The sequence below is a fragment of the Podarcis gaigeae genome (genome assembly GCF_964106915.1).
Source record: "Podarcis gaigeae genome assembly, chromosome: 1".
Lineage (NCBI taxonomy): Eukaryota > Metazoa > Chordata > Lepidosauria > Squamata > Lacertidae > Podarcis > Podarcis gaigeae.
The window spans coordinates 105,468,364-105,532,533 of NC_139678.1; the positions used below are offsets into that span (position 1 = coordinate 105,468,364).

The following is a 64,170-nucleotide window of genomic DNA, read 5'->3' on the forward strand; positions in this document are numbered from 1 at the left end:
GACTGGATTATAATTGGGAAAATAGCACAGGAAGAGGGTTAAACTCCATCCCCCAAACTCTCAGTCTCGATCTGAATTGCCTCCTCTCCCCAAATCTGCTAAGAATATGTTTTTAAAATAAAGTGCAGTCAGAAAATGTGTATTGTGAGAGAAAATATGCTTAGACATGCATATTTTTGAGAAAATGTATTAAAATACAAACTTAAATATTATTTTTGTGGGTTTTTTCCCTTTTAAAATCAGTTAACGCAGAAATGGAGCAAAGCAGAATTAAGAATGAGCACATTGTGAAAGTGCTACATACTGGAAGAGTGGTCTGTCCATCCCTAGGTATGTGGAACCTCCAGGTCTAGGGGAAGTATATCACAGATTATCATTTGCTGTAGAGCAGAGTATGTTTCTTTTGAGCGCTCCTTTTGGGCATCCTGGAGACATCTGTTTATGGCAAGTAGGATCCTGGATTAGATAAAAATCTTTTGTTTGATCCAACAGGGCTCTTCTTAGATGTTCATGTACTAATGGAGATCAAACATGAATTGTTAGTTGGATTTATCATTGCACATCGAACGTTTAGAACATATGCATTTGAAAACAGCTAACTTTTTTACCCCGTCCTAAGGATAAGTAAGTAAAATTTAAACTTGCTAGAAAAATCAAGTTATTGACAGGTAGCCCCATGTCAAATCTGGCGCTTGTAATTTATGAAATGCTCTTTTTTTCTTTAAAAAAATGTTTAGGGGTACTTTTATTTTCCTACTCATATTGAAATATTTCCCCTCAATGAGGACAAAATGATTCACAAAATGTTTAGGGGTATGCGTCCCCCTGCAGCAAGAGTCCCTTAGGCAAAAAAATTGATCAAGGATTTGAGGAAAAATCCCCTTTATTTTTCATATTTTTCAGTCTCCTGACAGACTGAGGCAATGAACTCCTTCCAGTCAAGTCCTTTTATAGCTTGTAGTCATTCTTCCCCCTCCCTCACATAGAAGAGGTGAAAAACTCTTATTGGTCAAAAGACAAGTCGTATATGATGTGGGAAGCCTCATTTGGTCAGCTTCCTGGTAACCTCTGGGTTACGCTTAGCATGCAAGGATCTTTAGCTACGCTTAGCATGCAAGCCTCCTGGGTTACGCTTACCTAACTCTGACCTAGTTCACATGGATTCAATCACTCACTGTTCATTCCTTACAAGTTTCTAACCTGGGTCAGTGTGAACATTTTTACCTATTGCAGGGAGAGAGAGAGAGAGAACAGTTTTCCTTTGTATTTGCATTTTTGGGCATTTGGGCAAATATTTGATTACTTCCTCTTTAAATTAGTGATTAAAATAAATGCTATTTAATTTACTACTTCACCCCCAGAAAAAAGCACTGAAATTATGGATAAGAGTTCTGTGGCATCTAGAGGAACAACAACACTGAGGTCCAGTGCTGAGGGCCTTCGGGCAGTTCCATCACTGCGAGAAGCCAAGTTACAGGGAACCAGGCAGAGGGCCTTCTCGGTAGTGGCACCCTCCCTGTGGAACGTCCTCCCACCAGATGTCAGAGAGAAAAACTACCAGACTTTGGAAGACATCTGAAGGCAGCCCTGTTTAGGGAAGCTTTTAAAGTTTAATAGACTATTGTATTTTAGTGTTTTATTGAAAGCCGCCCAGAGTGGCTGGGGAAACCCAGACAGATGGGCGGGGTATAAATTATTATTATTATTATTATCATTATCATTATCATTATTATTATTATTATTATTATTATAAAACGGTCCCCAATTCAGCAATGGAGATCACCATATGGAAACCCCTGAATTCAGAATGTATTGCACACAGAGGTCCAGCTGCATTGGTGGCATGCCTCTCTTCCTATGGATTTGGTGGAGTTGCAGGCAGCTCCACACCAAATCCAGATGAAGAGCTATATTTGGGGCCTCTAATTGTTATGCACAGCTAGTTGCACATGACTAGAGTCGGATTAGTAGCTTCCTACTACTAATGAATTTCTACCAGGGTTCTCCCAAGAGAAATGGCATATATGTGAGGCAGTGCAGGGGGATGAATGTATTTGTGGGCCTGACTACCTCTTCTCAGTTTTATGCTTTTGCTTTGCAATGGATTTGTTTTGCTTTTTTTGTGTGTGTGTGTTTTTAACTTGAAAGGTGCTCAGAAATCCTTATTTGTTATAATTCTTCCAGCCGGGATTCTATTGCCATGTATTGCCTGCGAGCTCTCCCTCCCTCTTGATGTTATGAATTGATTAAGTACTTGGGGAAAGGTACTCAGCGCTGTAAAGGATTCCGTTTGTAAGTTTGCAGCCCACAGGCAAGGCAGAGTTCCTTTCAGAGAAAGAATGGATATGCCATGCAGCTCTCCAATAAAATAAATTTTGTATCTGGCAGGCCGTAAAGTGCTCAGGCATCATGAAAGCTATTTCACAGGATTAAGAATTATTTCCTGAATAGCCTGAACAAACAACAGTAGTTCCAGTCTAAAGCACTTCATATGTTTCAGAGAGAGTTCTAAAGTATAAAAATGAGGCAGGGAAAACTGAAATCCCTGAGGTGTGATACTGGCTCTTTCAGCCAAAGGCAAAGCATCAAACTATCCCCAACCCCCATGCCGAGCCTTCTCCTTTGCAAACTGTGAAGGGTTAATATGCTTCCTTCACAGTTTATATAGTCTCCGGCTTTGTGTTAGGTTGAAATAGGTATTTAGGTATTAGAGCTGTTAATCGCTTTTCCACACACAAAAGCGTCTGGCAAAGCAGTTGACAGCGTAAAAGACATTAAAGCCACATATAAAACAATAATAAAACATAATATACCTCAACATGCTCACCCAAGGATATTGGTTAGAAGGCAAACCCCGCTCACCTCACTAGAAGATGAACACTGAAAGAGAAGTCCTCCCACCTGGGTGAACAGAACCCTGGTGCCTAAAAGCAGACAATGATGGAGCCAAGGTGTTTACCTTTCCACAAACGGGGAGCCACCACCGAAAAGGCCCATCCTGGTGTCACCGTGCTCCTCACTTTGCTTAGAGGAGACACGAGGGTCTCTGAAATAGGCTCATAAGGCAACTTAGTCTACTTCCCACTTCATTTGCTTTATTGGCACAGTCCCTTAACATGTTGGTAACTGAAAACTAAAAGGTAAAGGGTCCAGTCATGGCTGACTCTGGGGTTGCGGTGCTCATCTCGCTTTACTGGCCGAGGGAGCCGGCGTACAGCTTCCAGGTCATGTGGCCAGCATGACTAAGCCACTTCTGGCGAACCAGACCAGCGCACGGAAATGCTGTTTACCTTCCCGCCAGAGCGGTACCTATTTATCTACTTGCACTTTGACATGCTTCCGAACTGCTAGGTTGGCAGGAGCAGGGACCGAGCAACGGGAGCTCACCCCGTCATGGGGATTCGAACCGCCGACCTTCTGATTGGCAAGACCTAGGCTCTGTGGTTTAACCCACAGCGCCACCCGTGTCAGCTGAAAACTATTTGCTGGCAAAACTAAACGCCATTCTATTTGGTTTTTAAATCAAATTTGGTGCCAGTACTGTTAACATGACCACACAGGGCTACATTTCTGATAGGTCACCAGCTTTTCTATGCCCATCTATTAAGCAGCATAGTGAATTGGGGACCCGGCTCATTCTGGTTCAAACTGCATGTTCTCTCCACTGCATACCCCACACAGGCTCTGTGTTGCACCAGGCCACTCTAATGTCAAATGTTAGTGTGTCAACAAGGAGTGGACCCAGGAGGACTGCCAAGTTAAGCAGTGAAACCAGACACTTCTGAGGCTCTATCTCCAAACATATATTTTTTGTTTAAATCAAACTGCGAAAAGTAGAACATTGAGGCATTTCTGCAGGCCACTGAGTGCAATTTTTTTAAATGAAAGACGGCATCATGCTTCTGGGGGCTGAGGTTTAGGTATAAAACAATACGCTATATCAGCTGTGTACGTTTTGGACTACCACTCCCATCCGCCCAAGCAGCGTGACAGCTGGGGCTGATGGGAAGTGGAGTCCAAAACATTTGCAGGTTATCCAGTTGGCTGGGCTGCTGTACAGTTCTTTCCCAGCTTTTCAGTCCCGCTCCTGCCTGTGCTTGCTCCCATATGCTTAAACAGCTCAGGACTCCAACATCTCAAGGACCGCCTCTTTCCATATGAGCCTACCTGGACCCTGAGATCATCTTCTGAGGCCCTTCTTTGTGTACCTCCTCCAAAAGATGTCTAGAGGGTGGCAACACGAGAACGGGCCTTCTCTGCAGTGGCTCCCCATCTGCGGAATGCTCTCCCCAGGGAGGTTCGGCTGGCGCCTTCATTATACACCTTTAGGAACCAGGCAATAACATTCGTCTTTAACCAGGCTGACTGACATCCAATTCCCTTTAAAATGTTTTGGAGAGGGCGGGGGGATTATGCGTTCTTCTTTTTATGTCTATTACGTGTTTTGTGTTTTTATTTTGTGTTTTTAATCTTGTGAACCGACTTGCAGGCATAGGCAAAATGATAATGGGAAGGCAAAATGATTATCAAAATTAACCCAAGTTCCCTGTTGCTATCATAGCGGTATTATTTATGGTGTCCATTTATGCAGCAAAGGATTGTTGTTGATTTTTTAAAGGACCGGATACTCTCTGTCCCATTTAAACAGGTTTGATTCTCTCTTCTTGTGTGATTTACTGGCCTGGTAAAACCCCGGGTTCCGCTATTGTTTCCTCCTGCAGGCACTTCAGCAAACCCGACGAATAGCTCGCTGGAGAAAAGTTGTCACATCCGCCGATTCATCAACACTTTCCCCCTGCAACTGCGCTACCTGTGCCATCTGTGTTTAGCACTTACAAAGGAACCTCTTTGCAACTGCCATACAAATCAGGGGCACGCTGAAGGTCACGCTGAAGGGAATTTCAGGACACCAAGAAGATGTTCAGCTGCACAGTGCTAAGCAATAACAGCATCCCTACACAAGTTCTCTAAACTCCCAAGCTGCTCCTCCCCAGCCTGGAGCTGCCGAGGGTCCACTGGGAAATGTGTATTATGCCTGGGTTAATTTACTGATTAATCTCTAGTCAGTGGTTTGTGCTTTCCCCAGATGGCCAATTAAAATTTACAACTGGCAGAACAGTGCCCTGTTGGCAGACTGCTGTGGGGGCCGAAGCTAGAGGCAGTGACAGAAGGCGTGGGCCTAATTTCTGCCTTAAAAGAGAGAGAGAGAGAGAGAGAGAGAGAGAGAGAGAGAGAGAGAGAGAGAGAGAGAGAGAGAGGAAACAAGCAAGCGGCTGGCTTTAATCAGAAGTAGTATATAAGCCAGGTTTACGCAGGGAGTGCGGTATGCATGGTGCAGTTTACAACTCTGGTGCTATTTACTCTGCAACACTCCCAGGACTGCTCCAGTATTCCAGGCATCATCGGTTTTACCAACAGCAAATATAACTGACAAAATCAGCCAGGGGGCACAACTGATTTAACAGCTTTTGAAATGTAATAGCCTCCCCCCCTGCCCGCCCCATCCCCGATTTGCAGTCCCCATGGATTGATAGTCTAATATCATTCACTTCCTCACAAATATATAAAACATTCACAGTTGTTTGCGTAAATCAAAGACAAAGTGCTGTGTGTGAAGCTGATAATAAGTAATGCTCTGATACATATAAAAGATAACATACTTTTATAGCAACAGCAGTTGGGTGGGTGGGGGGGGGAGAGAAATCACCCTTTTTTGTCACTCTTCTCAAATTGCACCGGCGCATGGATCGGAATAAAATATGGCAATGGACTATTTCAGATTAATTTCAGTAAAGACCAACAATTTTAATCTGATTTACGTATGTGTTTTTAAAGTATTTCTGAGAAATAAAACAAACAAACAAACAAACAAACAAACACGCAAACGAAAAAACCAAGCACGTACTGGTTATTTGGCACGGGGAATCCAGAGTAAAAAATAAATAAATCTTGCATTTAATACATTTATGTAATTTTAGGGTACTTGATAGATTACGGAGAAATAAAATATCAAACCAAAATAACTATACAAATGTATAGACTGCCATCATATTGCGCAGTGAAGCCACAATGGCGTGTGTGTGTGTGTGTGTGTGTGTGTATATATATATATATATATATGTAGTTGGCTTCATGAATATTGATGGTAAACTTAATAACAACAAACCCCAGGAGCATAGTCAACCATTGCTGCACAGTATGCATAATGCCCATTAATAATAGCAGGAATTAGATGCATGGGCTGGGGTGGGGGGAGAGAGACCAGGCATGCCATAGAACTGATGCTGAAATCTCCTACTCCCAGTAACACGTCGGTCTCACAACAATAATCCTAGGGCTTTACTGTAGTGTTTTAAAAAACAATGCACACAGTACAGCTGGTAAAGCCAAGGCGGCTCTCCAGAAAGTGAACTCATGGGGCCGTGGAAGCACCACTGTGCTTTTGGAGCATCCGCCGGCAGGCAGGCGGGTCCAGGTCTCATTGGACCAGTGAATAAACACTCTGAAAGACAATCTCCACCCCCAGCATCCAGCCTCTCTTGCTGCCTAGAGCAGCCCTGCACTTTTGCCTGCACCTCAGAGCTGGGCCTCTACTCCTCCTCCTCCTCACCTGCTCTCCAGCAGCCACTACGAGCTGCCCAAAGGAGGAAGCTGGGAGCGACAGCCAGGGAGAGGCAAAAAGATGTTACCTTGCCACCGCTGCCTCTTGGGACAAGCGCTAGCTCATCCTCCTTTCTGAGCTCAGCACTGGCAGGAGAAATAGGGACATTCTGGGATCAGATCAGAAGCCGGGATGGCTTTCGTAATTCTGGGGCTGTCCCTGGAAAATAGGGACACTTGGAGGGTATCAGGCAATGAAATCTTGGCTGTTCATGAACTTTTTATTGATTTATATTATACAGTGGTACCTCAGGTTAAGAACTTAATTCATTCCGGAGATCTGTTCTTAAATGAAACTGTTCTTAACCTGAGGTACCACTTTAGTAATGGGGCCTCCTGCTGCCGCCGCACGATTTCTGTTCTCATTCTGAAGCAAAATTCTTAACTCGAGGTACTCCTTCCGGGTTAGAGGAGTCTGTAACCTGAAGCGTCTGTAACCTGAAGCATCTGTAACCCAAGGTACCACTGCAGACCAAATCGGCTTCCAAGAGGTTTGCAACAATAGAATCAATTGATAATTAGCATACAAAATAACATCAAAATTAAAATATACAATAAAATCAATCAAAATATACAATAAAGCAAGCCATTAAAAAGCATAACACTCAAGTTCATAGAATCACAAGCTCAGTTCGGGGGAATGCTTGCCTAAACAGGGGTAGCTTCAGGAGCTGGCAGAATACAAATGCAGGGACGGTACCCCACAACATTGGTGTCACCAGCGAAAAAGCCAACTGTGATACTATTGCATGTTACTGCAAGCTGATAATCATCAGGCCATGGCAAAACAAACTGGGTTTCATTAGCTGATTGTAGCTGAACTTACAGGGCCATGAAGAGAAATATTTGGGGTTTCCCCCCCCCCTCCCAAGAAATCTGGTCTAGAGTTAGTTAGGGCTTTGTATGTAATCAGCAGAACCTTAAGCCCTTAAAATGAGAAACAGTACCTGGACTTCTGATACTATCCCCATTGTTTTGAGTGGGCAAGAAATGAAGCCATTTCCATTTGCCATCTTTCTGACTGGCAGGTGTCCTACTTGTCTCCTCTCAGAAGAACCAGCTGGGAGGCACCCTGCCTGTTATTTTCTCCCCAGCAGCCGCCACTTCCTGTCTTGCAGATACCACCCAAGTGTGGGCGAGGAAGGAATCCAAACCATAGAGTGCTTGTGAAATCCAGATGGAGGGGGCAGCACTCCTGGCAAACTCTCACCTCCTTCTAGGCAGCCAGGGATCAAGCTGTGATCTCCCCAGAACCACCCCTTACAAGATTTAAAGCATGGATGTGTGGTTAGGCAAGAGAGGACGAGAGTGTCTGAGTAACACCAAGCACTTCCAACAGCTTCAATTAAAGTATATTAATTAAAAGAGGGAAGAGATAAAGAAATGAGACAGTGCTTTTGAAAGCAAAATATAGCACATATAATTGAACAGAGATCATAAAGCAGGGCATTGACTTCTGCAGCAGAGCAGCCTTTGCAGGCTAGGCCTGGGTTTCTATCGTGGGAGAGCACAGAAAGAGTTCCCCTGGGTCATCAAGGACAGAAGCTACTGTATTCTGAAAATCACCCTGTTTTTATGGGGTGACACCAGATAGGACTATGACTGCATCAGGTTTTGCATATACAAGCTGATTGCAATACTAGGCCCAAAGTTGAATTACTGGAAGTGATTTTAAAAGGTATAAGCTGAGATCATCTCTTCCTAGGCTCCCAGAAGCTTCCTTCTATATTGTGGCAAAGCACAACAAGGCTAAGGGCAGGGTGGAAACAGGGGAGAGACATTTTATTCAGTTCACATTTAAATACAAACCTAACTAATTTGCCATTTCTAAAACAGTATGTGATCTGAAACACAGCCATCCTGCAAAATTGCCACTTCTCCAACTTTTGTCGTGGTTCTCCACTATATTCTGGGGGAAACTGTTCATAAAATGCATACGTTACTGGGGGAAAACATACAAAAAGGCATTACATTATGGGAAAATGCTTTATACAAATGGGTATGTTATGTAAAATTGCATCCAAAAATGGGTATATTGGGAGAAATTTGCTCTAAAATGCAGATGAATTTTCACCTAGACCTTTTAGATGCAAACAGATGTGGAAATGTCGAGAACTGAGCATCAGGTTGGAAAAATGAGAAACTGAGAAAATCCAAAATGCTTGGATTCACCCATCCCTACTAAGTGAGTAGGCACTGACTCATTGGGGGTTTATGGCTGCAGAGTATTGGGAGCGAGCCAGCAGTAAATCACATGAAGCAAGTGGAATTAACTCTTTATTAGAAAGAAAACAGTATTGCCCAGGAGTGTCAAGCCTAATGAGCACAGCAAATCTTATTCGGTAGGACTTGCCCCTATGAGGCAGTTGCGGAGGCTGAAGGCCTTCTCACAGCTGCCTAAGTTAGTGCCCTCCTCTCCAGGGTTTCCCCCAAGCAATCTGAGACTACACCTGCATAACTGTCTTTGCTCCTCCCGCTTAATGCCTCTCGTGGTTCTGGGAGACCAGGCAGGAGGAAAACTTGTTGCAGCAGGAGGGAGAGACGCCTGTGCCTCTTCACCAGACTGACTCATCTTTGTTTCTTGGCCTCCCACAGCCAACTTTCCTGATGCAGTTTCTAGTTCTGATTCTGGATTTCTCTCTTCCCTAGACTCCCCCTGCCCCCGCTCACTAAGCCCTGTTACCTCTTCCGCTTTCAACACCTCCTCCCAGTCTTTTACTTCTTCTCCCTCTGACCACCAATCCCCTGGCTCTAACTGGGGGTTCCCCAGTTGGTTTCTCCCACTGTTTCTCTGTGTCCAACCAGTCTGCGGCACAGAGGGTCTTTGGGCAGATGTGTGGAATTTTGTGTGTGTGTGTGTAGAGGAGAAATTTGTATTTGCATCAGAGTTGCACTCTTGGATAAAAACTGGTTGTGGGAGGCCTTCTTTCTCATTTCCATCTGCAGCCTGTTGTTCAAGGATAAATCCATTGGTGTTTCCTCTTCAGTAATAAAACCATTTATGTTGTCAAGAGAGTGTGCTGGCAAGAAGCTTGAGGGAAATGGTGAGATGCATTGGAAAATGCATTCATTATTATTATTCCCTCTCTTATGTCTCACAGACAGGTTATGGGAAGACACAAATGTGCAACATAACACCAGGACCGTCTGACTAAAAACATAATGCCATGTTCCATTTATCATAGAGTTCTTGTGTGGGAAATCTTTCTCAGGCTGTGGAGTATTCTAATTCTTACCTTTCTCCAGAACATAACACACCTGACAAAGACAAAGTAGAAGAAAATGGTATGTATGAGACTTTCAGCCGAAAGGTCAGTCTGCATAATTTGAAGCCCTGCTGCATGCCTTTGCCACAACTTTCACTGTGGTTGCAAGAGTTAAAATAGTTAATCTGATTCCACCTCCTTCCCTCCCTCCCCCTGCCTTTATTCCAGTGGTCGGTGAAAAATAAAAGTGTGAAATGCATACATTTTGATATGCTATAACCTGGGTGTTTTTAACATTTTTGCACTTGGCTCATGGTGTCAAGACGAAATATGGATACACAAAAGCAGCGCTTGATTTCAGTGCTTTGTGGCCCATGATACACCACAGACATGGGCAAGGATGAGATTCGCTCTTCATCTGATTTATACAGCTGAGCCCCCTCCCAAGTGTACTGCTTCATGAGGAGGTGATGAATTAAAAGGAGGGGTGCAGGGCATTTGAGGGGGTGCATGGCTCATCAGGAAAAGTGGTACATCTTTCTTTCTTTCTCTTTCTTTCTTTCTTTCTTTCTTTCTTTCTTTCTTTTCAATATATACCCAAGCCTTCCTCCCCAAAGAGCCCAAGGTGGCAAACACCCAATTGAGTAAACGGTCTAAAAATAATTCCATTACTGATGCAGACTGGGAAATATATCTACCATATTTTTCCGTGTATAAGAAGCCCCCATGTATAAGACAACCCCTATTTTTTGAGCCCCAAATTAAGAAATAAATTATTGCAACATTCCGTGTATAAGACGACCCCCAATTTTAAACTTACATTTTTTGGGGGGGGGGGAATATAGTCTTATACAGTGGTACCTCGGGTTACAGACGTTTCAGGTTACAGACACTTCAGGTTACAGACTCCGCTAACCCAGAAATAATACCTCGGGTTAAGAACTTTGCTTCAGGATGAGAACAGAAATCGTGCTGCGGCGGCGCAGGGGCAGCAGGACGCCCCATTAGCTAAAGTGGTGCTTCAGGTTAAGAACAGTTTCAGGTTAAGAACAGACCTCCAAAACGATTTAAGTTCTTAACCCATGGTATCACTGTACATGGAAAAATACAAAGAAACAAGAAGGTGTTCAGTAGGTGCTGAAAAACCAATTGAGATGGTACCTATATGGTCAATGAGTCATTGACTTGCGGCAGACAGACTGATCAGATGTTTGGAAGCTGTGGCTGGATGGCTATGTGGGAGCCGTTTGAAGTTAAATCCTTTGAAGATAGAGGTCCTTTGGCTGGGTCGGGACGATATGGGGTTGGGGGGCCAACTCCCATCCCTTGCAGGAGCGCAATTAGTACCAGCGCCTTCCGTCAAGAGTTTGGGTGTAATCTTCGATGCCTCCCTTTCTATGGAGGCTCAGGTTAAGGTGCTGGTTTTAACCTTTAAAGCCCTATATGGCCTAGGACCCTCATACCTACAGGACCGCCTCTTCTGGTATGCCCCATGGAGGACCTTACAGTCTGCTAACAACAACACCTTGAAAATCCCATGCCCCAGGGAAATTAGACTGGCCTCAACTAGAGCCAGGGCCCTTTTGGACGTGGCCCTGGCTTGGTAGAACGCTCTTCCACAAGAGACCAGGGCCCTGCGGGATTTGACATCTTTCGGCAGGGCCTGCAAGACGGAGCTGTTCTGCCAGGCCTTTGGGCAGGATACAGTTTGACTTACTTTCCTTTGTATAAAATAAGCCCGAAGGAGGACCCCAACCCGCTCACAGGTCTTTGTATGATTACTGGAAACAGTTGGTCCTGCCAGCTTGCAGGACATCCTTACAGTCATTCCTCATTGTGACTGCACCATAGGAGCTAGTGGTCACAGAATAGGGCAACTACATTCTGAGGGAGGTTAGAATGAGATAAAATTGGATAAAAGCATTGTAAGTGTTTCTAATGGCTTTGGTTTTAAACCAGGCCTAGGCAAACTCAGCCCTCCAGATGTTTTGGGATTACAACTCCCATCATCCCTAGCTAACAGGACCAGTGTTCGGGGATGATGGGAGTTGTAGTCCCAAAACATCTGGAGGGACGAGTTTTAAACACTGGAGTATTTTAATTGGTGGGTTATTTTGCTGATGATTGTATAAACTGATTTCTACGGAGTGCTCAATAAATATTGGAAATAAAATAAATATCAAGGTGAATCAAGCTGTGTTTTGGACAAAGGCTGATATAGACATGGGAGACTCAGGAACCTTGATCCAGTGCTGATATTTGGGCTATCCATCCTGTTAGTGGCAATAGGAGGATGGACAGAGCTGGAGAGTCCTCATTTCGGAGAGCTCAGAAGTGCTGAAAGCAGAAAATTGTACGGTGGTTGTGTGTCCTGTTTTACAAAGAACAAACCTCTGTCTGAAGGCATCCTGTCTTTAAAAGACTGTCCAAGTTTCTTTTAAAGATATACAACCAGAAGGAGGGGGAGCAGGGGAGGCCTTGAAGTTGCCCATCAGACTGAATAGGGATACAGATCACCCAGTGAGCTGTACTATATTTCCATTTAAATTACAGCCATTAGTTTTAAATTCGCATTGTACCCATATATATTATCACATGGACATTTTGTATAAAAATGTGTCCTCTTTTGCTCTCTTTCTTTGGTCATTTGTTTCCTCTTTTTGGGTGATATATATGTGGCCACCCTAGAAAATTCTCTTAGCACAAATAGAAAATGTTACCCAGCATTGTATTCTTTCCATGTCTAATTTTTGGATGTGTTACCTAGTTAGCAAAATACAAGAATCCCCCCCCCCCCCCGGTAACTTGTCTTTCTCAAGTTAGTGGCCTCTTCTCTTTTACTGAGAGCAATATGCCCTCAATTAACATTTTTAATTTCATCACAGTGGGTCACAAGCTGACCTGCTACCGTTGAACCAGAAAGAACATTTCACCCACATGGTTAATGAGAGAGAAATCTCAGAGCATAGCAGTCATCCTCATTCTCTCTCTCTCTCTGGACAGAGGGTAGGTGGAAATCTCTCAGACACAGTATAATGAAACCACAAAACTATATTTTAAAATTTATAAACCCTCAATAGAGCATGACATGGATGCAAATCCCTAATGTTTGCAAATAATGAAAAAGCATCACTATAAAGCCTTGAACATTGCATTTAATGAAAATGCTGCCTTTTCAACATGGCGGAGTTGTGTCTTTGTCCATAAACACTATTGTGCACATTGAACTCTGGAGTTATGTATCCATATGGGAAGATCTAACTTGCCCTGAACTCTCCCATTCTACAGGGGAAGTGTGGCAAAAAAAGGAGCCAGCAATGTCTATGATTTGTTGATATTACTATCTGACCCCTGGTTGTTAAGTCTGTAGGTGGAAGCTTTTACCTTATAGCCTGGAGATAAGCTCAGTGTTTTCCCTTTTTCTGCTTACCATGTCTGCTGACCCTCCTGGCCTTCAGCTTACCCTTTTATTTATTTATAAAAATATTTATACAGTGGTACCTCGGGTTACATACGCTTCAGGTTACAGACTCCGCTAACCCAGAAATAGTACCTCGGGATGAGAACAGAAATCGTGCTCCAGAGGTGCGGTGGCAGCAAGAGGCCCCATTAGCTAAAGTGGTGCTTCAGGTTAAGAACAGTTTCAGGTTAAGAACGGACCTCCGAAACGAATTAAGTTCTTAACCCGAGGTACCACTGTATACAGCCACTCCCAATTCAAGCGTTATGGAGAAATAGACTGGTGTGTCATCAATGTACTGATGACATCATTCTCCCAAATGCCTAATGATCGCTCATAGTGGCTTCATATAGATGTTAAATAGCATTGAGGACAAAATGGTGGTCTCTGGAACCTGACAGATCAAGTGCCAGAGGGTTGAAAAACACTTCTCCAATGCTGATCCCTGTCCATGGAAGTAGGAACAGAACCACTGTAATACACGGGCTCTGATACTCATCCTACCCAATTGATCCAGGACGATATCATGGTCAATGGTATAAAAGGCCACTGAGAGAACTAGGACTCAGCTACATTAGTCAAAATACAGTGTTATAAATGTGTTATAACAGTGTTATAAATGTGTTATCAACACCAGATGATGATGTAGAGCGGAAACCGCAACTCAATGATATTTTCAATTGTGAGCTTTACAATGTTTTTTTGCAGAGCATTTTTTTTAGATTTAGCCAGTGCTTTTTTCGGGGGGGGGGACACAGGGGTGCACATACCCCTAAACATTTTGTGAATCTAAGCTTGGCCTCATTGAGGGGCAGTATTTCAATATGAGTAGGAGAATGAGAGTACCTGTAAACATTTTTTTTAAAGAAAAAAAGCAATGGATCTAGCCCTTTGTAAGAATAACAGGGTCACACTTCCACTGTCCCTGTCTTGATGAAGGCCACCCATTGAGGTGATCAAGACTGACTGAATCCTGAAACCAGGCCTGAACCCTAATTGAATTGCCAGTAGTCTACCTTGTCTGTGTAAGACTAGGCATGGTCACTGGTAAAGGTAAAAGGTAAAAGGTAAAGGACCCCTGAGTGGTTAAGTCCAGTCAAAGGCAACTATGGGGTTGTGACGCTCATCTCGCTTTCAGGCCTAGGGAACCGGCATTTATCCACAGACAGCTTTCCAGGTCATGTGCCCAACAAGACTAAACGGCTTCTGGTGCAATGGGACACTGAGACAGAAGCCAGAGCACACGGAATCACTGTTTACCTTCCCGCCGGAGCGGTACCTATTTATCTACTTGCACTTCATGCTTTCGAACTGCTAGGTTGGTGGGAGCTGGGGCAGAACAACAGGAGCTCACTCCGTCGCAGGGATTCGAACCACCGACCTTCAGATCAGCAAGTCCTAGGCTCTGTGGTTTAGACCACAGCACCACCCACTGTGTACTTTTGCATCCATATTACAAATGGGTCCCAGTTCAGGTGACATGGCCTGCTTGACTCTGCTATTATTACTACCTGCACCAGCCTACCCACACTTTCAAACACCTGCCTGCTAACCATGTGCTTCTTAATTCTAATTCTTATGATTAGTTTAGTACTATGGAAAAAGCATAGCCTGTGTCAATTTCCAGTTGTACCTACTGCTCCCTGAGCTAATTATGGGAACCACATGACTGGCTTGTAATGGTATTAGGCTGAATTCATGGGAACCTGTTGCCATTAAAAACAAGCTCCTTCTTTCCTGGGAGTGGCTCAAAGACAATATGGGTTATCTATTTTTTTGTAGATACCATGTTGAATATAAAAATCTGTTAGTTAGTGTTTAGAATAATGGCGATGTGGTGGACCTCCAGGCATGAGGAAACACAGGCAATGACGAAAACAAGCATTACTTGCATGCATACTGAAAATTTGGGATGGTATCCAGTGCTACTCAGAGAAGACCCATTGAAGTTAATAGACATGGCTAATTTCAATTAGGTCAACTTTGGGTAGGGCTTAGTTGGCTCCAACCCTAATCTTTCAAAATGATAATTGTTAGATAATCCCATGACAGCTTTCAATTCTATGGCTATGATTTAACTTGGTTTGAGCTTTTAGGCCTGTCAAGAGATACAGTGGTGCCTCGTAAGACGAAATTAATTCATTCCACGAATTTTTTCGTCTAGCGAATTTTTCGTCTTGCGAAGCACGAAATCCCATAGGAATGCATTGAAAATCAATTAATGCGTTCCTATGGTCAAAAAAAGTCCAAACAAAGCCAAATTTGGTACAACAAGAGTTTATTAAGTGCTCTTTAAAGTCACACATACTGTGAAGAGCATTTCAAAATTCAAACCCATATTTTTTTTAAAAAAACAGCAGAGTGGCCCAATGGTCACAGAAAATCATAAAAATGCAGGAAAAAAACAAGCTTCCAGATTCTTGCAAACCCCTCCCCAACTGTTCCCCCAGCCACCCAGCACACAGAAATTCAAATCCAGAATTTTTTTTTAAAAAAACCAGCAGAGTGCCCCAAGGGTCACAGAAAATCATAAAAATGCAGGGGGGAAAAACAAGCTTCCAGATTCTTGCAAACCCCTCCCCAATACCAAGTCCTTGAATTCCAAACACCCCAACCCAAAATCCAACCCCCCCCAAAAAAAGTTTTAAAAGCTTAACTTACCAAATGGCTGCAAAAGAAGTTTTGGAAAAGCTTCAAAAATCACCAAAGTCTTTAAAAACCTCAAAAAAGGCTACTATGTACACTGCGTTCTATGAGTTGCTCCTCAAAGTCAAGTCGCAACTGTATTAATGGTGTTAAGAAAAAGGAAACAAACTTGCAAGACATTTTCGTCTTGTGAAGCAAGCCCATAGGGAAATTCATCTTGCGAAGCAGCTCAAAAAACAGAAAACCCTTTCATCTAGCGAGTTTTCCGTCTTGCGAGGCATTCGTCTTGCGGGGCACCACTGTATTGTTTTTTCGAGGCACTAAAGATCATTACTGCATTTCTTCTAATTACTTGGCTGTGTAATGCATACACCTTGGAAATTATTAACCACAGTTTTACACCAGAATCAAGGTGGTTATTGACTGGTAAAAGAATGCATTAGATTTATGGATGAAAATGGGATTCTAATCCACACTCAGACTCCAAGTCTGGAAACAAGGGAAGTAATTATTTTGGATTAACTAATCTGGAGTAAATGGTGGTGGTTGCAAATGACTGTAATGGATAAATTGATATATAGACTGTGAGTGGAATACTGGTAGAGACTGATCATGGAAAGTGAGGATGGCCTATTGTATTGGCTGTATTTCAAGGGGAGCTGTCATCAGTTTTTTAACCTTTTCTGATTCCTTTGGATTTCACTGAGCATTCATTCTGATTTGTTTATGCAGTGATTATACAACAATGAGCAAGTGTCTTAAATTCATTCTGATTTGCCTGCACTGCGGTTCTAAGTCTTCCTGTTAACCGTTCCTCCATTCCCTGTTTCCATTGTATTTCCCCATCCCTTTCCTAACTGCAAAAAACCACCTGTTTCTTTTTTAAAGTGAATCTGTTGTGCCAGGGTGATGGAGCACTTTGGTCCATTCTCATTGTGCAAACCTAAATTTCTGGTGGGAACTTGAATGCCTCCCGCACAATACTGACAGTGTGGAGACGATCTGCTCCAGGTATGGGTGGAGGGCTGCAACCAAGGAAAATTGATGACTCCCCATCCTTCAGGGATGAGGGGTGGAGATTTTTTAGTCCAAGCCCTGCAGCTTTTGAAATGTGTAATAAGTGCACGGATGTAAACACTTTCCTTCCCATATTTTCTGTTTCCAAGAGAGTTTTTATCCAGTATGTTGTCTAGTGTATTATGAATGAATAAATGCTTATTCAAGAGTAAAAAAAAAAAAAAAAAAACAGCAACAAAACGTTAGACTGGCCACTCTAGGGAATTGGAGGGGAGCCCCATAACACACACATTGCAAACTTGTTCCCTATCACTTCCAGTATATATCACTTCTATCAGCTGTATGAAGTTGAAAGATAGCTTTGTACATCCATCAGAATGGGGAAATATCATAGGACACAGAAACTGCACTGAATATATTTTTTTAATGACTCAAAGCAAAAAAGGGGGGGAGAGAACAACCCCAACCAGCCTGCAAACCATATTTATTCAATGAGAAAGAAATCTGGATTTGGTGCAGAAATACTGAAGGCGCTTGCCCCTTACACCACTGAGCCCAAATGTCTTTATCAGCCATGTAAATGCAATAAAAGGACACATGCGTAACATTTATAGGCAAGAAAGAGAGAAAACTATATAAAATAGCATTCCTGACTTTTTAAAAATTTCCTTTCCTCTCGGCACAGGTTAGAAATGTGTGCATGCATGTTAAAGGGGGAAGCAAAAAAAGAGGGGGGAAAGAATATCTGTCTTGCCTTTTCCTAACGAAGTATATCAGTGCATATTATGCTCGGCTTCCTGTGAGAACTGGACAATTTATAAATGCTATTCACGTTTAATTAGTAGTCATTTCTTCTCCATAAGCATATTTACTTGGGTCCTTTGTTCCTACAGCAACCCAGTGAGAACTCCTGCTACAAGAACAGTCTAGACTAATCTAAAAAAAAAAAAGGAAAAGGAAGGAAAGGAAAGAAAAAAGGAATGTAGATTAATGAGCAACCTTGATATTAAGATTATTTTGCACAGACCAAGTACTGAGACTGAGGAGAGAAGCATTATAAAGAACCCACAGCTAGGAATCTCTTGTATCAAGAAGCCTATTTATAGCAATTATGGATTTTATTTATTCAAGTATGCCTATAGTACACAGAAGTGTGAAAGCGTACTCATTTAGTACTAAGTTCTCTTTAATTGGCCATCAGCTCAGGTAGAGGCTTCTTAAGAAGGAGAGGGGAAAAAATAATTGCAATCCATTTTCAGCCTGGTTTAAAACATTTATCAGGGGAATAGCTGAACAATATTCTCTGCATTTTTGTATTTATGGATGCTCTCCTTACAGACATAGCTGTATTTTAAAACAGGAGGAGTATCTAAATTTACTTAGAACATTAAAACTAGTCTTGTGCAAGACAGCATTGGAATTAAGAACTTGTATTACACACACACACACACACACACACACACACACACACACAATTAACATTATCGGAGCCTTTGCCTGGGATGTGAAGGACAGCATGTTGTTTAAAAGCAATCTGAAGTAAATCACACTTGCAAATAAAAGGAAACAATTAGATTTTTTTTTCTTTTGTCTCACAGGTACTCATCTGCTCAGATTAATTTGGATATCTTAGGGGAAGTGCCCTAAACTGCAAAATAAAATAAGTATTGAGCCAATAAATGAATTCAAGGAAAAGTCTCCCATGCTGGAACCAAATTATTGTTTTATAACAAACTAATTGCGGTGGAAGATATAGCTTGCCTTTGGCTTAATATATGCTTTAAATACAACACCATGTATAGAAACAAAATATTTGCATTTCCAAAATTTGCATTTGTGATCGTTGTTACATTTTGTTCTTCTTTAAGAAATTAAACACTCTTGCATCATTTAATTTGCACCATGTTAAAGTAGAAGTATGTCTATGTTGTGGTAGAAGCATTGTAAATGTTGTAGCTCATAATAGTCTAAACAGCTTCATTTAACAGGGAAAATGTTTCAAATATTGTGGTCTAACATATTATATTTTGTTCTCTGTGCTGCAAATCTCAAGTTCAAATGTGAAGATTATAGGCTTGAATCTTTTATATTTAGCATTTAAAAACCGCTCGTTTTGTTTGTTTGTTTGCACATACTGAATACACCTGCTGAGCTGGTATTCTGGCTTCAGTACCAAACTTCAATTTGCTCTCTTTAATCTTTATCAATATTTTTAGGCAATTTAACTAACCCTCAACCTCTTTAAGCCTCTTGCCAGCTCCATTTGTTTTTCATATCAGATCCATTATCTGAGCACGATGAGCCACTCTGTCCAATTAGAACTGATCTTATCTTCAGAACATACTTCACCTGATAAAAGTAACGCTAACTAATCGACCATTACAAATATAATGCCTAAATCAAAACATTTATTCAAGCCAATTAGAGGCTCTCTCTTTTAAGACTTGACCTTTATTTCAAGATATCTACTAACTTATATATAAAAAAGCGACAATCAAGCTTTCTTTTCCTTTAAAAAAATTAACCTAGAGTAAGGGCTAAGAGCCAGTGAATTGTTACAGGCCTGGGATCTTAGATCCATATGTATATTCCTTTTCCCCACTGTGTGGTGAATTTGCAGCCATTCTGGGTGTGAGTAGATTCATGTGGAATTGTGCTGTGTGGAGAACTGCAACATAGGGCAGTTCCATAACCACTATTTTGTGTAGTTATTTTATCTTGTCATGTTCATATCCCACCTTTGTTCCATCATGAAACCCTAGGAGGCAAACGTGTGGTTTCTAGGCAGTAACCCATCCAGCCACCAATCAAATCTAGAGATACTTAGCTTTTTCAATACGATAGGCTTGTTGGTCTCCTGGCCGTACTTCTGTTATGTAGGATAGAGACATTTTGGTGTTTCGTCTTATGGGGGAACTCACTAGATGTCTCATGTGTTACTTCCAGTGTTGTGGAGCGCTTCACACATTACATTTTTAGGTGTATAAAGTATGGACGTGATAAATAGCGCTGTACATGCATTATGTAGTGTGCTTTTCAAGCGAAGAAGAGTGGCGAAAATCTCCCTGTCAAAGGCACTGATTGAAAACCCAGGTTTGCCACTCAATAATGTGTGAAACATCCTTCAGTCTATGATTCTTTGAAGGAGAGAAACCAGATCGATTGCAGGCTGCATACTTTCACATGACTGCAGAAGCCTGCCACACACCATGGGGGGGGGGGGTAAATCAGTCCTTCAGATAAGCCCACTACCCTCCTTAATATATAAAGATGGGGAATTTTAAAAAGAAAAGATCACAGTGATTTTAATGTATAGTAGTCGTGTTTCCCTCCTAAAACCCAAGGACATTTTCAGCAACTGCACACAGGAGAAATTAATGAATTTCAGCCAACATACCGCGGGGCGCTTCTTTCTGGTCTATCATTTGTGACCAGAGCCTATCAGTCCTGCATGTGCTTCTGGACTTGTATGAGGTGCATTTTAATACCAAAGAACACAACAACTTAAATGCCATCCCCCTGCTTTGATGAAAAAGCAATATAGGTGAGTAAATAGGGCAAATACCAACAAGTAAGAACACACAAGTTGAGTCAAACAATAAATTCAAATAATATCACTAAATCTACCAGAGGAGGCAGTGTTTGACTGAAGCTTCCCAAGAGGATGTTATTGTGAAAAGGAGGGGGGTGCTGAGAGAAGAAAAAGAACTCTCACAAATGTAGGAATCATTATCACAAATGTAGGAATCATTATTTTTATACAGTAAATTATCAGTAATAAATATGACCATGCCTGCTTTGATATGATAGTTTTTACATAGTTAATTTTACACCAGGAACGGGTTACATTGCCATTTTCCCATTCTTTTTAAATAATAACAATTAAATTACCCCATCTATTAGTACTTTCTTCTGCTTTTTCTACCCAGATCTCCATATTAATGGATAGGAATCAATAAAGAAACATATGGGAGATGATCAGATGAAATTCCATCTGAAGATCGGAGAGATTTGTATCTTTTTTTTTAAAGGTAACCCCACAGATAATTATTTGTTGTAATTTATGACCCTCCGACAATTAAGATCTAATTTGCCTACCCTTCTGAAAACCATCATAGTGGTGCATTCTGTAACCTTCATCACCATGTAAATAACAATGCAAGTGATTTGCGTCGAGTCTGTTTAAACCTGATGCACACAGACTATCTCTCTCACAAACTGCAGCCTCAAAGTGCTGAAACCAAGGCTCTGCTCTTAAAACAGAAGGCATGACATGAAAAAAAGGAAAGGGGGAAAAAAGGAATTGAGATTTGCAGATCTGATAATGAGCCAGTTAATGACATAAATGATACCTCAAGAACCTCACTAAACCATCCAGGTCCTACAATTTAATCTGTAATAAATACTCCTGCATCATTGCGAGATGGCTGCTCATAATGGCAAATGAAATATGCTGGTATGATAGGTACAATAAATCTGGATTTTCCTATGGTTCCCTCAGGCTAGAACAATATGTAACCAGAGTGCGCACTGTCAGGATGAGCAGATCTCAAAGCCATCATAAAATCTAAATGGGGACTAATTAGGAGGCCCTTCCCTTCTAGAGTTACTATTTCTATTGACATTTTCCATGCATGAGCCCCTCCATAACATCATAAGTCACCAAGATAAGAACTCCCTAGATTATAGGGGAAAAGCTTTAATGGAGAAGTTGAACTCAAAGGCGATGCATAAATTTCCCTTTTGATACTACAGGAAGTCTGTGATCAGGACTTTCTTTACAAACTTTCATTCCCTGCACTGAATACTTCTTCATCTTTGGAGAGCTCTGGCCGATAGCATCTCCTCTTTCCCCCAGGTCTGCATTTTAGATACTAACTGCTGTGGGGAACTTTGGCAATGTTCAGAAATTGTCTCTGAGGGGGAGCTGTTCATAATTTTTACTTCTTCTTGTTGTTTTATTTTGTTTTTGTAGAGGAAAAATTCCTGAGCCATGTGAGTAAATTTGGAGTTGGCCACGGCAGGATGAAAATTTAAAGCAACAGCAGTCCGTTTGGCAATTATTTCATATGCACTGTAGCCCTTAGAATAACGTCAGATGCCAAATTATTTGTTTTTAATGAAGCTAGTCAAACAAATACGCTGAACTCCTCATATTTTTATACCAGAGTGAAAATCACAAGGCCCCTAAGGTTTTCCATTTTGGAGCAATTGATGTTCTGGCAGCCATCAGCACCCTATGTCAAGTGTTTTTGAGAGTTAAACCCTTTCAGTTTATCATACCACAGATTTCATAAACAAATCTGTGGTGAGGTTGGAATGGGATATTTGAGCATTTTGGTCATTTCTTGACAAACCATTGTCCCGAATTTAAAGACCTGTGGGCTGTCCCACCATAGGTGGAGAAGAGTGCCTCTTTTTCCGCAGTCCCCGCAACAACTCCGAAAAGCTTGTGATATCAAATGGGCAATTTGCACTCCACCCCTGATTCATACCTCCTATTCTTAAAAATGGGACTGCCATAATACTTCACTAGAGGTAATATTTACCCAGCATTTGCTGGAACACTGAGATCAGTTGATTTTCCCCACGCACAAAAATTGGTCCCTCTTCCCTTCCACACAGAGAGGAGGCTGCAGTGCTTCATGCTAAAGCAGTAGGGATGTCAGAGAATTCCAACAAAAAATGGAAACAGAAGTGGGAATTGTTGGTGTTATTTACCCCATGTCCAGAATCAAAATTAATCCAGCAAATACCTATCAGTATTCACTGTGGGTGGTTTCCCTGCCCCTGCCCTCAGTCCTCAAGCAATATCTTTTTGATGACTCCCTCTGCCATGTAAATTGCATTTCCTTTGTATTGAAATGAATAGTGTGGAAATCATTACATCATTAAGTGTGTTGGATTAGTAAACTAATATAAATTATGTAAAGAATTATGTTAAATAGGGGACAGCGAGACAGATAGCGTTGTATTTGGCAGCATCCGAACTGCAGCAGAAGGAAAACAGTGCTGATTGAGGTGAAAACAGGATGGAATGGAAATCACTGCCTTCTTCCATCCCTCTATAGCCATGATGTATAGTTTCTGCTACACCGTCAGCTTCCATTAAAAGGGATAATAAAAATAAAAATAAACTGGCTGCATTACAGATAAGTCTATGCTAACAACCAAGAGATGGAAGAGCAACTTCATGATTCATTCATTCCCTTCCCAGCCCACTTTCTCCTTCACATGAATGCAGCATTTCCTAATACAACCCTTTCCTCGGAGCTATCCTAATTCATTTTAGGCTGTTTAGATTTGAGAGACACAAAGTGATGGGGAAATGGGAGCAATTAATCAAACGGAACAATAATTGACAAAGCAAAAACTGTTATGATGTATGATAAATTGTAAATTGAATGCACAATAAGTAATGAGAAGTGAACGGAGTCACCTCCCCACTTTATAAACGAGAAGAATGTGCAATTTGTGTTTGGGGGGTGGGGAAAACAGCAGACAATGTAAGATTTGGCAGCCACCACCGAACATGGAGTTTTAGTATTTGCTTTCTGGTGTTGCTTCTAGTGATCCAGAGGAGAGGGCAGCAACCTGAAGGCATGGTCTGTCTGAACAGCATTTTCAGAGATGCCTTTCTGACAGCTCTTCAAAAGGCATATAATACAAATGGAAAATTAAGAAACTAGAGGGTGTGACATCTCAAGAAGAATGGATTCTGGGGAGAATGGCTTCTTGGGGCAATGTTGCTGAGCTCATGTCTTGCTAGTGGGCTTCCCAGAGGCATCTGGAGGACCACTGAGAGAACAGGACATAGCTGTCAACTTTCAGGTTTGAAAATAAGGGATCAGCAGCCACACCTGTCCCAGGGACAGTCTACGGGATATCTAACAATCCGGGATAGCAGAGGAAAGCAGCGGGAAACGGTGCTGGAATAAGGGAATTTCCTGCCAAAAAAAGGGAAGGTTGACAGCTATGGAACAGCATGCTGGACTAGATGGGCTTTTTTGCCCGATCCTGCAGGGCTCTCTTTATGTTCTGTTCTTATGAATTCCAGAAGAACCAGGACCTGACTAAATTTTTTAAAAAGCTGTCAGTTTCCTATGCAGTAGTAGAAGTAATAATAACAATAATAATAATAACAACAACAACTATGGTGATGTTGGTTATCATTTTAAAATGCACATTATATTCTTGAAAACTACTGACTTGAGTAAACAAGCATTTTCTGAAAAGCAGCATTCCTGGAGGATGAGTCTAAATACCCTTCTCTCAACTTTGTGTTTACATAGAGTTATACAGGGGAAATAAGCCTTCTGAGTATTATTAGAGGGCAAACCAGAAGCAGCTGAGTTTATGAAAAAATATCACAAAAATGACTGAGAGGATAGAGATCTATATCCTAAGTCAACTTCAGCTCCATTTCATATTTTTTTAAGGAAAAAAATCATTGGCAGGTGCAATTTACCTTTATTTTGCTGAAGACAGAAAGCTGTTCTTTTGATGCCCAAGAAATAAAAATAAAAGAAAATGCAATCCTGTCAAAGCAGATGCCTTGAATGGCTGGCTGGGTGGGGAGATTCGCTAGATTGGGACATAGGACTTTTGGAAATATATGGAATATATGTGCCTTTAAATGTAAAACACCTATCAGCATACTCTGTCTCTGTCTGTCTCTGTATAAGCGCAAGTGATTTTTCTTTCATGCTTGCATTTTAGGGGGACAGGAAGGGTACAAATTCTCTTCTTGAAGTCCTGATAAAGTTTCCGATGATGTCCATGAAAGATGTTTATTCTGCAGAACACGGCTGCAAAGTTCAACTACACTGAATGGAACACCCCCTCGGTACTGAATGTGCTCAGAACCACAGCTCCAAAGAAAGTTACGTTTCTGTGGGAACAATCAGGATTATTACTAGACTGGGTTGGCAAACCTATGGCCACAGATCACATCTGGCCCCTGAAATTCTTACACAATCATAAGAAAGTTGCAATTTGAAAACAAGAAGCTTGCCCACCATTTTGCATGTAAAAGAAAACATTTTCCAATTGCACAGCCTCAAGTTATTTTGCCATTTAATGTCAAATCTCATTGTTAGGTTCTCCCTGCAGTTGCTCCAGCTATGCAGGGTTGTGTGTTCTTCATAGCTGTGGTTGTGCCCACGTCTCACCCATTTCCCCCCTCATCTGTTCCATAGTAGTGCATCAAAAAACGCAAACCCAATTGGCCAAATCAACCAAAGCAGGGTAGAAGATGTATTTGTTTACTGCGTGTATATCCCACTTTTTTATCCAAGGTGTGTAAGGCCATAGACATGCTTCTCTCTCTTCTCATTTAATCTCCACAACAATCCTGTGAGGTTGTTTGGCTGAGTGGCAGGGACCGACTCAAGATCACACAGTGAGCTTCATGCAAACTGGAGGTGATAGTCCTGCACCCTGACCACAATATCACATTGGCTGTACTATGCTAGCTTCTTAGTAGTTGTGTCCCTGTTGCTTTCTGGGAGCGAGAGAGATGAGGCAGTGGGGTGGTCAGCGTGGTGTAAATGCACCAGCAGAGCCAATCTGGCACTTCTGCTGGCACATTTGCACTGCCCCAACCGCCCCACTGCCTCCACTGCCATTTCCCTGTACAGTGGTACCTCTGGTTAAGAACTTAATTCGTTCTGGAGATCCATTCTTAACCTGAAACTGTTCTTAACCTGAGGTACCACTTTAGCTAATGGGGCCCCCTGCTGCCGCCGTGCAATTTCTGTTCTCACCCTGAAGCAAAGTTCTTAACCCAAGGTACAATTTCTGGGTTAGCAGAGTTTGTAACCTGAAGTGTCTGTAACCTGAAGCATCTGTAACCTGAGGTACCACGGTATGCAACAGCAACCCATGTGCCAGGGAACCTATGTGCCATCCCCACTCCACCTGCCAAGCAAGTTCTGAATGTGCAACCTAGACAGTGATGGCTGTAACGTATCTCCACTCTATGAAAGCTATTTGTACAAATGACATCTTGCACTTCAACCTCAACTAGTTTTGAGCTGCTTTGGCTGTCACATGGAAGTAGGAACAAGCTCTGGAGGGTATTCGTGTGACAGGAAAGGAGATTCCGACTAAACATCAGGAAGAACTTTGTGACAGTAAGAGCTCTTCGACAGTGGAGCAGGACTCCCTCAGAAAGCGGTGGACTCCCCTTCCTGGGAAATTTTTGGATGGTCATCTGTCATGGATGCTTGAATTCAGATTCCTACATTGCAGGGGGTTAGACTAGATGACCCTCAGGACCCTTCCGACTCTAAAAATCTCTGATTTTACTACATTCGGGAGTCCGTTGAAGCATGAACTTCACATGCTGAAGCATTCCAAACATGAAACATGCACATTCCCCAAATCCTGTGGTACGATATGGAACAGTCCAAAATTCTAACACTTCTGCCTGTTATTTCATTATAAAGGTGCAGAATAACTCTATAAATCATTGAGTTCTGGATGTGAGGACATGGCAGTTAAGTCATCTGAAGTGGTAGGTAAACATGACCCCAGTCTAATAGGAGTTCCCTCTCACAGATTTCAGCTGTGCTATACATAGAACTTTTCCTTGATATTGAATGCCCTCAGGGGCATGGCTTAGATAGAAAATGATGTCTTGATCTAATAGCCAGTCTGCATCCAATTATTATTGTTATTATCTGCACATTCTGCCAGAATTGTTGATGTTACCAAATATATTTCTCTTTTTCACTGGCCAGTTGTTAGAACTTCCGCATACAGCAAAAGTCGACGTGTTTTTTCATTATCAAATTGTCTTGGAGTTAGGTAATTAACAAATTCATACTCATTCCATATGATGCTCTCTTTAATAGAGTATTATTTTTTACAGTTCATCTCATTTTACACACAGGATTATAGTTAGCAGATTAGTTTAATTAATGTGAGGCAGTCATATTAGTGCTTATCACTTCAACTGTTGTCCAATAGATCTGTCGTTGGCTGAGGATTTATAGGGGATCTAACCACCTGCAACAATTTGGGTACAGGTGTGTGTGTGTGTGTCTTCTTCGTGCCAATAAATGATAAATTGGACATAGAGGCAAGTTTCTCTTAATAGTGCAGTCTCCCTTATTCTAGAGTTTGAGAGTGAAACCCCATTGACCCTGGCAGGATTGTAGAAACTTGGAGCTAATTGTGTTGTGTGTGGTTTTTTTAATGCATAAAGTAAAAGATGGTAAGATGACGCTGCAAATGATGACAAATGGAAGCAGATGAATTAAAAAATACACCAAATATCAACGTAGAGTTCTAGCTGTAAAGCCCAAAATGAAGCTACACTTTCACATTTCATGCCATGTACATTCAATTCTTGCACAATATTTGCTGTGCAAAAAAGTAAGTTCAGTACCCAGTATCTCCAGTTAAAAGAATCTGGTAGCAGGTGATAGGAGATTTAGAGCAGAAGGCCTGGGTGATGGCTTGCATCTCCTTGTGGTGCTCTTTTAACCAAGTGGAGAGGCTAAATCTCACCCAGCCATTAGTTCTACAGCATACATTTCTTGATTCTTCGGATGGATTCATATTCTTCACAATGATGTGGTTGCTCCTGTCAAAAAACTCCTTTGCATAGTTCAGGTTCTACTCAGTTGTGGAAGCTACTAGGTGTGCTACGAGTCAGTTGGAATTTCCAGGTACTTAGGATGTTCATTTAAATGTCCACAGAAACCCTACTGTGTTCCATTTTGCTTACTCCCTAGTAAGTGTGTTTAGGATTGTGGCCTAAATAATGGACTTAGCAAAAATGTTAATAGTGTAGCATTCATGTAGAAGTTAATCGTATTTTCCATTCTTTCCCTATCATTTTCTTTTGGGGGAAAAAGGTTATTTGGCAAAAAACTATAAATTAACAACTTTCTGATTTTCCTTTCTTTCTAAAGCTATCCTCTTGTTGTATGACTCCCCGAGTTTGTCAATTTAATTTTTTTTTTAAATAAATGATGTGAATTGGAAGTGGGTTTCCGATGCATATCCAAATGGTGCCATCCACAGGGAGCTGGCTGAAGTCCTCTCCTTCTCCTTTCTCCACCACAGGAAGTAGATGGAGCAGCAGGGAACCCATTGCAACGTCTGCCGCCTAAGCCAGCTCAGTAAAGGAGCTCATGGCAGTGGAGAATTAGGCACCAGTCTTGGTTCTCTCTGGAAACAAATGCTGTTGAGGTTTTGCAACATGAGAGGATGCAAAATGTCTTAAGCAGACTCTGTCTCTCTCGAGTCCCAAGAAGAATTTAGCTATTCTTAAGGATTCACCTGAGGCTCCAATACTTTGGCCACCTCATGAGAAGAGAAGACTCCCTGGAAAAGACCATGATGCTGGGAAAGATGGAGGGCACAAGGAGAAGGGGACGACAGAGGACGAGATGGTTGGACAGTGTTCTCAAAGCTACAAACATGAGTCTGACCAAACTGCGGGAGGCAGTGGAGGATAGGAGTGCCTGGCGTGCTCTGGTCCATGGGGTCACGAAGAGTCGGACACGACTAAACGACTAAACAACAACAACAAGGATTCACCTTAGAGGGATGCGGGTAGCGCTGTGGGTTAAACCACAGAGCCTAGGACTTGCCGATCAGAAGGTTGACGGTTCAAATCCCCGCGATGGGGTGAGCTCCTGTTGCTCGGTCCCTGCTCCTGCCCACCTAGCACTTCGAAAGCACGTCAAAGTAGGTCGGTCACAACTGGACCTAATGGTCAGGGGTCCCTTTACCTTTAGGCCACCTCAAGGAGACCCCGCTCTTCCTTCTTATGGTTCCCAGACTGAACAGCCCCTCACACAGAAGACTCCTTCATTCAGAGGATTCGCCTCTGTAAAATCGGAGAGGAGGTGGTCCCTCTTAGCCTTACTTGGCAGCAACCATCTGCCAGCACATATAGATTGCCGCAAAGGTTTTACAATGTGTTGCATTAACTAACGTTTGAAAGGGATTCACCTTAGGTTGTGAAACCAGACTCGTATTGAGTAAGTGCCACTTTTCACCTTTCCATTTTGGGATCCTTTATGTAGGGTGGGTGATCGGGCATGTGTGCGTTCCTCCACCCACAGATTTCATGAATAGGCTGTATGGCATGTGCCCATAGGGCATCCACAGTGTACAATATCCTGTTTATGCATGTGCCTGCCTCACAGCTGCATGTGAACAAATCTTAGCCAGTAAGTGATGGAGAGGTGGCTAACCTTCGCATAGCCACATGTTTCTGGACTCCAGCTCCCACCTCCTGAGAGTTCCTGAGACTATGGGCCACACTGGCTGTGGCTGATGGCAGCTGAGTGTATATCATCTATACAGAAATATTTATCATATACATATGCAGAGCACATGGTTGGGATGTGTAATGGGTGTGTGTGTGTGTGTGTGTGAGAGAGAGAGAGAGAGAGAGAGAGAGAGAGAGAGAGAGAGAGACAGACAGACAGACAGACAGACAGACAGACAGACAGACAGGGTCTGACCTCAGCTGATGGCAATTATTGCTTCTTAAAAGTTGCAGCACCAAAAAAAGTTATTTGTGGCAGGCAAATCAGCTGCCATTTTGTTGAATACTCCAGGGTAAATCATGAGAAAGAAGCGCTCACAGTGACTGGCATCATTGTTGCCTTGTTATTGGGTTCAGCATGAAATTTAGTAGTAAATAGCAATGCAAAATTCATAAAATTCAGTGGTAATGCAGTCAGCATTACCTGACTACACAATATTTTCCACTCAATGGAACACCAAATCCTTTATGGAATAATGAGCTAGGAACTGTGCCAGCCTCCAACTAGTAATTCTCTTATGCTCATTTCCCCTGGTGCGTGCAAGCTATAGAAATATCCAAAATACCATAAGGTGGGGTGGGGGTGGAGACTTTAATCAGATTTTTTTTATATAAAAAAGCATGGGGGAGCCAGTGTCACCTTGCAAGTTGATGAATCCAATAACATTGTTAATGGTACCTGGTCTGCAGTAATGGGCCAGCTCCAAAAATGTATCTAGAACTTTGCAAGTAAATAAAATAAACTTTAGGTCTTTTGAGGATTGCCATTTAAATAACGAACGGCATGGCAAAACATAGCAACAAGCAGCGACAAAAAAAGCGACATAGTGAGGCAGTGGGCTGGGGGGGAATGTATCTTGTGCATGTGGAGGAAGGCATGACCCATTCAGAAGCATCTGCCCATGGGAATGACCTCCACAGCCTTAAGTGGCTTGGGATCTGCCAATGCATGCAAAGTCTGTTAGAGAAGTCTATTGTTTGCTGCTGATAATGATATCATGGAGCCACATCTTTCCAACGTTCTGGATGGCAGCTGGAAAAGTCTGGTATATGCTTATTTCTTGCAAAATTACCTACTTGTCTTTACTGTAACTGAAAAGGCCTAAAGGCTGCAACTTCTCCTCAGAGGGGAGTTGTGCCAGCCCCGTGGTAACTTTTGTTGTTTCTTTCTGTATCTTTTCCAGCTGTATAATACTGTACCCCTTTCTGAGATGAGACAATCAGAACTATACACAGTATTCCAAGTGCAGTTGCTCCATTGATTTGTATAAAGATGTTTTGATATTGGCAGTTTTATTTTTGATTATTTTCCTAATGGGCCTCAGCACAGAATTCACTTTTTTTTCCACAGCAGCCATCCATAGTGTCAGTGTTTTAATTGGGCTAGCTACCAGTCACTATATGAGGAGATATGTATGAGGAGATGATATATAGATATAGATATAGATATAGATATAGATATAGATATAGATGGGATGCGAGTGGCGCTGTGGGTTAAACCACAGAGCCTAGGACTTGCTGATCAGAAGGTTGGCGGTTCGAATCCCCGTGACAAGGTGAGCTCCCGTTGCTCAGTCCCTGCTCCTGCCAACCTAGCAGTTCAAAAGCACCTCAAAGTGTAAGTAGATAAATAGGTACCGCTCCAGCGGGAAGGTAAACGGCATTTCCGTGTGCTGCTCTGGTTCGCCAGAAATGGCTTAGTCATGCTGGCCACATGTACACCGGCTCCCTTGGCCAATAAAGTGAGATGAGCGCCGCAACTCCAGAGTCAGTCACTACTGGACCTAATGGTCAGGGGTCCCTTTACCTTTATAGATATAGATATATTGCCTTGTGTCACTCTGCACTTGCTTATGTTGAACTACACTTGCCATTTAAATGTAGAATTTCCCTGCTTGTAGATATCCTTTTGAAGCTCTTGCTTATCCCTTCTCATTTTCACCACCCTAAATAAGTTGGATGTCATATGCAAATCTGGCCACTTTGTTACCTCCCCTTAATTCCAGATCATCTATGACAAGTTTAAAAGCAATGGGCCTTTGTAAATCCTTTGAAGAACACCACTGTTTGTATCCCTCCATTTCAAAAAGCTATTAACTTATTCCTGTGCTCTGCTTTCTGTCCATTAGCCAGTTACCAATCCATTGCTTATATCCCTCAAAACCCAAAAAGTGCTCATTTATTCCTGTTCTCTGCTTTATTAACCAATTGCCGATCCATAAGAAGACCTCTCCTCATATCTTATGACTGCAAAGTTTGCTCAGGAGTCCTTGGTGACCGACTTTGTCAAAAGCCTTTGAAAGTCCTGGTAAACATGTCAATTGGATCATCCCATCCACATGCTTGTTGACACTCTCAAAGAACTCTAAAAGGTTAGTGAGACAGGATTTATCTTTGGAGAAGCCATGCTGATTTATTTATGTATGCCTCTCAAAGTGGCTGGGGAAGTATATCTCAAAATATACACAATAAAATACAATAACATTAAAAACACCAGTTTCCTCCAAAACACAATTAAAAACCCTCATACACCTAATAATAATAAGCTAGCATAATAATATTTCAGAGCCAGACTATAGTACAGTTTCCACAGCCCAAGTCATACTTGGCCATGGTAAAAAGACAGCTATTTACAGCTTGTTCAAGAATATTCTTCTTCTGAATGACTTGCTCTCTTTTAAGCTTGATAATTTTAAAACTTTCCACCGATTTACCTGGAACAGACATTAAGCTAATTGGCCTGTAATTTTCTGGACTACCCTCTCCATTCCTTTTTAAAAATTGCCATTAGATTAACAATTTTCCAGACCTCTGGTACAGAGATCAATCTTAGGGAAATATTACATATTTTCATTAGAAGATCAGCAATCTGATGCTCTGCCCGATTTCTATTGGTCCATATGGTCTAGATCTTCATCTGTTGTCAGCGCTGCTTGCCTCAGTTCCTCATACTTGCTTCCTTAAAATGGCGGTTCAGACACAGTTATATGCCCTGTGTTTCCTGTGCTCGTGAAGAGGGTCTGTCTCTCTAAATACAGTGTTAGCCATCTGTAGTTTTTTGTAAGATGGAAGAATTTGTATCTGTTGAGCTTCAGGGAGGCTGGTCTGGGTGGTTACACAACAGAGCAGCGGCCAATGTAAAGATTGCTTTCGAATAAGGATGGAATTTTCTGGAAATCTTAATGTCAAAACCTTACAGGCTTTTTCCAGAAAGTAACGCACAAACGCACACCAGTTACACTAAAATACTTTCATGTTATACACATTATTATATGCAGCCTACTACAGTGGTACCTCAGGTTAAGAACTTAATTTGTTCTGGAGGTCCTTTCTTAACCTGAAACTGATCTAAACCTGAGGTACCACTTAACTAATGGGGCCTCCTGCTGCCGTCAAACAATTTCTGTTCTCACCCTGAAGCAAAGTTCTTAACCCGAGGTACTATTTCTAGGTTAGTGGAGTCTGTAACCTGAAGCATCTGTAACCTGAAGTGTCTGTAACCTGAGGTACCACTGTATTAATTATTATACACAGAACATTATATGCATACTGTATGGCAACAAGCACTGAAATACGAGCTGCCACCATCTGTATTGGCATTCTGCTGGCTTTTGAAGATGCCCCTGTTTGCACAGGTTTTTGCTTGATCACTTGACCTGAAACTTCTGTTTTAATTGCTGTTTTGATGAGATCATTTTATTTTATATTTTGATCACGGACATTTATATTTTAATTGTGGTGTATCTTTAATTTATTCCATCTTTTAACAATGTTACACAATTTGTGTTGTTTTGTTTTGTTTTATAAACTGCTTTCAAACCATCTGGGCATTAAGTAGCATCTAAATTAATCCGTAAACATAACAATAATAAATACCTCAGTTTTCCTAAAGTTAGGAGAACATAAACAAATGCATATCAAAATGCACTTGACTGTATAAAATAGGTATTACTATAAGATTATGCTCCAGAAATATAGTGTAGCACAGGGCTTGACTCTTTTATATGTATTACATGTATAATATACTGTATTTTTCGCTCTATAAGACTCACCAGACCACAAGACGCACCTAGTTTTTGGAGGAGGAAAACAAGAAAAAAAATATCCTGAATCTCAGAAGCCAGAACAGCAAGAGGGATTGCTGCGCAGTGAAAGCAGCAATCCCTCTTGCTGTTCTGGCTTCTGGGATAGCTGTGCAGCCTGCATTCACTCCATAAGATGCACACACATTTCCTCTTACTTTTTAGGAAGGAAAAAGTGAGTCTTATAGAGCAAAAAATATGGTAATTGGCCCTGTTCATTCTATCGTGGGATAACTGGGATAAGCCTTTTTTTTTTTAAGAAACAAGCATGCTTATTGTAGCTCTTTACAATACAAAGATGATAACTGGGAAGCACTAACTCCTAGCTATGTAATGGATTGGAAAATATCATATTTTTCAATGACTTCTCTAGTTGACCTTGATCAACAGAGAGAACACCTGTCTTTTAAAGAGAGCAGTGGATGCAATTTACAGATCATTGTATCGGCACAAGGAAGGATGGGCTTCGTTACTTTTGTAGGCATGGTGTTTTAGTTTTATACAGATGTAGAAAAGTTGCAGTAGCAAGCTAATTGTTTCATGTGTCTCTTGTAGCCCAGATATGCTATACTGAGATTGTGGGGTGGAGGGTTTGCAGCTGAGTTCTATGGCATCTTAGAGCTGTGCAGGTTTATTGGATACAATCTCTCCGCCCCCCTTGCTTTCCTGCCTTTCACAAGGAAGGACTGTAGATCAAGGGTAAAGCATCTGCTTTGCATTCAAAAGGTCCTAGGTTTAATCTCTGGTATCTTCAGACAGAGCTCAGAAATACTTCCTGCCCAAGAATCTGGAGAGCTGCTACCAGTCAGTGTTGACAGTATTGAGTTAGATGGATCAATAATAGCCTGCCTTGGTATATGAGGCAGTTTCCTAAGTTCCTATATGGAGAAACGTGATGTGATGAGAGCAGCATACTCCACTTGGGAGCTCTCCAAGGAAACTCACCACCACCACCTAGAAGTACTGTTTCCCTCTTTCTTGATAGCTCAGTCAGTAGAGCATGGGACACTTAATCTCGGAGTTCAAGCCCCACGTTGGGCAAAATATCCCTGCATTGCAGTAGATGGCCTTTGTGGTCCCTTCCACCTCTACAATTCTACGATTCTTTGACTTCATATTAGAAGATAGAACCAGGGCAAGATGTGCATGTTGAAAGCACGCACGTGCCGTTTTCGCACCCAGAAGAAGGTGGAATGGGGCAGAACAGGGCTGGAACAGGGTCAGGGTCTGGAAGGAGTGAAACAGGCTTTTGCCTACTCTGCTGTCCCAGAATACAACCCCCCCAGCCCCTACCTTTAAGGTTTTGAGATTGAATAAGATGCAGTTGAATATACCCCCCCACCCAAAATAGAAATGATCCTGCCTACATCCCAATGGCACTTAAAAAAACTTTATTTATAAAGAATGGCTTTTTATAATATTGTAGGACTATTACACAGCGAGAAGACTGAGCCATATTGGAGATTCGCTGGTAAGTGTGCGTTAATAGAGTACGTGTTCCACAAATGCAGTATTTAGGAGCCCATATCTGCACCTTTTATTCTAATTCTGCTGAAATGCTGCTCCAGAGGAAATAATTTAGCATACGTGTGATTGATGGTTATATGATGAAATATTTTAAATGAGCAATAAAATAGTCAATAAGAAGTAATGTCCAAATTAGAAACTCGCTGAATTATTAGCAATAAATAATTTCTTTCATGGAATTCATATTTCCCCCTTCTGCAGAATGCTTGCATAGGTTATCACTCAGCTTATTGATTAGTACCGGGGGTGGGGGGTGGGTCTGGCCTTTCAACCCAAACCCCCACCCAACACGTTTCCCTCTGATATCTGTGCATGTACCAGCTGTACCACCTTGTACCGGCAATCTTCTGCCCATGGTAGGCTCCATTTTTATGGGCTGAGCCTTGAAGAACAAGGCAATGAATAAATTTCTGACACCTTTGCTGTTGCTTGAAGGTAGGAGGTTCTGCTGGAAGTGAAGAGGTAATTGTTATCCTCTCCACTTCCTCTCTCCAGAGGTTCTCCATGAACGGGAGGATTTCTTGATCATTTAGGATTTTCTTCCCACCCACCCATCTACCCTCATGAGCCATTATGTGGAGAATCTCTACATGAAACCAGTGCGAGAGGTTATCTGGAGATGTGCACTGAGGTGGCCCCAGTATTTGGCTGACACACAGCTCCAGCTTTCCTCATCAAATCTTTTAAAACTTAAATTTTATTGGACATACAGAGGTATAATCCCGAACCACAAAACCTCAGCCCACCGAGGTGTACATTTGTGAACTCAAAGCTTCGTTGTAAATCATTACCAGGGCACCCAAGAAAGTGACGTATTCCTGGAAGTTCACCACTTGGTCCCTATTGCAGTCCAGATCTTTCATTAATGCCTGTATCTCTGAGTCCTGCAGTTTCGGTCCAATGGTGAGCTCCTTCTGGATCAGCTCCTTCTATTCCTTCTTGCTTTGTTTTAGTCGTTTAGACATGTGCGACTCTTCGTGACCCCATGGACCAGAGCACGCCAGGCACTTCTGTCTTCCACTGCCTCCCGCAGTTTGGTCAGACTCATGTTTGTAGCTTCGAGAACACCGTCCAACCATCTCGTCCTCTGCCATCCCCTTCTCCTTGTGCCCTCTATCTTTCCCAACATCAGGGTCTTTTCCAGGGAGTCTTCTCTTCTCATGAGGTGGCCAAAGTACTGGAGCCTCAGCTTCACAATCTGTCCTTCGAGTGAGCACTCAGGGCTGATTTACTTAAGAATGGAATGGTTTGATCTTCTTGCAGTCCATGGGACTCTCAAGAGTCTCCTCCAGCACCACCTTCTTGCTTAGGGTGTTCTTATCGCCATCCTTGCCGGCGTATTTGTGGAAGGTGACAACCAGCAGGCCAATAGCTTGTCAAGAGATGCTGCCATGGTGAGAGATCAGAAGCGAGATGGTCCAGTACTGAGTGACAGGAAACGATGGGGAAAGTGGTCTCTCCTCATCAAATCTAAGTGAGGCACTTGGTGCTCCTGGCCACACAAATGGACTGGGTGAAGGCCAATAAGCTGAGCTTCAGTCCAGACAAGTGCTTGGTTGCCTGTTCAGCTGAATGGGGGTTGACCTGTCTTTGCGGAAGTTGCACTCCTCCTAAAACATTGGGCTAGTATGCTGTGTGTTTTGGATCCAGGCACAGATGTCTCAGTGGATCAGACCTCCTTCTACCAACTTATATCACCCAAGACCATATATGGACAGAGATAGCCAAGCTACAATTATCTACACTCTGCTAACTTCTGTTTGCTTTACTGTGGGACTGTCTTTGAAAATGGTCCAAAACAGGGGTAGCAGAAGTTACAGGTAGGTAGCCGTGTAAGGTGCTTCCGGTAGCACCTTAGAGACCAACTAAGTTTGTTCTTGGTATGAGCTTTCGTGTGCATGCACACTTCTTCAGATACACTGAAACAGAAGTCACCAGACCCTTATATATAGTGAGAGAGTGGGGAGGGTGGTGGGAATGGGTGATTGGCTGATAGGTGTGGTAAACCTGTTGATGACTGTTAATGACTGCAGTTGGTCTTACAGGAAAAAGCAAGGGGTGAGATGGCAAAAAGTAGCTTTATCATGTATAATGAGATAAGAATCCAATGTCTCTATTCAGACCAGGGCTCTCCCTGGTTTTAAGTTTGGGAATAAGTTCCAATTCAGCAACTTCTCTTTCCAGTCTATTTCTGAAATTCTTTAGTAATAAGACAACTACTTTGAGATCTAGTACAGAATGTCCTGGGAGACTTAAGTGTTCTTCTACTGGTTTCTCTGTCTTGTGATTCCTGATGTCAGATTTATGTCCTTTGGCATAGGGTTTGGCCTGTTTGTAGCAGAGGTTTGCTGTGAGGTACTGGCTGGATCAATCATATCATGCAACTGCTTTGCCATCTGTGCTTGCTCCCGGTGCATTTGCAAGGTCAAATTTAAGTCCCGGTATTAACCTTTAAAGTCCTAAACAGTTTGTGGCCAGGTTTTCTGAAGGACTGTTTCCTCTTGGGTATTCCTCTAAATATCCCTGTTAAATAATGTTCATCAGGTGGCTACCTTTTCAGTGTTGGCCCCTTTATTATGGAACCTACTCCCTAGTGTTCATCTAGTGGTCATTTCACCAACAGATGATTCCCAGGTTTTTCCCTTTCAATTATTACGGTATTATTGGTAGTATATTTTAGATTTGTTGTATTTATCTCAATCCCTACTGCATTTCTCTGGATTTATTTTTATCCCGTTCTTGATTTCATTCTGTTTTAGATCTTATGTCAGGCCTAGGCAAACTCGGCCCTCCAGATGTTTTTGGGACTACAACTCCCATCATCCCTAGCTAACAGGACCAGTGGTCAGGGATGATGGGAGTTGTAGTCCCAAAACATCTGGAGCGTCGAGTTTGCCTATGCCTATCATATGTGCATGTTGTATCTTCAGGTCTTAATTTTGGTGTGTGTGTGTGTGTGTGTGTGTGTGTGTGTGTGTGTGGTTCCTAGTGAATAAGGCAGTTCCTATAATATCCAGATTTTTTAGGACAATGTGCAAATTCAGGGGAAATGCAGCTGTGTAGACTTGATATCTCATGCAAGTTCCCCTCAGCTGTTTGGCAGAAGATCAGCAGGGTGACACACCCAAATGTCTGGATCAGAAAAACAATGATCTTGTGACAGGCCTTGTGCCCTAAGAATGCAATAAATTGTGTGTTTGTGTGTGAATGCCATTTGGGCTGTTCTACATCATTTGCCCAAGCTATACACTCCACACATACAACTGAGTCTCTGAGGGCGTCCTGCATTATGCTTTCTTGTGAGGAAAAGTCATTTTTCATGTGCAGAAACAGACCTTTGGAATCCAGCCATGGATGTTAAAGTTAACAGAAGAGAAAAGTGTGAGGTGAAGGGATCGGGATTAAATTAATAAGCTTTATGTATTTAAGAATTAGAATTCTTGGTTTTGCTTTGTTTTGAATAGGCACATGTGTGTACTGCAAGCACTAGGGGAATATTAAAAAGAAGAAAAAGACTGGACTTCCCCTCTTTTCTTAAAATAGATAAATGGAAGCCTTAAAAGGGAAATGCTTTTCCTGCAGAATGCACTGCAAAGCTGACAGGGGTTTATAAGCCAGGCCTACCCTGCTGCTTGGGGGAGCTTTATAACTGATTGTTTTAAAACCAAAGTGACACCGGAAAGGGTCAAGTAAATAAATATGCATGCCTCACCAGTTCAAAATAATAAAATTCCAATGTGTGCAAGCCTGCTTGTTGAACATATGTTTGAAGCACGGCTAAGCCATCTGGCTCAATGTCAAGCATTTACACCAACTGCAGTCTTACACTACCTGACAGCAGAAAAGCTTTATTCCCTGGGTGTTTGGGCACAAATGGAGAAATATTATTGAAATGATTATCTGCATCAAGACTCAGATTTGGTTTGACATTTAGCTGGCTCTGTTTAATCCAAAGGGTTGTCTGAATGAATAAAGAGAAGGGTTCCTCCAGAAGATGCTGCAAGGGGTGGGGTGGGGGTGGGAGCGGTGGTGAAAGGGGGGGGTGCAGAGAGAGGGAGAGCGCCAAATGATTAATGAGACTGAAGTATGGGTGGACCCAACCCACCTCTGCCCAGACCTCAGTGCCAAGAACTGCATATAAAATTAGTCGGATGCTTTCCGTGCCTTGTCAGGGAGAGTCTCACAGCCACCTCGGGGGCCTCTTTTATTGGGCCTTGAGGAAACAAAGAGAAAGGAAGCCCCAAGTTCTTCAACACATAAAAAGATCTTATAAATGGGAACAGATATATCGTCCTTACTATATCATAATTCCGCTGTCATTTGCATCACACAGCAAGCTGCAAAGCGACGTAATAACCACCCAGGATTGCTGCAGATCAGAGCTTCGGCTGCCTGGCTCTTTTAAATTCCTAACTGGGCTGAACAGATGCCAATGAAGTCCAAATAAGGGTGCACATAAAGGCAAGAGGGGAGAAACTGGGTACAAACTGGTGGGAAATGAATTCCCACAAGTAATTGGAGTTGGACAAATTTGTACCACTCGGCAACACAGCAGTACAAAGCTTACTTGTGGCATTTGCTGGCAGAAGAGGTGGGGACAACAACCATTTTAGATGCCTTGGCCAAGAGATGGGGACAGCCACCATTTTAGATGTCTTTAAAAGGGAATTAGATTGATTCATGGTGGATATGGCTACCAGTCATGATGGCTTTATACAACCTCCTAGGACAGGGGTCTGCAACCTTTAAGACAAAAAGAGCCACTTGGACCCATTTCCAAAAAAACAACAACAACTGGGAGCCGCAAAAACATTGCAACATTTAAAACAAATATAACACTGTATATATTGTTTCTTGCCTTAATGCTGTATATACAGGATCGTGCAGTCAGCTGTCAATCTCAAGAAAAAAAGGACAAATAGCTAATTAAAATATTTAATTTACAACCAGTAAATTAAATACCACTTCAAAACAGTGACCAGTGTATATGGCCCCTTTCAATGCAGCCTGCTTACAAAGGCGGGAAAGACCAGCAATAAGCTGTTGCATAACGTTCCCCAAGGAAAGTGTTAGCTATTCACCAAACTTCCCCCTGCTTAGTTTAAAAAGGGGCTTCAGGCAACTAACTCCCACATGGAATTTCCTATAGTAAGATGGCGGCCGCCTCAGAAGACCACATGGGCAGATAAGATGGCTGCTGGGACGATCCGGTTACCCAGCAACAGCACAGCTGTTTCCGACGCTTTTGAAAGCAGCCGGCAAAGCAAGCGTTGGAGCGCCGAAGCCACCTAACCCCCACAACTAGAATGCTGCGCATGTGACCAAATGGCGAGGACTTACTTTGCTAGAGACAAGCCCCGACACTACCACAAGCCTCCCTCTCTTCGCACCGCCCAGCCTCCCAAGAAAAAAAACCCACCTCAAACAGTCACAAAGCACAAATTCCACGCGACCGCAACTTGCTATGCCCAATAATCAATGCCCCAAAATGCCATAGAAAATTAATCAGGGCCCCAGTGTACCATAAATCATAATCAGTGGCTGATGTAAATAATAATTAATAATGAGGCATTCGTCATTATAAAAATACCTTTTTATTATTCATTTGTTTGACCCCTCAGAATTACTCCTCCTCATAGAAATAAAATTAACAAGTTACCTTTTTTTGAGTGTGTGTTCTTCACTCCCCTTCAAAACAGTGACCAGTGTATACGGCCCCTTTCAATGCAGCCTGCTTTCCCCAAGGAAAGAACAATTCACCAAACTTCCCCCTGCTTAAGTTTAAAAAGGGGCTTCAGGCAACTAACTCCTCCGCCTCCTCCCCTCGCCTCCTCCCCTCGCCTCGCCTCCTCCCCTCGCCTCCACTCCTCGCCTCCTCCCCTCGCCTCCGCCGCTCGCTTCCTCCCCTCGCCTCCTCCCCTCGCCTCCGCTCCTCGCCTCCTCCCCTCGCCTCCGCTCCTCGCCTCCTCCCATCGCCTCCTCCCCTCGCCTCCTCCCCTCGCCTCCGCTCCTCGCCTCCGCTCCTCGCCTCCTCCCCTCGCCTCCTCCCCTCGCCTCCTCCCCACGCCTCCTCCCCTCGCCTCCACTCCTCGCCTCCTCCCCTCGCCTCCTCCCCTCGCCTCGCTTCCTCCCCTCGCCTCCACTCCTCGCCTCCTCCCCTCACCTCCTCCCCACGCCTCCTCCCCTCACCTCCTCCCCTCGCCTCCTCCCCTCGCCTCCACCGCTCGCTTCCTCCCCTCGCCTCCTCCCCTCGCCTCCGCTCCTCGCCTCCTCCCCTCGCCTCCGCTCCTCGCCTCCTCCCATCGCCTCCTCCCCTCGCCTCCGCTCCTCGCCTCCTCCCCTCGCCTCCACTCCTCGCCTCCTCCCCACGCCTCCTCCCCTCGCCTCCTCCCCTCGCCTCCTCCCCTCGCCTCCGCCGCTCGCTTCCTCCCCTCGCCTCCTCCCCTCGCCTCCTCCCCTCGCCTCCTCCCCTCGCCTCCGCTCCTCGCCTCCTCCCATCGCCTCCTCCCCTCGCCTCCTCCCCTCGCCTCCGCTCCTCGCCTCCTCCCCTCGCCTCCTCCCATCGCCTCCTCCCCGGAGCCGCAGCAAAGGCTTTAAAGAGCCACATGCGGCTCTGGAGCCGCAGGTTGCCGACCCCCGTCCTAGGAGCAGAGGCAGTTTATCAGTTTGGGGGAAGCAACAGGAAGAAAGGGCTTTCTCCCTCTTGTAGGGATGGAGGATAAATTCAATTCATGTTGTGTTTAAAGGTTAACCTCCTCCACTTGCAATTTTTGAAACAATGTGTGAACCAAATCGCAGCCATCTTTCAAAACTTGCACTTCTCCAAATTTTGCAATGCAGTTCTCCAGCTGTGTAATATATTCAAAAATGCATCTATGGGGATAAAGTTTGCATAGAAATGAATATATATATATATATATAGAGAGAGAGAGAGAGAGTTGTTGTTGTTTTAAAAAATGCATACACAACATCCAGAAACTGCTTTGCAAAAATGTGTCTATTAGGGAAAATTGCATGCCAAATATGTCTGTCAAGAGAAATTCACACGAAATTGGTGAATTTTCACAGGGCATTTGCCCAGCCCTACCCATTTCTCCTGCTTATGGGCTTCCTATAGGAATCTGCCTGGCCGCTATGGGAAACAGGATGCTAAAGTAGATAGGCCTTTGGGTCTGGGCCAGGGCTTGTCTTATGTTCTTGACATATTGGCTTGTGCTTAGTATTCTACCATGTTTGTATCTATTTTCTTTGAAAGCTTGCAAGTATGAAGCCCCCACCAGGTCCCCCTACTCTCTGCTTTAAGGCATTTTTATTTCTCAAGACTTTTTAATTATCAAATTATTTTCTGCTAACTCTTGCATTTGTTATTATGCTGATGTGTTTTTATATGTTTCGTCCCATATTGAATTGTGGGTTGTTGTTGTTTTACAAAAATGTTCTTTTTTTAATGATATAAGGCTCCTGGGGGGATTATTTTAAAGGACAGAGTATATATGTCTAAATAAGTACGTGCCAGTTGGACAGAAGCAAGCAGCAGAGTGATCTGTAGTAGTCTCACAGCGTAATTCATTAGTCAACTTGTTAAAGGACATCTAAGTTTCTGTGTGCACATTTGCTTAAAATTCAAGCATGGACATCCCCGAGCACAAGAACATTCACACAGAGTAGCTTTACAAATGCATAGATGTTACCTCCACTACGGTGAATGGAAATGGAATTATGGGATGAGTAAAGGGAGAACATGTAAGACTCTGGATAAGAAACTGAAGTGCAATCCCAATTCTACATAGAAGGAAGTCCCATTGAACTCTTAAGTACATGTGTATATATATATATATATATATATATGATTGCAGCCCAAATGTGCTGCGGAGGTTTGTGGGCAATGGAAACTTGTGTTAGGACAGTATTCATACTTGCTGCCTGGAAAAAAAGCAGGGTTTTAATACAACAAAGACTACCCAGAAAAGCAAATTTCAGACAACCATTTACAAAGCAAATATATTGGATTAACATGTTTCCTCCCCTCTTTTTTTTTTTTTAAATGGCAACCCTGATTGTTGATTTGGATTTGAAATAAATTTGGTGATTTGGATTTAATATGAATGTTAGACATGATTTCCTCTTCACTCTTACTTTTAATTAACTTTTTAATTGAGATTTAAATGAGTTCTAATGAACACAATTGGTAGCCTAATTGATTTGCTGCCACAGCATAGTGAGTGATCAGTATGCAGCCAGCATTTTAATATACTATTCTTGCATGTCAAACAGTCTACAGGTTAATATTTTGGTAGAGGTTGGCTAAAGTGTGCTAAAAACCATGATTTACTCTTGGATAGCAAGTAAATTTTCAGCATATTCACTGTGATTTTAAAATTCGGTAATTATATTATTGACTTTTAACACCTGTAGCATGGTGCCTCTTTGTCCGGATAAAAACTATTTTAAACCTGTAAACATGGATGCATGCACACATTTTTAAAAGGGTAGTGTTCACACGCTAAAATGTACAACACATAAAAAACTAAAATAATTAGATATTTATAAATATCTAATTGTTTTAATGCTTAAATTATAGCTACCCATTGAATGTTCTCTTTAAAGGAGGGTGATTAAATGAATCTCTGGAAAATTGTATTCTTTTATCATGTTAAGAACAATGAACGGGTGAGAAAATATATTATGACATAGTTAAACACAAGGCTATAATTTCTAAACTGCATAAATTACATGTTTTCCCCTATTATGATCCAGACAGACAAAATGAACATTTTTTGAAAGAAAATGACCAACGCATGATTAATTGCAAAGCTCGCAGATTTTGCAGCTTCAAGAGTAAATCAACTGCTAAGAAGTGCTAACTTGCTAAAATATAAACTAATTTTAGTCTCTGGATATTAAAATATAATCCATCTTCTTCCTCCATTGGGAAAGCTAATTAGAAATTGTGACTGGCACAAGGAGAAGCTGAGAACACTGGGATTAAGTTCACTTGCTTGAAATCTGAACTCAAGAAAATCTGAACTCAAGAAAAACTGAAAAACTGGCCATCTCTTTCTACATTTCACTACACACACACACACACACACACACACACACACACACACACTATACACACACTCTATCATCTATCTATCTATCATCTATCTATATCTATCTATCTATATCTGTCTATCTCTATCTATCTATCTATCTATCTATCTATCTATCTATCTATCATCTATCTATCATCTATCATCTATCTATCTATCTATCTATCTATCTATCTATCTATCTAGTGTGTGTGTGTGTGTGTGTGTGTGTGTGTGTGTAGAGCCCTGGTGCTAATACGATGCCCAAATCATAGAAAAACAAGTTGATAATTACAACAGTGTTTGTTATATACAGAGTGGGAAGGGGTTTCAACAGACAGCATAAAAACTAACATCCTAGGGTCACCAGCCTGAAATCCAGCTCTAGTTGTGCATCACAAACTAATTGCCTTGAATGGGAATGTTGCTCTTCTACCTGCATCAAAAGATTTATCAAGCCAATTCAGTGGAATACATATGAGCATTGTGATGTGGATGCATTGCCATCCAAATGCCGTTTGCATTGATATTAGCTATGCTCGTGGAAGACAGCTTCAACATGTGTGTTTCTCTTACCAAACCAGGGTGAATTGATTTAAAGGACCACATCTTGATGAATGGCTCCCAGAATTCAACGACCCATTTCACCAAAAAAATAAAATAAAAAAATCTAGTGTCAATTTCTATGGGACTGCTTTTGGCATCACATTTCGTCATCAGGACGTCTACACGTCTCAGGAAGAACAGCCCACCCATTTAACCTTCAGTTACCCTCACATAGATTGCATCAACGCATGCTTGGAGCACAACAAAATTTCTCGAAATGATTGTCACTTAGAAGAGTTGGCCATAGAAGAAACCAGAGAGGAGGTGACCCTGGACTCAATTCTATGTAGCACCAAGGAACAGATGAGAGATGTTAAGTGTTGTCAAACTGATTAGAAGCACTGTCTATAATGCTAGTAGATTCAACATATATGCAAAAGCCCAGCAGAGTCACAGTTGATGTCAATGGAAAAGGACTTTTTAAAAAGGGAGAAGTCGTTTTAGAAAAGTAGAAAAGGAGACTCAAGAGGATCAATTCTCTCCAAAAGGCTTGGAAACTATTTTAAATGACAACAATGGAAGCTCAGCTAGGATGTAGTCCACAGATTAGGAGCCTGTCGTGTGCACCGATCCTGTGGTTTGAACCCTTTTGTAGATTTCTGCCGCAGTCATGTGTATAAGCACCTGGGCGAGCGGATTGTGGGGACCTTGGGTGTTCTTGGGCCAGTCTCTGTCTCTTAGCCTAACCTACCTCACAGGGTTGTTGTGAAGATAAAATGGAGAGGGGGAGAACCATGCATTCCACCACGAGCTCATCGGATGAAAAGGTAACAAAGAAATAAAAAAAGATCAAATAACTATCCATCAACAGTTATTTGTTTTATTTTTATTTATTAGATTTATATATCGACCTTCATCAAAAGATATTCAGCGCAGTTCACAAGATAAAAATACAAGATAGAAGCACAAATATATAATTATAACAGAACCAACAAAACAACACCCCCCCCTCCTACCACAAACACATTTAAAAGGCTGTATAATATTAATCAGCCAACAACCTGGTTGAAGATTGATGTTTTTGCCTGGTGCCTAAAAATTTATGAGGAAGTTAGCACTTGGGAAGCAAATGCAGCAGGCACACAAACCACCTACTGACAGTCTTCCCAACAATGGTCAGCAGTGATGTATATTTTATTTAAATTAGGGGTCATGGGGCAAAAATTTACCACTTACCTGATAATAAATGTTGGAAATGTAAAGAGACTGAAGGTACATTCTTTCACCTTTGGTGGACATGCCCAAAGATTAAGGCTTTCTGGGAAATGATATATGATGAAATGAAAAAGGTATTTAAATATACCTTCCTGAAGAAATCAGAGGCCTTTCTCATGGGTATGGTCGGCCAATTGGTGCCAAAGAAGGATAGAACATTCTTTATGTATGCTACAACAGCAGCAAGAATACTCATCGCAAAGTATTGGAAGACACAAGATCTACCCACCTTGGAAGAATGGCAGATGAAGGTTATAGACTATATGGGACTGGCAGAAATGACTGGCAGAATCCGAGACCAGGGAAGAGAGACAGCGGAAGAAGATTGGAAGAAATTTAAGGACTATCTTAGGAAACATTGCAAAATTAATGAATGTTAGAATGACGTTGGTTTAGAAATTATGTGGTTTCCAGCTGTAATGGTTAAGTAAAAAGAAAAGAAAGGCTAAAAATTAAATGAAAAATAAGGGAGAGGATTTGCTGAATTAATGATTAGAAATTGGAATACAGAAAGGGGAGGTATGAGGAAGTCGGGGAAGTAAGTTACAAGAAAATAAGGGATTGAAACTATACTTGTTTCTGTTTGTGTGTTTTATTGTTGTTTTGTTTTGTTTTTATAAACTTTTTGAAACTTTAATAAAAATCTTATATATATATATATATTATTTAAATTACAGAAAATATTTCTGTGCTTCTAAGCTACATGCGTAGACAGCTGTTGTGCAAAGTTGTGTCCTCTACTGTCCTCTTTTTTTGGGCGATGTGTGAATGGGTTAGCCTACCAAGCAAATGCCAGCATGGTGAAGGAGCAAGGAAATGGTTTTTTAAAAACCTAAGAAGTTTTGCTCAAAGGATAACAAAATCCGGCAAAGCAAATGTCAGTTTAGGAGCATATTGCTAGAACATTAAAGACCAACAATAAAAATCTTAAATATTATCTTAAATACGGTCCCAAATACTGTGTTTCCAATAGCTGATGAAATGAAAGCTGCGATAAAAGGAGGAAATGGAGCTTTCAGAGGTGCTGAACTCTTCAGGTCCAAACTCTTCTTCTTCTTCTTCTGAATGATTTGCATTTGTATGTCTTCACTGAGAAAGACACAGGAGAGATATCCATGCCTGAACCAACTTTTCAAAGGAGCAAGTGTGAAGAACTCAGTCAAGTGGAGGTGACATGAGAAGAAGTTCTAGGATGAAAACATTATTAAACTCTAAAATGATCAAGCATGAGGAGCCTTGCTCAAGAAGAATCAGCATGGCTTTGACAAAGGAAAGCTCTGTTTCACTAACCTTCTTTGAGAGTGTCAACAAGGATGTCAACAAGGGACAGGGGTGTTCTGGTAGAAATTGTATACTTGGACTTTCAAAAAGCTTGTGTCTTTCACCTAAGACACTTGAGTAAGCTTCGCAGGAGCAGGCAACAAAATGGCAACTACTGTTCAGCATAAATAAATGTAACGTAATACACATTTGAGCAAAAAACACACACCCTTAAGTTCAAAACTATACTGATGGCATCAGAGTTGGTCAGAATCAAACCAAGGATCCATTTAGCTTAGTACTGTCTGCTCAGTTGGCAGTAGTAATATTTTATAGCACTGCTGCCTGAGGGTCAAAGTTCACATAACGTGGTATATCTTCTTACTATATTTTAATTAAAAGCAGTGGAGAGGAATTCTTCAAATTTGATCACTCATGACTCTCAGGTGAGGGAGCTGAAGCCCTCTCAACTCTGACTTCCCTGACTCCATGAAGTTGCTGCAGCACCTCCTCTGTAGCTAATACCAGTGGTAGCAAGGAGCAGAGTTGGGGAAATGGTGCAAGGTGGGGATTAAACATCCCTCTCCCAGTTCTGTTGCAAACAGGGGCCCCATGGCTACTTTTAGTGAAAGTAACAAATGCTGGAACAGTTCATAAAAGTGTAATTTCAGATCCCCTTTTTAGCTAGAGGCCTGGGGGACTGAATCGAAGACCATCTTGAAATTAACAACAGAAGATTGAAATATTTATTAATATGATTGTAAGTGACAGGGACATGAGTGGCGCTGTGGTCTAAACTACAGAGCCTAGGGCTTGCCGATAGGAAGGATGGCGGTTCGAATCCCCACGACGGAGTGAGCTCCCATTGCTTGGACCCAGCTCCTGCCAACCTAGCAGTTCAAAAGCACATCAAAGTGCAAGTAGATAAATAGGTACCGCTCCAGCGGGAAGGTAAATGGCATTTCTGTGTGCTGTTCTGGTTTCACCAGAAGTGACTAAGTCATGCTTCTGACCTGGAAAAACTGTCTGCGGACAAACGTCGGCTCCCTCGGCCAGTAAAGCGAGATGAGCGCCGCAACCTCAGAGTCATTCACGACTGGACTTAACTGTCAGGGGTCCTATACCGTTTTTCTTTTTACGTGACAGTATCATATAACTAATTCTGTCCAGATTCAAAAGATTCTCCCCAACAGAATTGATGTTAGATGGGCCATTGATTTTAACAGAACCCATGTTAGACTTGTGTCTATTCCCTTCTTCCAGCCCCAGTGCTGAAAATGAAAGAGCACCCTTTTACTATTAAAATTTACTACTACTATTATTTATTACTACTAAATTTCATTTCCTAGCTAAAAAGTGAATGCCAATCAAATCTCTTCCCAACTGGGGAAAAAAAATAGCAGTATGTAGAGATGACATCTTGGTTCAAAGTGAACATTAAAGCCTTTTCTAGGAGTTAAGAGCTGGATCTACTTGCAAGTAAATGACTTCAAGACTTGGGGCAATGGGGTCATCACGTTCCTAGAATGTTGCAATGAACAGAATGGTGCCAAATTGGAATTTCGCCCCAATCTTTATGAAGAAAAAAGTATACCCCCTTTACTTTTTCAAGAGCAAGAAAAGCCTTTCAATTAACTGTATTCATCACACGAACAAAGTACAAAGTATATAAAAAAAGGAGTCACAGAACCCTTAAGGATCCCTAAATACACTTACGGTAGATCCAAGAGAAGTATCACCATTGTGGGTCTTTGAAGTGTGCTTTGCCTTCTCAGGCTTTTCCCACTCCTTTGCCAGTGAATGGGCTTCGCCTTGCTGGCCCTGGGCAAGGTAGGGGCCTAGCACTGTAGGGGCAAACATCACTGTTTATTATGGTTTCCAATCCTTGATAGGATTGGGAAAGGGTGTACAATTTAATGCAGATTTTAGCCAAATGCATTCACGTGGCACTGTCATTGTAATCATCAGACACCCACCCACCCCTGACTTACATTTTATGTTATCATGGAACAATACATTAGGAATTTCAGTGGAAGGGAAAATGGTCATTCTGCCTTTTTCATTTCTTCTCTTCAAAGAGCACTGTTTGCGATATAAAACACCAGGTTGAAGTTCACAATTTGTTTAAATTTGTTCCACCTATCTTTCTTTATACACTATTTACGCGAGGTTAAGAGAATGTGACTTTCTAGCTTAAAACATTGTTAACATGCCCTTGATCATTAGAAATATAAATGGTACTTAAAGCTTCATCAGTATAACTGGATTTAAATATAAACAAAGTATGCATTAAACAAAGAACTGCCATGATTTTGTCACAGTAGCCCCCTATCAAACCTGTCTTCTCTACCCCAATGCAAAGAATAGCTGGTTTTTTGTTTCAGGCTGATGAACATTTTCTGTGAAGCCTTTGGCATACATAACCTCTTAGCTCCCTGCACCTCACTTTAACTAAGGATGCAATCTTGAATACTCCTATTAAATAATAAGTCCTACTTAACTGTGACGGAGTTCTGAGTAAAAATGTTTAAGCCATGTGCTGTAAGCCAAAGCTCCTGTAACAACAATGGATACATATTCTTCTATTGACCCCTGCTTCCTATGTTGTCACTCTCATGTTGAATGTCTCACTGTAAGCTCCTCAGGGCAGGGACTTCTCTTCTTGTGCTTTGCAAAGCACCATGCACATTGTAGGTACTATGTAAATACCCTAATAGCTTTTCATAATTCTTACCAACCAAGCCAAAGAATCTAGCAAGTCAAACATAGTTTATCACCAGTCTGGCTGCCCATGTCTAGCTTTTGCTGGTCAGGTGGGAATAAATACACATTTTAGACGGTACCAAGTTGCGCAGAATACTCAATATTTGAAGCCAGGTTGAGGAACCTCAGCCACAAATCCTTATCCTGACCTGACCAAACTCTACCTCGCCGAATTTTTGTGCAATATCAATTCCAGCTTGGGAACATGGTGAGTAACATGACATTGTATTCCAAAGTCATGCAGCGACTGGCTATTTTCACAAGCGCTTTGATTGCTACAGTCAGGTGACATGGAGGCAGTGCAGGCAGAGGCAGCGGCAGCGGCAGCGGCAGCGGCAGCGGCTGAGGTGCAAACAGAAGAACAAGGAGATGCAGATCCAAGCATTTTTAAATGACTGGTCCCTTTGGCAAAGAACAATGAAAGGGTTACAATAGAATCATTCCACACATGGGCACCGCAGATGGGAAAGTTAAGGGATACAGAAAGCAACACCTGAGGATGTGCAAAAAATTGTTGATTTTTAGCAATGCAAGACTTGCACAGCTGCAAAAAAATACACAACAACCCTAAATTAAATTGTGAAAATATTAAAGGTTCACTGGATCAAAGTTAGAGTTTGTTATACATTAGAGAACCACAAAGCTATTTGATCTAACCTATGAACAGGCTAATTTTGAGTTTGGGTGTCATTACTAACTTTGAGAAGTTCTGCCGTCTTCCCAAGCAGGCTATGGTGCATTGCGCACTTTAGAATGTAGAGAAGAGTTTGGATTTAATATCCTGCTTTATCATTACCCGAAGGAGTCTCAAAGCGGCTAACATTCTCCTTTCCCTTCCTCCCCCACAACAAACACTCTGTGAGGTGAGTGAGGCTGAGAGACTTCAGAGAAGTGTGACTAGCCCAAGATCACCCAGCAGCTGCATGTGGAGGAGCGGAGATGCGAACCCAGTTCACCAGATTACGAGTCCATCGCTCTTAACCACTACACCACACTGGCTTGACTCACTCAAATGCTGCCTGAGTTAGTTTATGCTTGGCCAACTAGACTGCCCTCAGATCTGAGACTGTCTCCAAGTTCAGTACTTGAGGTTTTCGATCAGACAGGGCAGGAAGTCAGGTCAGAGCCCTCTGGGCTAAGAGATTTACCTGCGTTCCCTACCTTCCTATACAGCAGTTCCAAATAATAAATGTTATCATACCTGGGGATCCAGTCAGGTTGGTATCCCAAGACTCAATCATTGCAGCGATGGTGAGGGTGATTAAAATTAAATCCCCACTCAGCGATACCCAGCAGTCCACACTTAAACTGAAATGTGCTTAAGTCATGGGGTTTTAAAATGTATGAAAGTGCTTTCCCTTCCAAACTGGACTTCCCATCTCTCCTCAACACATAAGTTTGACTGAGTATATCAGCTTGCCTGTTCCCTTATGCCTGTTCCTCTTCTTCATCTCCTCTCCTACTCCTAGAACACCCATACAGAAAAGTGTCTCACACTGACAGGATGGGAAACCTGAAGCTTGGGTGAATAGTTTAAGATCTTACTGTGATTCATCTGGAAATGGATCAGTTTGGGTGTGTACGTTTTGATGCATTTTATTTACTGTTTTGTTACGTTTGTAATGATGTAAATCTTTTCATGTTGCAAGCTGCCTTGAGCATGGTTTGAACCATGGAAAGATGGCACACAAATGTGATGATGGTGATGATGATGATGAAGATGAAGAAGAAGACAAAGAAGAAGAGGAGGAAGAAGAAGAAGCAGTGTCAACAGGCTCATCAACTCATTTTAGCATTGGGGGGCTGGCTAGTTAAATTCATCACCATCAAACCTTTTATTGGCATCACATACAAACATCAAAAACAAATCAAGGGGAGAAGCATCAATTTGAGCTCCGTGTCAGTTGTGCGGTTTTTATTAGTATTATCAGCTTTTTATTAGCTTTTATCAGTTCTAGTATTTTATCAGTTGGTATCTTTTCTTAATTATTATAATCACAAAGTCTAAGCTAAAAGTTTTAGAGAAAGCCCTGGAAAGTCTCGGAGAAAGCCTTAATTAGCTCCAGCTCCACTCAATCTACCAACATCAGCAGGAGATGAGATCAAACGCCCTAATCTTGGAAGGACACCGAGTTTCCTGATTTACGGCAAGTTAAACTGTGGCCAGCTCTGTGGGCATCAGATGGGAGAGGCCCAACCCACCCCTTTTCCCGATAGGCCTCCAGAAGTGAGTGCTGGCCATGCCTTTGGGTAATTTGCAGTAGATTGACAAGGATTTCTGACTCCTGAATGTGAGGTTCAGTGGGAGGTTGGCCACAGATGCCTGACCTGATTTTTATTTACCAGTGGGTGTTTCAATTCTGCAGTTGGGCTTATTTGATGTTTGTCACATGGTTGCCACGCCTCCATCATTCCTGGCTTTCATTTTGCATTGGTAATGCCTGGAATTCCAAATGCACCAATGTATGTACTGAATTCCATTGTGCCTTGTGCTCACTGGAGGAAAGGCATGGTATAAGTGAAATGAAATACCATACCTTGATAAATTACATCTGGTGTACTCCCTACATAAGCTTCCCTGCTCCTTGCCAAATCCCCCTTTTCCTCTTGTGTTAGTAACATGGTGGGAACTACATGTGGTGGAAAGGAATGGAACAACTGATGTCAGAGATCCGGAAATGGCCTCTAACTTACTTTATTTCAGCTTACATATCTGTCATAAAGAAATGAGTGGAGGTGTTTAAACTTATATTCAAAGAGGATTTGTCCATTTTGCCACTGTAATGTTTTTGAGTGTGCAAATGTAGTATCTTTTCAAATAAGCTCTGTTAAATTGTTATGTTTTACAATACAGCATAAAAGATAATAGCCTACCTGAAGAGGAAGAGGAAATGGGAAGATAGGAAGCTTATTATTATTATTATTATTATTATTATTATTATTATTATTATTATTTTATGCCACCCATCTGACTAGGTTCCCCCAGCCTCTCTGTGTGGTTTTCAACAAATTGAAACATAATACAACATCAAGCATTAAAAACTTCCTTGAACATCTTCAGATGTCTCCTGAAAGTCAGATAGCCTACTACTGTACTATCAAGAAGGAGTTCTTTCCACCCCTGCCTGGAGATATCAGGATTTGATCCTGGGACCTTTTGCACACGAAGAAAGTGCTTTTCCACAGGGCTACAGCCCTTTCCCTTTGTTTGAGGATCCTTTCCCATTCCAGATCCCTCACTCCCACCCCTTCCCTCCAATTCCTCTTGAATTTCCTCCCTTTGCCTTTTCTGTACGCGTTGGTGGCAAAACAAACCTTTCGAGACGTTCCGCCGCAAGAAAACGGAACCCTTTTTTTGTTTTGTTCTAATCAGGATCTCCCACTAAAGATGCAAAGGCGGTTAAGGCCTAGCTAATTGCTGAAAAGTAACAATATGGTTTCTACTGCTTTTCAGTATCTAATACACTTTTAGGAAGGAATGGTAATCAAGGGCTTAAGAAGCACAGTTGGGACCAGATCTGGTGTGTTTAAATGCATAATTACTGTAATGCTTCATTAAAAATGGCTTTTTAAAAATCATTGCAGACTAAGGTGATTTGCATAGTTACTTAGAAGCACCTGACTTTCTTCAGCCATCCCATATTGCCGCCTGAAGCACTGTGCTGGATGCTGTTCCTCTCTCTCTCCCTTGCTACACCTTTCTCTCACCTGGTCACCAGCCCCACTTTTCCTGTGCTTCCCAGAAGCCACCTTTGTGGCCTACCACAACCCTTCTTCTGATCTTGGTATCTTCCTCCTGTGAAATACAAGCTCATATTCTCTCTTCATAGAAGAATCATAGAATTGTAGAGTTGGAAGGGGCCCCGAGGGTCATCTAGTCCAACCCCTCTGGCAATGCAGGAATGTCAACGCAAGCATCCATGACAGATGGCCATCCAACCTATGCTTTAAAACTTCCAAGATAGGAGAGCCCACCACCTTCAGAGGGAATCCATTCCGCTGTTAATCAGCTCTTACCATCAGAAAATTCTTCCTAATGTTTAGTCAGAATCTTCTTCCTTGTAACTTGAAGCCTTTGGTTTGGGTCCCAGACTCTGGAGTAGGAGAAAACAAGCTTGCTCCATCTTCTGTGTGACAGCTCTTTAGATATTTGATGATGGCTATCATATCTCCTCTCAATCTCCTCTTCATCATGCTAAACATATCCAACTCCCCGAACCAGTCCTCATAAGGCTGGTTTCCAAACCTTTGGTTGCCTTCCTCTGCACATTCCAGCTTGTCAATATCCTTCTTAAATTGTGGCACCCGGAACGTGACACAGTTTTCTAGCTGTAGCCTGACCAAGGCAGAACAGAGCAGTACAATGACTTCCCTCCATCTCAACACTATAGTTCTGTTGATGCAGCCTAGAATAGCATTCACTTTTTTTTACTGCTGCATCACACTGTTGACTCATGTTAAGCTGGTGGTCTACTAAGACTCCTAGATACTTTTCACATGTACTACTGGCAAGTCAGGCATCCCTCATCATATATTTGTCCCTACTGAAATTCATTTCCTTCGTTTTGGCCCTGCTCTCCAATTTGCCAAGGTCATCTTGAATCCTGATTTTGTCTTTTGTGGCATTAGCTACCTCTCCCAGTTTGGTGTCATCTGCAAATTGGATGAACATCCCCTCAATTGCTTCATCCAAGTCATTTATAAAGATGTTGAACAACAACAGGCCCAAGACAATCCTGCAACACCCCACTTTGCCAGTTTTTTGGGGCGATGACAAGGAACCATTAGTAAGCACTCTTTGGATTCAATCAGTTAACCAGCTACAAAGCCACCTAACAGTTATCTCATCCAGGCCACATTTGACCAGCTTCTCTACAAGAATATCCTGGGAGAATTTGCCAAAAGCCTTACTGAAATGAAGATATACCACATCCATAACATTCTCCCAATTCTTCCCACATTTCCCCACTCATGTGCTGTTTCTTTCACTGTACCCAGTAAGTTTGGGGGAGGGTTTGGGGGTTTACAGAACAAAGGGGAAACAGAGCTGGCCCAAGACATTTTGCTGCTTGAGGCAAAAAAAGCAAATGCCGTTCTCCCTCGACCTTGAGTCACAGCGCCTAACATCCAAGACCAGCCAAGCTATTTCCTCCCCGCCCCCCCACTTAGTCATAGCTTTAATGATAAGATTAAAGGTCCAAGTGTTTGAACCAAGTATTTCACAGCTGAGGCTGAAAATCCCAGAACTATCTTTCCCGATCCCTGGCAAAACAAATTAAATAGCTATTTAAAAAAACATGGCTGCCTTTTCCTGAAACCCCAACTCAGCTTCTTGAAGCAGCTGCCTCATTTTGCCTAATGAAAGGGCCGGCACAGAGGGAGAGCGTGATCCTCAAAAAAGAGCATTTTGTCCAAGAGTTGTGTCACTTCTGTAGGAGAAAAGAAAGTGAGAGTGAAGGAAAGGAAATTGAGTAGGGACCCTACCCCTACCCAACCTCCAAAGCCTGACTACAGAAGAAGTAAGCTTTGGCAAGATTTAGATGGGGGTGGAATATGGGACGTTATTCTGCTCCAGTGACAGGAGTAATGGAATGAGAGGTGGATCCCCCCAAATAAATTCATAAACAAGTTCTGCTTCAGCCACTGACAAGAAGCTGAAGCAAGTCAAAAATGCGTGTGGGGGGTGGAGGATGAAAAGGGGGCACACCCATATCCCATTTTTACATTGTTAGAGATAAAAAATCAAATCAGCTGGGATGGGAGAGTGTAGGCAAGTCATGGTGTGAGGGTAAAAGAAAGAGAGGAAAGGAATGTGAGCCAAGCACTCAGAGCCCTGATTTTTTTCCCCTTCTACGCCATCAGGGAGATAAATTGATGCCATGGTATTTATTTCAGATGTCCTTGATGTTATGAGCTTGCCTGTGTGGGGGTTTCCCCCTGCTCTCGTATCTCTTTAAAAAGATCCTCCGTTACTATGTACATGATATCATCTGCCAGGGTCTTTGAAACCTCTGCTTTGCATTAAAGACAAAGAATTCCATCTCAATTAACACTCTTGGAGAGTTTCCTGGCACAGGAACATAATTAACTCTTTGCTGGCCTGGCTAATTTCTGCGTTTTAAAAAAAGTAGTCCGATAATAACAAAATTGGAGCACTCAATCCACAGGGTAGCCATTAAGCCCACTCCGTTATTGTGCAGCCTGCATTCAGACCACAATTACCGTCAGAGAATTGCCCGGGAAGCGGCTCCTTGTACGCAAACAAGAATACCATTCATTAAAGACCTCCTCTTCAATAAAATACAATCTATACTTTTTTTTAATGAATATTTGAGAAAGAGAAATATAATTTTGGCTTCAGGAACTTGCAATATGATTATTATTCTTTTAATAACATAGTCGTCGTGTGCCCCCCCTACATTTACAGACAGATGTTAGAGAAGGGAGCAGCAGAAATGAGATGGATGGTTGGAGAGCCAAGGCTTGTGGAGGGAGGGGGGGGGAGAAAAGCCGAGATGATGGCAAATGAAGTCAGAGTTAAATAAGGTTTTCCCAGTTTTGCATTTTAAAAGGAAGCCCCCCCCTTTAAATAACTCTGTGAGTTTTAAGGGTATTCCTATTCCAGTAGATTCTATTTAAGCCGTTTCGGACTAGTTAAACATTGAAACAGGGAGTGCTAAAAACACTGCCATATCGGCCTTAAAACACACTACTTTTAAATCCATGGGTCTTTTATCCACTGCAGAGATGCATTTCGAATCAGGATACAATGCAGCAGAGTATCTAGCAGTGTTCCAAGTGGCACACTTACTTCCGTCTATCTCTATATGCTGTTTTCATCTTTTTAAAAAGACAATATAGCTGGTTATTGTTTTAACCCTTTCTCAAGAAGTGGGAGGGGGGAGGGAAATTAAGTAACCCCCTAACCCACCAGGCTTTTCTTTAAAAAAAATAAAAATAGAAATCGATACTATTTTCTGTGAACTCTGAACATCGCCTGAAGGCTTGGAGGTCAAAGTTAAAAATGTGGTAGTGTGTATATCTCGTTTTCAGCACATATCTGTAGCAGATATATTCGTTCAATACGACATGGGCTTATATTTATGGCCCTGTGGGTAACATTGAAAATTACAATTCTGGTAAACATGGTGCAGCTGTATCATCACGTCCATCCCAGTCCCATCTAGTCATATAGAAGTCAGCAGTTTTCTTTTGGTAAATTGTGATGCATGTGTAGTACAGATGATGATACAGTCTTTGGGCTATGCAGGCTTTCTGCTTACTTTTAAGGAATACAGTGACAGGGGCTCTGTCCCTCACAACACACTCTGATGGCTCCAAAGCAAGACTTCTAAGATCTACCTCCTAACCTTCTTCTTGGCAGGTCACGCTGGTGGTGATGGAGAGACAGATGGCTTCGTTAACACTGAAAATGAAGGTGACAAGAAGTGTGATCAGCACCAATATTTGGCTACAGTTATGATACGCCCCCACTCCACTCCCCACTGTTCAGTTTCTTATGCAACAGGCAGTCTATACGTCTGATGAAGGAAGGGGAAAGAGTGGAGAGTCTAACTGTTAGATTAATACATTTCATAAATTCTCACAAAACCTGGAGCCCCATTAGGGTCAGATTGCAACCGCCAAGCCACATGTTGAATATTATTCAGTAGAGAAATGCCGTAAGTGCCACCTGTTACTTGTGCAGCCAGACATAGTGGTTTCTGCTGCATAAAGAGCTGATGAGTTGCTCTGTACTGTTATCAGATAAGGCTCTTGCTTATAAGGTGGGATTGCAAAGGAACAGAGCAGGAAATTTTTCAGTGGGGAAGAGGCACAAGAATAACTGGGCAACAGTGTTTAATTCTTAGTTTGGCATCTCAGACAAAGTTGTTTTATTTTTACTTAAAAAATAGTTCTATGCCTCCTCCTGTTTGGAGGATTTCAAGGCAGTTTACTGCAAGACTATAAAACAATCGACAAAAAAAACAACATTAAAATATCAGCACAGTGCTTTTTTCTTTTAAAAAAAATGTTTAGGGGTACTTTCATTTTGACTCAAGAAAATCACCATTTTATAGTTCAAATCTGGAAAAATAAAGACAGTAAATGGACAAAAGTACAAAGAACATGCATTACTCATATTGAAATACTGCCCCTCAATGAGGCCAAACTTTCATCTGTAAAACTCCACACATTCACATTCCACACTGCTTCACACATTAAACGCTTTTCCATCTGAGACTCAAGAAACACTGGGAAAGGAAAAGAAGCCGCCATCGGGGGTAGCAACAGAACTGACGATTCACCGTGCTAGAGAAGAAACTAAAAAAATTAAAAATTTGAGTTTCTTCTCCCCTTAGATTCACAAAATGTTTAGGGGTATGGGTACCCCTGTGTCCCTCCAGAAAAAAGCACTGTATCAGTATAATAACAACCAGAGTAGTCAATGGAAACAATCGGCATGTTGTCAATGTTGAGAAAGTGCTTGGGCAAACAAATCCTTTTAACATATACCAGAAGCCTACTATAGTTGGATCTCACCTCACCTCATTAGGGAGACTATTCCGCATGGTAGGAGCCACTACAAAGAAGCCACCGCCCCCTTCTTGGTTGCTATGAGACAGATTATTGCACTCTGTGCCACAACCAAGAGGGTCTCATCTGAATATCTTAGTGAACAGACTGGTCTGGTTGGAAGAAGGTGTTCCCTCAAGTAGCCCGGTCCTAAGTTGTTTACAGTTTTGTAACTCAATAATAAAAAATTCGGTCAGTAGCTAATTGCCAGCCAGTGCAGTTCCTTTAACGAGGATGTCAACAAGGTAAATTGCTCCAGTCAGGAACCTCATCATGTTCTGCATCAGCTGCAGCTTCTGAACCAGCCTTAAGGGCAGCCCCACGAAGAACGCAATACAGTAATCCATGCTGAGTGCAAATTATTTAGAGAAATAATAATGCTTTGTAAATTAAGTAGGGGAGGGATTATGAAATAAGAATAATAACACAATAATAATGTTATTAATTTTACTTCTGCCATTTTCCTCTTTGCACCATCTGGCTGTTATTAATATGCATCCTTCCTCCCGCCCCAACATCTTTTGCCCCGCAGGCAACAGCAACAGAGAAAGGGTTCTGACACACTACCAAACCCCATCCATCCTGATGCACAGAAAACAAAAGTCTGAGCTGTATAATCGAGCTGGTTTTGCAACCTGCCTTCTTTCACTGCAGACAGTGCAAATTCTCAAATCTGCGTCAGGCCATGATTTGGCAAAACTTTGCAAAGACTAGCCTCCACATGCACTTCTTCAAATTTACAAGGAACATCATAGTTTAAAAGAAAAGCGGGTGTGTTATTATTTTCTAACTGTGCCGAAATAATTTGCTAACTGAGCATGGCTGGAAGCGGATGCAGCCTGAGGTTCCTGCGACCATTTTCAACATGCAAGCCTTTCCCTCGCCTGCCTTCTGCTTTCAGGAAGAAAAATCTTCCCGAGCCAGCAATCCCTGCTTATGTGTGCCACTCATGCATGGAGTGAAATGTGTTAACCTTTAAACAATTTAGAAGTTGGTGCAGTTAATAGGCAGGACAGATAGTTACAAAGTCCTGATTAACTACAGAATACAGAGACATGTGAAAACTTGTACATAGCAAAAGAAAGAGACAGCAGCTATTACTTACCAGCCCGACACACACAGGTATGGCTCTGGCTGGAGTGGGATTCAGAACAGCAACATTGCCCTCTTTTGGCAAATCAGAGCACCATGTGTTTACTCCTTCCAGGAATTCAGGGGGGCTTTTCCCCTCGCAAGCAGGCTGGTGCGACAACGGGAAGCAGCTGAGAAGAATAGGTTTGCAAAGGGGATTTTTTAATATATATATTTTTAAAGAACACCCTCCACGGAATATTCTGCTTACCAATAAGGACAGCCAGCAGAAAGTTCAGAATGCACAGAAACAGCTGAAAGACGGAGCAATGCACTGCTCTGAATCACTGCAGCCAACTCTCGCTGCCTTTGCTACAGAGAGTCACACTGAATGTCTTAGTCTGCTGCTCAGAAGTTGACTTCTTTTTCAAATATCATACGAAGAAGAAAATTCTACGGCAGGCGTTGGCGATACCTTATTGCCCACATGATTCCGGAGGTGGGGAACCCGTGGCCCTCCAGATGTTGCCAGTCCTCAACGCCCATCACTCCTGGATGTTTCCCATGCCAGCTGGGGCTGTTTGGGGGCAGGGGCATTTGTGTAGGAATGCCACCATAGACGTTTGAGTAGAAGCTTAGAATGGTGAAAGAGCAGCAGCAAAAAAAAATAAAAATCCACATCTCACTCTGTTTCATTCATAGTCCTACAACTTTTGAAACTTGTCTAATATAAGATATTTTTCAGATGCCAGCTCAGCATGCCACTGGTTCTCTACAGTGGCCTCCCACAGACCTTCCAAGTGTCCCTATTCGCCAGGGACAGTCCAGGATTTACAGAAGCCATCCCGATTTCTGATTTGATCCTGGAATGTCCCACTTTTCCTTACAACGTACCTATTTTTTTCACAGAAATGTTGGAGCGTATGGAGTTATCCAACCCCCGAGCCATCTGAAGTCAGCTCTGTATAGGGAAGTTTTTTTAATATTAAATGTTTTATTATATTTTTATATATGTTGGAATCCTCCCAGAGTGGCTGCGGCAACACAGTCAGATGGGTGGAGTATAAATAGTAAAAATATTATTTTTGTTGTTATTGTTGTTGTTTAGTTGTTTAGTCGTGTCCAACTCTTCATGACCCCATGGACCAGAGCACGCCAGGCACTCCTGTCTTCCACTGCCTCCCGCAGTTTGGTCAAACTCATGGTGGTAGCTTTGAGAACACTGTCCAACTATCCCATCCTCTGTCGTCTCCTTCTCCTTGTGCCCTCCATTTTCCCCAAAATCAGGGTCTTTTCCAGGAAGTCTTCTCTTCTCATGAGGTGGCCAAAGTATTGGAGCCTCAGCTTCATGATCTGCCCTTCCAGTGAGCACTCAGGGCTTATTTCCTTCAGAATGGATAGGTTTGATCTTCTTGCAGTCCATGGGACTCTCAAGAGTCTCCTCCAGCACCATAATTCAAAAGCATCAATTCTTCAGCGATCAGCCTTCTTCTCCTTCTCCTACTCCTTATTCTATAGGATGTCCCTATTTTCATCAGAGATATGTTGGAGGGTATGCTTCCAGGAAACTTCAGGTTAGCTTCAGCCTGCATTTTGAACAATCAGTAACAAGTGTTCAGTTTGGAATTGGGACAGTACAGTATGGAGTAATCAGAAGATATTTTGCTCCTGGTCATCACAAACCATGTGATGTGCCCAGCAGGGTTGGGCGAGGTTAGGTTTTCAACATTGTGATATATCACCAGCCAATCACTGCTATCCGACAATACACCACAATGTTTAAAACTGTAAGCAGCATTGGCCCCAGCCTGTGAGGTGCAGGATGAAACTGCCACAGCTCTCACCATGGGAGCTGAGGCACTTTCACCCCAGCACCTCAAGGGGCTGAGGACGACGCAGCTTGTTTTCCCTGCTCAGCTGGGTGGTGGGAAGGTTCCCACTCATCCCCAGCCAAGCGGGCTCTGATGTCCCTCCTGCTCCCTCTCCCCAACTGAGTGAGCCCCACGTCTCTCCAGCTCACGCATGAGGCATAGGGGCTCACTCATCTGGGGGCAGGGAGCAGTTTAAAGAAGCAGAGGGAGAAACAGATAGTATCGGCCTGTTGATACAGCTTGCTTCTCCCTCTGTGTTATGAGCATGATGGTGGCTTCACCCAGCAGTACATCACAGATGAAACCACCGCTGCTCCTGAGTCCCTCTGCTACCAGTGGCCCAATGTTGAAAGCGGTGCTGGTAGTCCCTACTCAGGAGCGGTCTCGGTTTCACCCCCTCATACCAGTCCTGGGCAATGTATCAATACATCGCCCAGGCCTAGTGCCCAGGCTTCATTGGGATACTGAAAATTGTAATCTGAACTTTTTATTTGCTGCTCTCAATTTCTCACACTATTGAGTCATATATTTCTGGGCAGTGCTTGATTTACAGGTGTGTGGGAAGGCAGAGGGGCCTGGCCCTCTTTCCTTTTCTATTCCCCATAGCTACAGGGGGTGTGTATAATTTCCCAAAAATTGTGGCGGTCAGGGGGTAGGACTTTCAAATTTCATCCAGGGAAGCTCTCCCCCCCTCCAATAATTTTTTTTTTGAACATTTATTTTGGAAGTGTTTTCCTTACCTCAGCAAACTGGGATGTGGGCTAAGGTTCAGAACATCAGACAATCCCGTTGCCACCCAGTGACTGAATTCATGCTGCTTCAGAATAATATCTGCAAGTGGTTGTGTAGGTTTGGCTCTGACCTACCCCTTTCCCACCTTGTTGAAATGGTGATACGATCATCTGCCTTGAGGCAAGAGCTGTGTCTTGCAGCCATAGCCTGTTTCTCCGTTTCTCCCCAAGCTGGCGAAAACAAAAGCAAGACACACTGCCTATGCAGCAGCTGCCCTGTCACTTGTAATGAAGGTACTGCACTACAGAAACCTAATAAAAGATTTCGGGTTTCATCCAGCGACATCTATTGCTACTGCCTCAGCCTGTTTTCTTTTTCTAAACTGTGGAAACAGGCTTGGAATGATGCCTCTGGCTTCTGTTTTGTAACCTCTTTCGTAAGCAACCTGGTTCTCCAGTGAAGATTTTCGTTACTGAAGCTGCTGCAAATTTTCCATCAGCTGCCACACTTCAGCTGGAATGTTACCTACAACTCCAGCCCAACCCTGCTGGCCGTTCTGAAAAGCCCCTGCCCCCAACAACAACTTGATGTTGACGTTAAGACACGGGCTGAAGATTTCCAGGTGAGTGAGAGAGGAAGAAATCTTGCATCTTTAGTTTTCCTTTTGAATTAAAAGGTGGAAAGGAGGTGTTGTGTTTTTAAGATCTTTTTGTGCATTTACAAATCCGTGTAGTTTTATATGAAAGCAACACAAATGTATGTCAAATGCTCCGCCTGTTCCTGCGGGATAAATTGAAGCAGAATCCAACCATAGGGCATGGCTTGGTAGAGGAAAAGGCACCATAAGTCTCAGTTTTCATTTGGAGGATGGCACAGTGAAGGAGACCTGGAATCACACTTCCATGGCACATGCTAATCTGTCCCAGTGTAATCTTACTATCAAACGTTGATGGCACAAATTGCTTTAGAACAATGTGTAATTTAACATCTGATCTTTTTTTTTCCAAGTAAGTAACTCATATCACTTTTTTTATGTCGCATCCAGAACTATACAAATTTTATTAAAATCATAATCATAATAAATAATGGTGCGGTGGACCATGGTGGATGGAAAAGAACAGGTAAAACTGGGTGAACCACCTTACATGAACTGAAGCAATTTTGACTACCACATTAGCTACAATTTCTGGGCCTCAAGGACACCACAGTCATGCCCCAGCAGCGCTGAACGCATGAAGGGGACTTGGTATGAGCAGGCACTCGCAGATGCTCTTCCAAAAGAAAGGGAAATGTTTTGTGAGCAAAATGGAGAATACCCTGTTCAAAAAAGCTATATCCCCCTTGGCAGAAGGGAACAGAAAACCACTGTGTGTAGACAGTGCCCTGGTTTACAATCCAGGTGATCTCATAGCTGCGTTTCAGATGCTGCTGGACTACAACTCCCATCATCCTTGACTATTGGTCATGCTGGCCTGGGCTGATGGGTGTTGGAGTCCAGCGACATCTGGAAGCCACCACATTGGTTACCGCTGTCCTAGGTACAAGGGGGGCCTAAATGCCATAGGTTTTCCTTTCTGGTTTTAAGCAGCCAAGTGCCATTTTTAAAATAAGATTATCCCTGCTTTTGTATTTTAAAAAATGTGAATATTTAGGGTAGAACAACTGCCCTGCATGTAGAGAGTTCTAGGTTCAATTCCTGGCATCTCCAAGGGAGGGCTGGGATTGTATTTTGCCTGAAAGCCTGAAGAGCCACTGCTAGTGGACCAAAAGTCTGACTTAGTATAAGGCAGCTTCCCACATTCATGATAGCTCAGTTGGTAGAGCACGAGACTCTTCATCTCAGGGTTTTGGGTTCAAGCCCCAAATATTCCTGCGTTGCAAGGGGGTTGGACTCGATGAACCTTGTGATCCCTTCCAACTCTACAATTCTATGATTCCTACTCCAGTGGATCATATATCCACCAGACAGATACCAGATCTCGTCCTCACAGCTGTTTCCATATTTTCAACTAAGAAACTGTATTCTGAAGACCTTACAGGGCAAGTCTGCATGTGTCTCCTGTTAAGCAAGTCTGACAGGGCTCCATAGACTTAACTCCTAGGTAAATGAA

General features: G+C 42.3%; 1 long non-coding RNA gene and 1 pseudogene across 2 annotated transcripts; both read right to left on the minus strand.

Moving 5' to 3' along the window:
* Positions 1-35,600: 35,600 nt before the first annotated feature.
* Positions 35,601-51,049, minus strand: LOC310851772 (protein S100-A6 pseudogene; annotated as a pseudogene). The gene is made up of 3 exons: positions 51,010-51,049; positions 36,189-36,262; positions 35,601-35,819 (listed from the first exon to the last, which is right to left on the minus strand). The product of its transcript is annotated as a protein S100-A6 pseudogene (transcript).
* Positions 51,050-56,779: 5,730 nt separating this feature from the next.
* On the minus strand, positions 56,780-59,816 carry LOC310833885. Its single transcript, XR_014558984.1, has 3 exons — positions 59,728-59,816; positions 59,491-59,647; positions 56,780-57,234 (listed from the first exon to the last, which is right to left on the minus strand). It is a non-coding gene; the product is annotated as an uncharacterized lncRNA (long non-coding RNA).
* Positions 59,817-64,170: the final 4,354 nt, after the last annotated feature.